This window comes from Geotrypetes seraphini, chromosome 14 (assembly GCF_902459505.1).
Source record: "Geotrypetes seraphini chromosome 14, aGeoSer1.1, whole genome shotgun sequence".
Lineage (NCBI taxonomy): Eukaryota > Metazoa > Chordata > Amphibia > Gymnophiona > Dermophiidae > Geotrypetes > Geotrypetes seraphini.
The window spans coordinates 54556078-54618206 of record NC_047097.1 but is presented as its reverse complement, the minus strand read 5'-3'; the positions used below and the strand labels follow the sequence as shown (position 1 = coordinate 54618206).

The window sequence follows — 62129 nt, the reverse complement described above, 5'->3', positions numbered from 1 at the left end:
ATTAGGGGGGGGCCTCAGCTCAAAATAGGTGGGCACAAGAGCCCACTCAGCATTTCTCCCTCAGGCAATCAGGCGTTTCTTTAACTCCATTCCCCCACCCCCCCTGATGCCTTTTAAGTTCTTTAGTTCTTTGCTGGCAGCGAGTAATGATTCATAAATCCCGCTTGTGCTAGCTCCAAGCCTTCCCTCTGACACAACTTCCTGGTCCCAAGAACAGGAAGTTGCATCAGAGGGAAGGCTCGGGGCCAATGTAAGCAGTGGACATGAGTCACTGCTCACTGCCAGTGAAGACCTGAAGGATTTTAATGATACTGGGGGGATTAAGGGAGTAAAGTTAAGCTGCAGCTGGGTGGATCTGAGTTCAAAGTGGGTAGGCCTGAATCTATCCGTGGCTATGCTGCTGTACGTAAATACTGGTGTTTATCTTAATCTGTATATCCAGCATTGCTATCCATATATTGAAGATAGTGATACTGCATATATGAACCAGCAATATCCATTTAATTCAAAACTGTACGATGGCCTTCTAGCCACACAAGCAGCAAAACTAGACTACCAACTCTCCAACGTACTGATAACGGCCCCAGACTACAAATCGTTCAGAAAAGAAATAAAAACCATGCTATTCAAGAAATCCTTGAAGACAAACTAACATCGCAAGACTCATCCCAATTCTCTGAAGCAACTCGCTCTTCTCTTCAATTCCTCTGGAAATGGCCAGATACCTCTTTTGTAATCCGCCTTGAACCGCAAGGTATTGGCGGAATAGAAATCACTAATGTAATGTACTCAGTAGGACTGACCTAATCCTTTGATATTTAAACACTGCAGTCAGCGTTGACTTCAAATGCTGACCATGGTGTTTAAAATTACATCCAGATATTCAGCACTGGGTCATACCTGGTATCGAGTGGCCCTTGAAAATTGGGTACCTCTAATATTCCTTTAAGTTTACCTGGAGAAGAGTCCTATTTGGGAAGAGTGTGGTGCAGTGGTTAAAGTTATAGCCTCAGCACCCTGGGGGTGTGGGTTCAAACCCATGCTGCTCCAAGTGACCCTGGGCAAGTCACTTAATCCCCCCATTGCCCCAGGCACATTAGATAGATTGTGAGCCCACCAGGACAAATAAGGAAAAATGCTTGAGTACCCAAATAAACTCATGTAAACCATTCTGAGCTATCCTGGGAGAACGGTATAGAAAACTGAATAAATAAATAAATAAATATTTGCTGTCCTAACTTGTGCAGATAGCTATCCAAATATAGTCACTGAATATTGGTGCTACCCAGATAATCACTCTGCCCCTGACTGCCCTGGCCCTATCCCAATAATGCCACTGAAAATCAATGGTTGGCCCCAGTGAATGGGACTTACGCTGGTATGAGCTGCTCCTACCCAGATAAGTCCCACTGAATATCAGGCCCAAACCAGATGTTAACATTTATGCATCCATTGCATGGGTATATGCTTAGAATACTAGAATACAAGGCCTGACCATTCAGTTCATGAACTCATCCTAGAAAAAGTGCTACATACCTCATTACTGAATATCACTATGGTCAACTTCAAAGTACTCCCCTTGGGAAGCTATAAACCGATGCCAGGGCCTAGTCCACCCCTCAAAACAATTTTAGAACTCTGTTTCTGGAGTGGCCATCAGAGCCGTCATCGTAATACGCTTGATGTCCTGAATGTCATCAAAATTTCTTCTTTTCGCTATTTCCTTTTTCTTCGGGGTAGAGAAAAAAAGTCATTGAGGGCCAGATCATGTGAGTAGGGAGGGTGTTCCAACACAGTTGTCTGTTTACGGGTTAAAAACTCCCTCACAGACAGTGCCGTGTGAGCTCGTACATTGTCGTGATGCAAGAGCCACGAGGGACCATTCTTGCACACACTTTTTTCATGCCAAGATTTTGAGTTATGATTTTCCTATTTCTCTAAGGATAGTTACTTGGTCCGCTATGCTTCTCACAGTCAGCCAACGATTTTGATGCACAATTCAATGAATTTTTGCAATGCTTTTGTCAGTGCTGCTCGTTACTGGACACCCTGACCTCTCTTCATCAGTGATGCTTTCTCTCCCCTCAGAAAAACATTTAATCCATTTGTACACTGCTGTTTTCTTCATGGCTTTATCCCCATAAACTTAGACTAACATGTCCCTGATATCACTTCCACCCTTGCCAAGTTTTACAAGAAATGTAATGTTTGTTTGTTGATCTAATTCAAGCTCCGACATTCTCACGCCGGCACATAAAAACACGCAACAATAATGAACGCCACTCAGCAAGACATCGCCACATGTCGACACGAACACAGCTGTGAGATACTGATATACCGAGGTTAGGAAACATTACTGAGCTGTTTGTGCTGCCAACGTAAGCACACAGTGACAAATTCATGAATTTAATTGTCAGACGTCGTATATGTGCACAGGTGTGCATTTATACACATACATACCAACATATGACATCTAAATCATTGTATCGCAAACTGTGTGCCCTGGAGGATTCCAGGTGTGCCCCAAGATGCCGATGAAGAGGAGAAGCGTGGGCATTGGCTGACTGCTTACAAGACGTGCCTCTCACATCAAGAGGCACATCCTGTAGTCAGTCAGCTGGCGCCTGCGCCTCTATTCCTTACCAGCGCCTCTGTTATTGAGAAAGACAAGGGGGAAGCCACTGCTTGCCCTGGATCGGTAGCATGGAATGTTGCATGAGATCTATATGCACGCACTGCTTTCAATGCATATTCATTGGGAGAAATCCTGAAAACCCGACTGGATTACAGCCCTCAAGGAGGGACTTTGAGATCCCTGAACTAAGTGCTGCTGAATATTGGTGGATGGGTGGTGACGGTTGATTTAAGCAGGCCTCTCCTGCCCCTTAAATCACTCTGAATATTGGCCCCATAGTAACCTTATGTAGGGACACAAACTTAGGAGCTCGGTTTTTAAAAAAAATATCAGACTCCGAGTATTTTATAAGGACACTTCGGCACCTATGGACCCTCTTAACTTAGGTGACCTATTTTAAAATAACCCTCCACATATATATAACTGCCAGCAATTTACACATATATTCAGTGGTACTGATAACGTGTGCAGTGGCACTGAATATATATGGGTTTTTAATTGCCAGAGTCAGTATTTACAAAAATCTGATACTATTCTGGCTGAATATTGACCCATAAGTGGATTTCATACAAAGATGACTGGAAAAAAAGAAATGAATAAAAACGGAGCTGAGGATTAAATCATTCCATGCTCTACTTTACTTGCTGTGATTCCAGATACACTGAGGTCCACTGGGAATGGTGACAGTACAGCATCATGTTCATGGAAATAAATCACTTAATCTTCAGTTCATTTCTACCTGAGCAGGACTTGTCTAGTTGCATAAGGCAATGGTGACATCCAGTGGACAAGGGAATTTAGTCCAGATGCAGCCACAATAATGAGGTACAATGCAGTTCTTTATTCCTTCTCCACACTGCCATTACCTGTGTAAGTCTCTTAGAAACATAGAAACATGATGGCAGATAAAGGCCAAATGGCCCATCTAGTCTGCCCATCTGCAGTAACCATTATCACTTTCTATCTCCGAGAGATCCCACGTGCCTATCCCAGGCCCTTTTGAATTCAGACACAGTCTCTGTCTCCACCACTTCTTCCAGGAGACTGTTCCACGCATCTACCACCATTTCTGTAAAAAAGTATTTCCTTAGATTACTCCGGAGCCTATCACCTCTTAACTTCATCCTTTGCCCTCTCATTGCAGAGTTTCCTTTCAAATAAAAGACTCGACTCATGCACATTTACATTACGTAGGTATTTAAATGTCTCTATTATATCTCCCCTCTCCCGCCTTTCCTCCAAAGTATACAGATTGAGATCTTTAAGTCTGTCCCCATACACCTTATGATGAAGACCACACACCATTTTAGTAGCCTTCCTCTGGACTGACTCCATCTTTTTTATATCTTTTTGAAGGTGCGGCCTCCAGAATTGTATACAATATTCTAAATGAGGTCCTTTTTCCTACTAGCCATACCTCTCCCTATGCAACCTAGCATCCTTCTAGCTTTCGCCGTCACCTTTTCAACTTGTTTGGCCACCTTAAGATCATCACATACAATCACACCCAAGTCCCGCTCCTCTGTCGTGCACATAAGTTCTTCACTCCCTCGGGTTTTTGCATGACCTTGCATTTCTTAGCATTAAATTTTAGCTGCCAAATTTCAGACCATTCTTCAAGCTTTACCAGGTCTTTCTTCATGTAATTCCACCCTCTTCCTCCAATGTGCCTTAGTCTAGGCCAGTGTAAACTGTGTGCCGTGTGAGATTCCAGCTTTGCTGCCAGACGCCGGGGAGGAGAAGAGGCAAGAGGCACATCCTGTAGGCAGTCAGCTGGCACCGGCGTCTCTGCTCCTCCCTGGCGTCTCTCCTCTATTCCGCGCCTTTTCTTTTTCAGCAGCACCCCCCCCCCCAAACACAGACACACTGCCATCCCGGTGCCCCATCTGAAGGGCCTCCACGCATGCGCTGATGTCGATGCGAGGACGTCATGCACTGTGAGGGGCTGGGTTTGAGCCGTAGGCAGAGGCGGCATAGGGCGGGGCCACGTGTCCGGATTTTTGCGGCCCGAAAAATAGTAATCCTAGGTAAGGAGGTTGAGGTGGAAGCATGTGGTGATGTGGAGCGGGCCACCAATAGCACAGCCGACTCTGCATCCAAAGCAATCAGTAATTTAAAATGAAGGACATGGAAAACTGTACTCAGAGCTGAAAAAAATATATCAATGTGGAGAAAGTGATCTGCAGGTGTTTCATTTAATGCTGCAGGCTACAGATATCTCTGTGTGAAGGAAGAAGTGCTAATTGAAAAGTGCTCAGAGCACCAGAGTTAGAGAACCTGCGTCAGCCTCAGGAGAAGGAGGGCCAGAGACCTTGGGCTTTGATATATCTTTGTCTCCTCCGGCCTGTTTGCCTCCTCCTTAAATGAGGTTTCACCAGAGTCTTATACAGGGGCACCAATGCCTCCATTTTCCTACTAGCCATACTTCTTCCTATGCACCCTAGCATCCTTCTAGCTTTCGCTGTCACCTTTTCAACCTGTTTGGCCACCTTAAGATCATCACATAAAATCACACCCAAGTTCCGCTCTCCTGTTGTGCACATAAGTTCTTCACCCCCTAAACTGTACTTTTCCTTTGGGTTTTTCCTTGGGTTTCGCATGACCTTGCATTTCTTAATATGAAATTTTAGCTGCCAAATTTCAGACCATTCTTCAAGTTTTGCTAGATCTTTCTTCATGTTATTCACACCATCCAGGGTGTCTACTCAATTGTAGATTTTTGTATCATCCGCAAAGAGGCAAATCTTACTTGACAGCCCTTCAGCAATATCATTTATAAAAATGGTATAAAGAACAGACCCAAGAACAGAAACTTGAGGTACACCACTGGTAACATCCCTTTCCTCAGAGCGATCTCCATTGATCACTACCCTCTGTCGCATTCCACTCAACCAGTTCTTGACCCAGCCCGTCACTTTGGGACCCATCCCGAGGGCACTCAGTTTATTTATTAGACGTCTATGTGGAACACTATCAAAGGCTTTTCTAAAATCTATATACACCACATCTAGCGCACTCCCTCACCCATTCAAAGAAATTGATCAGATTTGTTTGACAAGACCTACCTCTAGTGAATCCATGTTGCCTCTGGTCCTGTAATCCATCGGATTCCAGAAACTTCACCATTCTCTGTTTTAAAAGTGTTTCTATTAATTTGTTTATCACAGAAGTCAGACTTACTGGCCTTTAATTCCTACTTCTTCCTTACTTCCACCTTGGTGAAGTGGGACCACATCTGCCCTTCTCCAGTCTTCCAGTACCACTCCCGACTCTAGAGAAACATTGAAAAGGTCAGTCAGTGGAGCCACTAGAACTTCCCTATGTTCCTTCATCTCCCTCAGATGTACACCATCCGTCCCCATCGCTTTGTCTACATTTAATTTAGCTAGCTCCTCAGTAACATAACCCTCTGAAAATTGATCAGGGTCTACCATTCCTCCATCCCTATTCACGTTTGTTTTCTGCGGTCCCGCTCCTGATGCTTCAGCCATGACCACAGAACATAAAAATTTGTTTAGCAATTCAGCCTTTTCTTTATCAGCTTCTACATATTCCTCTCCTTCACTTTTGAGTCTCACAATGCCACTTTTGCACTTATTCCTTTCACTGATACATCTTAAAAATTGTCTTAGCTCCCCATTTTACCGTGTCTGCTATTTTTTCTTCCATTTCTATCTTTGCTTTCCTGATTTCTCGGCCAGCTTCTCTTAACTTTTCCAGATATTTTGCCTCTTCCTCTTTCTGCGATCTTTTATAGTTTATGAAAGCTGACCTCTTATTTCTTAACTTCTCAACTACTACTTTTGAGAACCAAAGCGGCCTTCTTTTTCTCTTACTTTTACTTACTTGCCTCACAGAAAGGTTTGTTGCCCTTACAATAATTCCTTTCAGTTTTGCCCACTGCATTCTACTCCTTCCAGATGTTTCCAATCAGACAACAATTCCTTGACATAATCCCCTATCCGTTCAAAGTCCCTTATGTCTGGTGGTACCCACTTCCCTCTCCATACCTTAAGTGAGGAAGGAGCGATGCCCATTTGCTTCCGTCTCAGGTGCTGTAATCTTTGGTGGCACTAGACACCAGAGTTAACTTTTTTGAATTGAGTAGGTGGGTGGGGGAAGCAGATAATAGGTATTTGGGACAGGGTAGATGGGTTAGGAGGAGAGAACACAACCATTCTACGCTGCCCTGTATCTGGCGTAGATTTTCCCTTGGTAGCCATGCTTCCAAATCTTTATTTTTAATTGTGTATGCTGTGAGATAGCAAATTTACGGCATTACTTTCCCACAATAAAACACTTTTAAACTCATGTTAAGGGCACAGAAATCTTTTTTCATTGGCCCCTCTGTGTTAGGTCTTGACGGATAAAGAGATTGAAGCTTAAAGAGGTTCTGGCGGGTCCTCTTAAAGATTTGTTTAATAGATCTGCTCCTGTCCAAGCTTCACTGGCTTCCGATAATCTCCAGGGTCCACTTTCAATGCACCTGCCTAACTTTCAAGATCCTACACGGCATCCTTTCTCCCTTTATTCCACTTTCTTGGAATTCCTCAAATCCTAATACCACCAGATCCACCCAAAAATTAAAACTATCCTTCCCCTCATTAAAAGGCATTTCCCATGCAGGAAAACTAGGGACCTCCCTCCCCTTCAGAATCACTGAGCTCTGGAACAACCTTACCTCCCCTCTTCGGAATCTGAGCTCCCTCCAACTTTTCTGTAAACATTTGAAAACCTGGCTATTCTCAAAAATGTAATACTTCCTCCCACTCTGGTATACTAAGCCCCTCTAAACATTCTTTATACTATGGCCTATAACCCTTCATTGGAGTTTCTCTTCTATCCCAACTCCTGTAAACCGTGCCGAGCTCTACGATTGTGGAGAGGATGCGGTATTCAAACCTAAGGTTTAGTTTAATTTAGTTTAGATCCTTAGAGATGGAATTGGAGGAGAGAGGATGTGGGCCCTCTTCACAAAAATGGAGACAGAAAATATGTGGGAAACTATAGGCTGGTAAGTCTTACTTTGCTGGTTGGAAAGATAATGCAGGCACTGCTCAAAGAAAGGAAAGTGAATTTCCTGGAAACCAATAGGTTACAAAATCTGAGGCAACATGGTTTTACTAAAGGAAAATCATGCAATGTGAATCAATGATTTATTTGACTGGGTAGCCAGAGAAGTGTACTTGGATTTCACAAAGGTCTTTGACACAGTTCCACGTATGAGGGTCATGAATAAACTCAGCGGGCTTAAGCTAAGACCCAAAATTGTGAACTGGATCAGAAACTGGTCGACTGACAGATGGTAGAGGGTAGTTTACTCAGAGGATAGAATGGTAAATAGTAGAATGCCTCAAGGATCAGTAATGTTTAATGTTCAATTAAAACTTGCTATACTGCCTTTTCTGAAGAACCCCCTTCCCCCAAAAAGAACAGATCAAGGCGGTGTACTAAACTAAACTACACCTTAAGTTTGTATACCGTATCATTTCCATAAAGACAGAGCTCGACACGGTTTACAGGTAATTCAATAAACGAGGGAAGGATATAATAAGAAATTAGAGGTTATGAAGAGGATAGCTAGCTTTACATTTAAAATAGAATACAATACAATAAAAACATAATTAAAAGAATGAAATCAGAACTTCATCATTACTATAAGAAAGAGTGCATTCATACAAGAGGACAGCCATACTAGAAACTTACAAACCCACAAGACAACTGGCACACAAATAAGCCCCCTTCCCAGTGGCATACACATACCAAGGGTGGTGCAGGAAGCTTGGATGTGCTAGTGCAGTTCTGCAGTCTGCCTGCAGCTTCAACGGCCCACCTCCCCATCTGACATCAACTTCCTGTTCCAGGGCAGGGGACCAGCAGAACCAATGGCCTCATGCAGGCAGCCTGCAACCCCGTGACCGATCCACACACCTTACCATTACCTGGAGGACGGGGGTGCTCTGCCCTGGTTCCCATCCCACCAGGTATGGTACTGACCCTTCCTAGCTATAGGTGTAAAAGCATATACAGTGAGTCTAAAAGCTCATGCATGTGCAAATCCTAGGTCTACAGGCTATCTTATAAGACCTGGTGTAGATTCTCTATTTCAGAACCCAAGGCGTACCTGTTTCTCTTGGTTTTTTCCTTTCTCTCTCTCTCTATCTCTTCCTCTGTATCTTTTTTTGTTTGTTTAAATCTTTATTGATTTTCAAACTTTGACAGTGCAATACAATTAATTGAGCATAAAATACTGCATAAAACGCACTATTAACTACACAAATGCATAAAACAATCATTTTCTCCTACCCTCCTCCTAATTATTAGTACAATATGACATATGATGTGATTACACTATTCTCTCTATCCCTTCCTCTGTATCTTAATTTCCCTTTTTATCCTTCAGTTCAGTCTCTTCTTTTTTTTTTTTTTTCTTTCTCTCTTATCCTCTGTATCGTCTCCCGCCTCCTCCTCCTCCTCAACCTTTCATTCTGACTCCTCCATCAGCTAGAGGGAGCAGTTTCCCCAGCTGTTGAGTTACTTGCCGGTTCAGGCGCTTCTCTTTCCTCAGCCCATCCTTTCCCAGCACAGCCCGGAAACAGAGAGTCAAGGGCGCGGTCGCTGGAAACCCTGTGGCTCGTTGCCGCTTTCTTTCGCGTCCTTCCCCTCCCCTTCCCCCCCTGATTCCTTCGCTCGGATGGAAGGGACCCTGATGAGACACAGTAACCGCTTGACACGCCTCTAGCAAGTGCAAGCTGCGCTATAGAGAGGGACTATATACAGTGTCCCAGGGGCTGGGCTTTTGTATTCCCTGCGCGGTGCGATGCAGCGAGATAAAGGAGGGCTAGAAACGACGCTGCGTCATCCATCACGTTAGGCAGACGGGGAGGAGGAGGTTCAGGAGCTCTCTGGTTGCCATGGAGATCGGAGGATTGTTGACCGAGGCGGAAGTGACCAGCTTGGATGCCGTTTAATAATAATAATAATTTTATTTCTTAAAAAATAAAAAAAAACTTGGTGCAAGCGGGAGTTTGACTCTGCGAATTGCGAGTGAAACGGGTGGCGGGGTTTTTTTTTTTTTCCTTGCTTCCGCACGTTTTGATTCTAGTTTTTGTATACTTGCAGGGCGGTCTGCAGCGTTGGTGTCACGGCCCTGAAGCAAGCGGTTTAAAAAAACCACCAAACGAGAAAGCCACCGGCTTTTCTCATAACTAGTGTTTTTGCCCTGTTTTTAAGCTCCTACCTGCCAGCCATTAGTTTCACGTGAAAGGTTTGTTTGTTTGTTTTTTTTTGGGGGGGGGGGTGCTAGGGTGGAAGAGAGAGGGTACACCTCTCCACAAGTCTGAGGCTTTTCTTTCGCTTTAAATCACTTTTTCTGGCGCTGGTGTGTGCTATTTTTTTGTGGTATTCCTCCTTTTTTTTCTTTTTTTTTTTTTGGGGGGGGGCTCAATGCAGTGTGCCTTATAGAGGAACTCTTATTTTAAGTGTGTGGCTGCCCAGCTGTCGAAGATGTTTAACCGATCAGGATATCAGGCCCTTCCTGTGGGGGATTTTGATCGATTCCCCTCTGGCGCCGGCCTTTATGGGTCCCAGAAGAGCCTCTGGCATTTTGGTTCTGTAAAAAATGACCTTGATCATTTCACAGTAATAACTGGCCAGTATTTTCCAGGTAAGTTTTAAATAGTCCAACGTCGTTTGGTTTGTTCTTCTCTGGGTAACAACTGTACCCAGGCCAGGAATAGTTACTGAGAAATTTGTGTGTCAGGCAGCCAGAAACACAGTTCAGGCTGTCTAAAATAATACAGTAACTGCAAATCCCAGATCTGTGTGGTGTAAGATCTCAAAGGTTATCTGTGGCATTTGCATTAGTTGGGATTTATATATCTCCAAGTTATCACTGTATTTCTCAGAATTATGTAATCTGATATTTTCTGTCTGTAACTTGAGTCCCTTAATTTTTATCTTGGAAAGTTGATTCATGGAGCAATTAAAATATCCTTCACAAAATTGTCTTTATTATGACAAAGCAGTAACTCATTCATTGGAACATATCCAAACCAGTCTGGGTTTTGGGGATATCTGTGATCAAGAGATACGTTAACATACAATGCAGGCAGTAGATTGCTAATTTATTTTATATAAATTTATTGTAGATGTTCCTAAAACCAAACTGGTTATATATGTTTCGTTAAATATATTGAGAATGACTGGGATACAGAAATTGCTCACTGAATCTTATCTATGTCAGTGGGTGGGTTAATATAAATCTCATATACTAGACCTTGGCAAATTTCTTTTGGCTTTAGGAGCCAGTGACCCACACCTACCCCTAACCCCACTGTTTCCATTAAGACGAAGAGAAGGAGAGGAGGGGGCAATCTCTTCTGAAGTATTCTATAGCTCTTTAGGGCTTAATTTACTTTCTATGCTAATGTCTAAGGAAGAAGAAAACTTAGGGATCCATTTACTAAGGTGTGCTAGCGTTTTTAGCGCTCGTTGCACTAACCCCGCGCTAAGTACCAAGAACTAACGCCAGCTCAGCACACCATAGTAAAAGGAGCCCTTAGTATATCAGGCCTATAATGAAGCCCTGCAGGCTACTGGCAAAAACAAACTGCCAGAGTTTTTCTCTCTACAATTCCATCATCCAGTTTCGCCTTATTACACTGGCTTGCTCTCTCTCCCTCTCCACTCTACTCTGTTGTCTTTAGCCCAAGGGTGGGCAACTCCGGTCCTTGAGGGCTGGAATCCAGTCAGGTTTTCAGGATTTCCCCAATGAATATGCATTGAAAGCAGTACATGCAAATAGATCTCATGCATAGTCATTGGGGAAATCTTGAAAACCTGACTTAATTCCCACCCTCCAGGACCACAGTTGCCCATCCCCGCTCTAGCCTGTTCCTCCCCACCCCAGTCTCCTTCCCTATCTTACTATCTCCCTTCTCTCTTAAATCAGCCAGCTCCTGCCCTCCACTACCTGACCAGCTCACCCTCACCACCCAAGTCATCCAGTCAACCATCCCCTAGCCCTTGTTCCCATTCCATCAAGCCAGTCACCCACCCCCTAACCCTGTTCCAACCCCAGCAAGCCAGTCAGGTTTTGTGTGCTTGTGTCTGCCATCCTACTAAACAAACTCTGCTTCCCTGCTCTCTATTTCTGCTGCTTTCTGCTCTCAACTGCATGCATCTGCCAACTTGCTCTGCATTTAACCCATATTTTTCTGTTCCTTCAGGAGATAAGTCTCAAAGCTGTTTATCATGGATCTGCCATGGGATTGTCACAGTGTTGGCCACCGTACTGCTGGTCCTCACTTTTCCTATCTCTGGATGGTTTTCCATAAAGGTAAGATATGACCCTTAAGCTTAGAAGCACAGAGTGATAAGTCTCTTTAATAGGCTCTTTAACAGGCTTTCTTCTAGACCAGTGTCCCGCAAACTTTCTCGAGCCGATGTCACATATGCGCGTGATGTCTTCATGGCGATATCCACGCACTTCCAGGTGCCTCGAGCCACGGCGGCTCAAGGCACCTGGAAGCGCACAGATATCGCCGTGATGACATCGCTTGCATGTGTGACATCCTCATGTCGATGCCCGCGTGTATGTGAAGGCCCTTCAAACGTGCCATGAGTTGCCAGTGGGGGGTGCCAGACAGGAAGAGGGCCAGAGAAAAGGATAGATGCTGGCGCCCACTGATTGCCTACAGGAAGTGCCTCTCACCATGAGAAGCATGTCCTGTAGACAGTCAGCTGGTGTTGGCACCTCACCTTCTTCCCAATGTACCGCGGCACACCTGAAATCTCAGGAGGCGCACTAGTGTGCCTTGGCACATAGTTTGAGATACACTTTTCTAGACCAATGTCTCTCAAACTTTTTTAGCTCTAGCACACTAAATGGAGCAAATGTTTTTCGAAGCGCATGATAATCTAAATTATAAATTGCAAAACCAACAAAAAATGAAATTTGAGAGTTATTTATTAAAGTTCTTTAAGCTATGTATGGGTAATTGTAACAATGGTGAAACTAAAGTAGACAGAATAAAATTGCTAATCAATGCAATGGATGTGCTTGTTTTTGAGTGCAAATGAACTCAAAACGCGGCTCGATAGTCGACAAGCAAACACACATTTCTGCAGTCTTGTTCTCTTTTTTTTCAATATAATTTCTGTCAGAGCTGAAAATCCAAGTTCGCAAATATAAGAAGATTCAACAGTAACAAAGCCTTGATTGCTTTGTTACTCGAGTTAGGATAAACTACTACATAAAAAATAAAATTAAAATTACTTGCTATTAGTTTTCAAGGACCAATCATGTCAAAGAATGATACTTGTCTTGTCAGCTGTATCCTTATACACAAAGATGCTCATGACATTGACAGACTCTTGCATACGTAATGAAGGGAGTTTTTAAAAATAAAGTAAAATTCTGGAATCTCTCTTGGCACTCCCAGGATCTCTTCGGGGCACATAGTTTGGGAGACACTGTTCTAGACTCTAGAAAGACCACTCTAGAAAGTCTCTAGAAAGACTCCAGCCTGTGATGTGCCACCCAAAACTTTCTTGTATTTCTATGCATGGTTACCAGTTATACGGCTGGTTTACAGTATTAAAAATTTTAAAGATCTTAAAAAGATCTGAATAAAAATTAAAAAAATTTATGGTAAAAAAAAGGGTAGTGAAGACAAAACAAGGGGCTCCTTTTACTGAGGTGCGCTAGTGTTTTTAGTGCACGCTAGCTGAAAAATTACCACCTGCTTAAAAGGAGGCGGTAGAGGCTAGCGTGCGGGGCATTTTAGCGCACGCTATTCCGCGCTTTAAGGCCTTAATGCACCTTTGTAAAAGGAGCCCAAGGTGTGATTTGAGGAAAGCTAGGGGGAAGGAAAATTTTAATTACATTTTAAAAATAAGAAATAAAAGGAAGGAAGGATGGGGAGGGTAAAACAGAAGGGATGTTGCTTCTTAAAAATGGTTCTTTGTTGGTTGGTTGTTTATTAATTTATTTAGTGTTGTTTTTTTCCATGATTATGATGCATAGCTGCAAATTTGATATGCATCGTTAAATAAAAATGTTTTAAGAATGGTTTTAAATTTGTTTAAAGAATTTTTGCAGCAGATGTGTGGTGGCATTGTGTTCCAAAGGGAAGGGCCCGTTAACGGAAAAAAATAGTATTTCTGATGTACTTTAGATCTTTGATTGAGGGAAATTTCATTTATGTTAATAGATTTTGGTTGGAGGATCTAAGGGCCCTAGATGGAGCATGTGGGATAAGATATTTGCCCAAGAAAGTGGGAGAGTAGGAAAGTTTAATTTTGAAGACTAGTAAAAGTATTTTATATGTTGTTCTATGTGAGACTGGTAGCAGGTATTGTCTGTTTATAAACCAGGTAGACGTTTAAGATCTGAGAAAACCATGCAATTGATTGTGGATACCGTACATTATTCTGTGAGACATCATTCTGCATTTTTCAGTGGCTGCTACTCATATATGGAATAAGTTGCCAAGAGGCATACAATTGTATAAGAACATTGAACAGTTTTGTAGATTTTTTTAAACTCATTTTTTGTACAGGCTTTTTTATGCTAAATTAATTTATCAAAGCAGAAATATAAGATTATAGAATAAGTAGCCAGGCAGTGTATGTTTATATAATAAGACCGAGCAGTGCAATTATTAGGGAAGGTTTTATCGTTAATATTTTTGTGATTTAAGATGGATGAATGTGGATTTGAATGTTGTCATTTTTAGATTATGTCTATGTATTGATAATTTATGTATGTTTTATTCTGTAATCCACCTAGGTATAGGAGGGATATAAATTTTTAAAATGAATAAAATGTCCTTTTTACCCTTCTTGACAATAAGATCTCACATAGCTGTTCTCAAAAGCAGCCTATCATTAGACAGACTAGTTGTCCACCTAGAGCAGCAATGCATCACTGCTCTGGCATATTTGGCAGAAGCAGCACCAAGGCATAGGCTCACAGTTGCCAACTCGGCATCAGTGGTGGCTGCAGCAGGGAGGAGGCTAAGGGGAAATGCTGGACATCATGGGGGTGTGGAAAGAGAAGGAGAGAGATGCTGGACACTATGGGGGTGTGGAAAGAGAAGGAGAGAGATGCTAGACACCATGGGTGGGGGTGGAAAGGGAAGGAGAAAGATGCTTGATACCTTGGAGAGGTGGTAGGAAGAAAAACATATACTGCACACCTGGGCATGGAGAGGGAAGGAAAGATAGAGGCTGGAATATGGGTAGGTTAGGTGGGCAGGAACACATGACTGATGGCTTGCCTAGGGCAGTGGTCTCTAATGCGTAGCCCCTGAAGTCCTCCATTGTGGCTCTCAAACAGTTGGATGAAATGCTCTAACCTTTTATTATATAGGATTGCTGCAGACGGCAGTGTATAATTGTGGCCATGTGGGGGCAGCACCTGCACAGATGATCTTAACAAATATGTGGATCGTCAATAAGAATCTAGGGTGAAGTTTAACCCAGCTTCCCTAGGAACATAGCCTGCATTTAGTGCAGTGGTCTCAAACTCAAATCCTTTGCAGGGCCACATTTTGGATTTGTAGGTACTTGGAAGGCCTCAGAAAAAAATAGTTAATGTCTTATTAAAGAAATGACAATTTTGCATGAGGTAAAACTCTTTATAGTTTATAAATCTTTCCTTTTGGCTGAGTCTTAATAATAATATTGTAATATTATTGTAATAATATTTATAGCTAAAGAGACAAATGATCAAGAAACTGTTTTATTATACTTTTGTGATTATAAACACACCGAGGGCCTCAAATTAGTACCTGGCGGGCCACATGCGGCCCCCGGGCCTCAGGTTTGAGACCACTGATTTAGTGATATATAAAGGATAGCAGAAGAAAGACATCCAGCCTGCTCAGTTATTTTGTCCCAACTACCAGCGGCAGAGTTCAGCCATGGGGCTGGGGTCATGGTTATCTTCCAAAGCTTTAACTTCTTTCTTTTTCAAAAATTCAGACAGACAAGAATAATAAATCTTAACCTTTTTCTTTATTGTATTCTGGCTTGCCCTAATTTTAAGGGCCTTAAAATTGGGGCCAGCCAGAATACAATAAAGAAAAATATTAAGATTTATTATTCTTGTCTGTGAATTTTTGAAAAAGAAAGAAGTTAAAGCTTTGGAAGATTTCCCTTTATGAGTGAGGATCTGTTTGGATGCGAGAAGTTTCTTCACCTCACCTCCGTTTTCATCATCCTTGTTGCTGGGATCATGGTCCCATTCGCCTTGCTCCCCAACCCTTCAGGAAGGTCCTATTAATTATGTCCCATGTGATAGCATTGTTTTTTTTTTTTTTTTTTTTCCTGTTTTAAATTCTTTATTCATTTTTTTTTTTTTGTGTTACAACAAGTGTTACAAATAAACTCAATAGGAACTTAAATACACACTTGACTAACTCATATATTAATATCAAGTTTAACATTAATATAATATTCCCCTGTCCCACCCTCCTTCCCAACCAATAATACATAAATCAATTTTATTGTATATTCTTTAAATATTAATTTAGTATGTAATAATCAAAATTGAAAAACCCACCCCATTTCCCTCTTTACAATTATCTTATCATGGGAAAAGTTCATTAGAGAAATCATGTTAACGGTCTTTAGATGTTTCCAGTGTTATTTATGGGAAAAATTATCCTTCATTACAAAAATCGGTTAATGGTCCCCATATTTTTTTAAATTTATTCATGTATCCTTTATGTGTTGCAATAGCAAGTTCCATTTTATATATGTGGCATACCGAATTCCACCAGAACATATAGTTCAATCTATCATGTTGTTTCCAATTGAATGTAATTTGTTGTATTGCAATTCCAGTTAAAATAAATAAGAGTTTGTTATTACTGGATGAAATTTGGCTTTTTGCTCTCATAGTTGTTCCAAATAATATAGTATCATATGTCAAGGCTACTGGATTTTCTAACATTCTGTTAATTTGGGGCCAAATTGATTTCCAGAATGATAGGATAAATGGACAAAAGAATAAAAGATGATCTAATGTCCCAATTTCAATGTGACAGTGCCAGCATCTATTAGATCTTGAACTATCTATTTTTTGTAAACGAGTAGGGGTCCAAAAAGCTCTATGAAGAAGAAAAAACCAAGTTTGTCTCATAGATGCTGACACCGTACATTTTAGCCTCCAAGACCAAAGTCGTGGCCATTGAGATGCACTAATTTGGTGTTTTATCTCAATGCTCCAAATGTCTCTAAGACCATTTTTTGGTTTTTTATTTATATATCCGGATATTAATTTATACCACTGTGCGGCTTTGTGACCTATTGAGTCCATCTGGAAACATAAGAATTGTTAAGTGCTTTTAGGAACATGCGCATTCACAGAAACACAGAGGATTTGTACAAGACCAGCTTAACAAATGTCATGAACAGTATAGTGTTCCGAGATGAAGGTGCTGCCACGATCTATATGTGCTTTGAAATTGTTGCCCTCTAGGCAAGAAAACATTAAGTCTGCAAGACATATTTACTATGTAGATACAATGATAAAGACTAGATTAGTGCTTCCTGCCAAGAGGTTTCTTAGAAAATAAAATTAACTGAAATTGGCTCTTTCTTTGTACCGAAAGTATTTAGAGGTTTGAGTGGAGCTGTGCAGACTGTCTGTACTGATTTCTAGTGCAGTAGGTGAATCATTCTGGACAGTAGGATGTTCTCCCCATGCTCGCAAGCAATGCAGAAGGAATCCACTCCAGGTTTTCAACTCCTTCTCCAAATGGCTCTGCTGCCTTCAGCTTTTCCTTCTGCATACAAGCTGGAAGGTTTCTTTCTGATCGGTATATTTCTTTTATTATTTTCAATTTTTTTTTTGCTGATTTCGGTGCGCCAGAACTCCCCAGTGCAGGGGAAAAGCTCAGAATGGTTTACATGAATTTATTCATGTACTCAAGCATTTTTCCCTGTCTGTCCCAGTGGGCTCACAATCTATCTAATGTACCTGGGGCAATGGGGGGGGATTAAGTGACTTGCCCAGAATCACAAGGTGCAGCGTGGGTTTGAACCCACAACCTCAGGGTGCTGAGGCTTTAGCTTTAACCACTGCGCCACACTCTCCCCACAGAGCTCAAGAGACGTAAGATGGAATTTCCTAAAGAGGACTCAGAGCTGCCTAGTAAAGTCTTTTCTCCTAAATTTGTGAATTTGATGTGAAGAGCTTATTTGGATAGCCGAGATCCTCATAGGAGGTCTGACAGTGAGCCAGGGACCACGCAGAGCGGCATGGGCTCCCAGGTTACATGCCATTTCGTCAGCATATATTCCCTGGTGGCAAGTAGTCACTGGTCTCCTTTAAGGTGCATTCAACAAGAAGCATGGCTTCTTTGTGGGCAGAAGGTTGGGTGATTTTGCCCGAGGAGATTTGTAAGGCAGTGACCTAGTTCAAACTGCATACGTTCTCCAGGTTCTACAGAGTGGACATGACAGCATGGAGAGGACTCTGTCTTTGGGTCCTCAGTGTTACAAGCAGGTACAGAGGTCCTGCCCTAGATTTCTGGGAGTGCTTTTGTATGTTCTTACTGTCCAGAATGACATACTTATTGCACTAGAAAAAGAGATTAGGTTCTTACATTGCTAATATCTTTTCTAGTAGATAAGTATGTCATTCTGGAACCCCGCCCTGTCAGTTATTTTTCTGCCTGCATACTGTCTCAATTGGAAAGTTTGAGTCAAAACTGAAATTTTGATGTCAGTCAGATCTTAAGGATATAGATATTGCAGTAGATTAAACACATTGGGGAATGTTTGAGCTCCATAAATGTTTGTTTGGTATGCTTATTTTGATGTTTCGATTGTTCAATTCTGATGTTTAACATGTTTATTATACTTCTTTCAGAGCAGAACAGAAATGTATTCGGGGAGTCTCCCCATACCTCTCCTTTTTATATGTTTCTTTATAAGGCTATCGCCTGCTTTTGTAGAAACTGAAGGGGGCAACAGAGCCCTCTGGAGGAGGAGGAGTTGAAAACCTGGGGTGGCTTCCTTCCAAATGGCTTGTGAGCATGGGGAAAATACCCTACTGTCTAGAATGACACACCTGTCTACTAGAAAAGGTATTAACAAGGTAAGATCCTAATCTCTTTTGGGCTGCATGGGAGCAGGAGGGAGAGACAGAGAAATTGTAATGGTTCCTACTTTGTGCTTCCAGAAAGTTGGTATGCAGTTGACAGCAATATTGTGGTGAGCTTATGGCAGGATCAACCCATAAAGGAAGAAGAAATAGTGCACAGAGCAGAGGATTAGGAGAACACAGATGAATGTGTTTAAGTTGTGTTTCTACCACTTTACCTCTTTGTATTTTCAGGCCCCAGTTGAAAACAACCTGTTTACCTTAATCTGGCTTCAGGGCTAGTGTTAAACATTCTAGGGCCTCAGAGTCCAACAACAGGCTGCATCTTCTTCTGCCATGAGCAGGCATAGGACTCCCATGTAGCATGGGGACCTAGGGCAAGTGCCCTGCTGGCTTTCCCATCACCAGCAGTTATTAAAATGTATTTCAAAGCAATGTTCCTCAGTGATATGTATCCAATAGCTGCTAAAATGACTCTTATAATCTGTGCTTGTATACCTGTTAATGCTTTTATACATGGCCTTGTAAATACAGGGGATGTTTACATGGAAACAAATAGGGAGAGAGATGCATGGGAAAACTTTTGAAAGAATTCTACCTTTGCTTTTGCCCCCTAGATAATCCCGAACTACGAGCAGGTTGTGGTGTTTCGCCTGGGCAGGGTTAAGCACCCCAAGGGACCCGGCGTGGTCGTACTGCTGCCATTCATTGATCAGTGGCAAAGAGTTGACCTCAGAATTCGAGCCTTCAACGTGCCTCCCTGTAAGGTGAGATGGTCCATGGGGTCAGCTCTTTTCTTCTTTCTTGACTCTTCACTTATACCGCCATGTGACAATTTGGGCAATGTTCAAGGTCACAATACTATATTTGAGAGGTCATGTGGCAGATACGGGCCACATCCCAGTTGGATTTTCAAGATTCTTACTGATACCATTTCAAGATATATCTCGGTTACCAGGACAGCGTATATCATCTTGTATGAGACAACTGGAATTACTAAGTACAGCACATGGTTTTAAATTGAATAAAGATAAAACCAAATTGCTCTGGTTTGACAGAACGGGATTTGACATCCCTGATGAAGTGTGTCTGTCTGATGGTCTCATATTGAAAGTGATCTTGGTGGAGGGTGTTAACAGGTTTTAACAGTGAAATCACCGGGGCTGTGTGACAGGAATGTGGAAGGCCAAGGATGGGTATGTGGGCTGGTGGGCTAGCTTGGTGTCTCAGTTTGGCCATTGCATATATATGGTAAATAGTTTTTGTCCAGGGTTGATTCTTGAGCTGCAGTTATTCCAGAAGCTTTACAGATGATGTTGGCAGTGCACTTCCCGACATATAATGTACCTTGCTGCATTCATGGAGAAATAAGTTAGAATCTGCTGCAGTACCCAGGAAGGATTCAGGTCAGAACCCTTAGTGTGCATTTCAGAGATGGTCTCTCTGCTTGTGACACTCTGCAGGTGACAACCAAGGATGGAGCAATAATTTCAGTTGGTGCTGATATCCAGTTCCACATCTCAAACCCGGTCCTGTCTGTCATGGCTGTGCAGAATTTAAACGCAACCACCCGAATGACAGCCCAGAACCTGATGGTTGCAACCTTGAGCAAGAAACATCTGAAGGAGATTCAGATGGAGAAACTGCGTATTTTAGACCACCTGCTGGTGAGACTTCCTCTTATGAATTATTTTGACAAAATTCTTTCCCAAACTGGAATTATGCCTCTTTCCTTCTACTGATATTTTTTGTTCTGATCTGAAGTACATGTATATAGTATGCCCCCGTGAATTCGTGGTTTACAATATTTTCTGACTGCCTCTTCTGGGAACTAAAGTCAGGCTACAGCAATCAGGAGCTGCTTTGACAGCGCTTCAAAGCAGCTCCTGATTGGTATAGCCTGACTTTAGTTCCTGGAAGAGGTGGTCAGAAAATACTAAGAACGATCCCGCACCCGATTTTCAACACCCGCCGCCACCCCTGCAGCCCTCTCCTGCCTCCAATCTGTTCCTAAACTGCATTCGCGGTTTTTCAAAATTTGCAGGTGCTCCTGGAATGGAGCCCCCATGAATTTCGGTGAAGTACTCTATATATTCTGTGTTGTGCAATAGTGCAGAATTCCCCCAGGATTAAAAATAAATATATATGTAAATCAATCCTGGAGGAATTCTGTATTGTTGTGCAACACAGAATTCTGCCCAGTTTGCTTTCCAGCTGCCTGCCTCCCTCCCTGCACATTCACCAGCTTCAGTACGGCACAAAATGCCCAGCATGAGGCATGGGGAGGCCTGGAAAAAAAGGTGACTGGTGTGTTTGTGTGCAGGGATGGGGCTGGAATAAGATGGATGAAGTGAGTGGAGGGGGTCTGGAAAAATGGTTGAAATGTGTGTGTGTGAGTGTCATGGGAATGGGGCGATGGTTTATAGGATGGTGGATAGAAACTGCAGTGGTGGTGGTGGGTATTTCATGCATTGGGGGGGAATTCTGCACCAAAAAAATTGCAAATAAAGTGTGCAAAATTTTCAAATTTTTGGTGCAGAATTCCCCTGAAGTAATGTGTGTGTTTGTGTATCTATCTATCTATCTATAGATAGATATAGATATATAGATACAAATCTTTGTTCTGGATCTAAAGTACTGGTAAATATAACTTTAGATCCAGGACAAATATATATATATAAATATATATATATATATATATAAATATATATATATATATAAATAGACTATAAAATATAAAATTTACCACATATTATAATGATTTTGTATTTTGAAGCTGGAATCAGTTGGTATATTTTTGCTGACTCTGACTCCACAGCCCTGATAGAAGATAGAGATAATTCTAAGATTGATTAGGAATCAGTGTGTGAAATAGTAATTGATCCCTTAGCAGAAGTAATTGCTGAGTGAAATCAGGAGCTTAAATAATTAGGCACTAAGTAATTCATTCTACAGAGTAAATCTGCCCAACTGAGTCTGGCTGTCCTGTATAAAAATCCAAACAGTTCAGAGTTGGGTTCTATTAACTTTTACAGTGAAGATCAATCATGCTGTGATCCAAATACATTTCAGAGAACCTATGACAAAGACCAGTTTGATGCTCAGGAGAGGCTTAAAATAACATGTGAGGCTCCATTGTTTCACTGTCAGACAAACAGCATACAGTTTAAAAAGATGAAGGCTATAGTAACCAAGATTGCTCCGATAGTAAATCAGCAGTTTGTGCTAGGAAGCCTTCAAATGTTGTAGAGTTGAAACAATTCTGCATGGAAAAATAGGCCATAGTAAGAGGTTGACTGACCATTATGGGAAACTGTGACCTGAAGTGCTAGCAGTTACTGAATGAAGGGTTCACATACTTTTTCATATAGGGATATATATTGAAACATTTTGCTTGAATAAATAGTCCACATCTTTCTTTTGTTCTGAGTTATTTATTTGGTGGGATTATTGTTCTCTCTTATCTGAGTCTAGATCAGAAGAACCTGATCATCTTTTGAGTATAAATTGTGCTAAAGTAAACCATCCTAGTGGGTTCACAAACTTTAATCTCATAATTTTCTAACATAATTTCCTAAAAGAGAAGCCATAGGTCATTATTGAGAAGGTTTGGGGAAATCTACTGCTTATTCCTAGGATAAGCAGCATAAAATCTGTTTTACTACTTGGGATCTAGCTAGGTACTTGGGATCTAGATTGGCCACTGTTGGAAACAGGATACTGGGCTTGATGGACCTTTGGTCTGTCCCAGTGTGGCAACTCTTATGTTCTTAAGTATAGGACAATCAAGCATTTTTGGCATCACTGATGAAGTTAGCTCTTAGTCATTGGTGGAATGAGGCATTATGACATCACAATCTCAGCTCTGGAATGTTGCTACTATTTGGGTTTCTGCCAGGTACTTGGGACCTGAGTTGACCACTGTTGGAAACAGGATACTGGGCTTGATGACAATTCTTATGCTCTTATGTTAACATTGTAGTTCCTTATCCAAGTCATTGTTGTCTTCCTCTCTATTTCTCTACCATCCTGAGCAGATAAACAGCATAAGTTCCCATATGTAATCCAACACCAAGTGCCCTCTGCTGTCTAACACTAAGCTTGGTAATAATGTAAATAGCTACCGGAACTCAAGAGATTGCTGTCCAAATATCTGGCTGCTTAGTGACTTCAGTGGATAGTACCTGGCTATCACCATCCCACTGGTGTCAGCTTGGTTGGTTTATGTTTCAACTACCATATGATCTCTAGGTGGGTATATCAACTGCTAAATAAAAGGTGCATGTTCATTAGCAGAATGTATGCATTCCTTTTGCCTCTCTGGTTTTATCCAAGACTTGTCCACTACAAATCTTAGCACTGCTACTGTCTACTTCCATTTTACAGGTTGACCTCAATGAAAACACTAGGTTCTGGGGCCTAGAAGTAGATCGAGTTGAGTTGATTTTTGAGGCAGTTCTGAAGCCACCTGAAGACTTTGTCCCAGGACCTCTAGTTGTACCACCTACTGTTCCAGGATTGGAAGGGCTGGTTGGCCCCATTCAACAGCTTGCAATGCACTTTCTTAACAACAGGCTGGCAGTAGCCAATCAAAGCTCAGATCAAAATGAAAAGCCTGAAGCTGGTGAGTGTTGTACAAACTTATGTCTTTTTTTTTTTATAAGCATTATTCTATATATGGTAACATTCTCCAAACAGAAACACAAGGTTATCATGTAGTTTTCTTCTATTCCCCATAGAATCATCTCTCTTCTAATGGCTGATTTGCTTTCACTCCAACTGTCTCGATTGTTTCATAGTTGATGTTTTTACTTTTTATAATTCAAACTTTGTAGATGTGTTTTTCAAGAAATGAACATCTGTTTTGGAAGGAGAGTCTCTCCGTTTGACATGCAAATCAAGATATGCAGGTGGAGCTAAAAGAGAAGCCCTAGAGAAGGAAAAATTAAAAGTGTAGAAGCCAGACCCTACGACCTTTAGAACAGAGGTGCTGGCACTGGAAGAAGCAGCAGAGTGGCTGAGAGGCTGGACATGCCATCAGAAATGAAGGAGCTGATAGCATTGGAAGTCTGATGAAAGAAGTGACCTACATTAGTGTACACTGAGGTGCCAGTGGGAGTCGCAAGCCCCAGGAGTAAAGATCTGCTCAGAGCTGAAAGAGTCAGTGGGAGTCCCCATTTTTCCTGGTTGGAAAAAGAGTGGAGACAGCCAAAGGAAGTGGAAAGATTACCACGGGAGCCCATAGTGAAGGAGTTTTATTAAATCAGGGACCTGACACATCTGCATGTCATCATGTGCCTGCATCCGGGGTTCTTTAACTACATCCTATGTGGCCAAAATCATGTTGCAAGTCCTCACAATGAGGTGGTCTCTGTATCAAAGCTCTAATATAAAGTATAGCCACTTAAAGGAAAAAAAACTGTAGCTAAATCCTCTTAATATTGCATTGGTTTTACACAAAACCTACTCTGATTGGGTTCTTTTAAGAGCTTCTACTATCTACCAAAGAAGAAAGAGGGGAGCTCTCCAGAAAAAAGCAGAGTGGGAGAGTCAGTTGTCAGAAGACAATTTAATTACTGAGCTACTGGAGCAGCTCAACTCAGGAAAAAATACTAATGGGTGAACACTTCTGGTATATGTGTTCGAACAAGATCTCATCAATGTTATGCATCATTTTTGTAATAGGCCCATCTATTTTTTCGGCCATAGGGATTTTCCTGATCTCATGAGATGAGTTAATCTTTTCCTTCCAGTGCACTAAGAAGCGAGATTAAATAAATCATGGTGAAACATGTTTTCTTTGAGCCGTCTACTTACAAGATTTCTTAGATTCTAGGGAAAGGAAACTCAAATCTGAAGAATGTTGGAATGGTTAAAGTTGTGTTAGAGCAGCTCTTGACAAATCCCAGGCACCAGGTCGCCAGTGGGACTAGAAATATGTCCTTGGCATCTGGGATTGGTTTGTTTGTTTTTTTGTTTAAAAATGTTTTCAGCTCACCCTACCCATGGCTGTTGTCGGTATAAAGAACTTCATCTCTTTGTGTTATATGGCTCTGCATAAGTCTGAGCCACGCGATACAGGAACTTTCATGTTGGTATCAAATCTTGCAAGGCCAGCACGAGAGTTCCTGTAGTAAGTGGCTTAACTTGCACAGAGCTACACAGCAACCATGGACAACAGTGAAGCAGGTAGCTTTGAAGGTTAGTAGGAATGGAGGAGAGAAACTGGCTGCCTTGTTGGGGAGAGAAATGGGGGAGAGTTGCAACTGCCTTGCTTGGTGTGGTACACACTGGGGTGGGGGTGAGTGGCTGCCTAGCTTGAGGGGGAAATACAAAACTGGGGAGAGGGGTGGGTGCCTGCCTGCTTTCTTCTTGGCTGAGGTACAAGACTGGGGAGGGAGGTGGGTAGCTGGAAGTCTTGGATACAGGACTGGAGAGGAGGTAAGGAAGGATAGAGATTATAGAGAGGGAAGGGGAGAGAAGCTAAATGTCATAAAGATGGGGCAGGGAAGTAGGTTAGGAGAGAAATGCTGAGGACCATGGAAGAGGGAAGGAATGGAAGAGAGAGATATTGGAGACCATGGGTGGGGGGTTGAGAGGGAAGTACAGGGATGCTATAGACCATGGGTGGTTGAGATAGAGGGAAGGACAGAGAAGCTGGAGATGAGTGAGGATGTTGGGAGGGAGGGAATGAGATAGATACCATGGAAGGGACTATGGGATGGTAGGGAAGGGTTGTCGCAGAGATGGGGACTGAGTTTGGCATCTCCAGACAAAAGGACATTATGCTGCCCCTTGATTGCGGGATAGCGCTAGGGGCAGATGATGATAAGGAAGGAGGGAAATAGGTGAGGTGGAATGGGTGACCACAGGGCATGAACAGTGATGATAGGACCAGGAAAGAGAGAGAGAATGTGTGTGTATAAGACTGGATAATGAGTTGAGGGTTGGGATGAAGAGAGTGAGCTGAGCCTGATTTACTAAGCTTACTTTTTCCCATTTGAAAAAGAAAAACAGCTTTAGTATATCAGGCCCTAAAGGAGCTCACATAGATTTTAGAATAATTCCCTTCCCCCTTCTCCTTACATCGCTAGAGACAATGGTGACAGGAGAAGAGGGACTCACAAGAGTTTCAGTCACTGGCTCCTATATATAGTTTTTGGCCATTTTGAGCCAATCATGGCCTTAGGTCCCTCCCACTGCATCCCAAGATGCATTGAGAAGGGGATGGGCCATCATTCTCTGCACGCGGCCCTGTAGGCAGGATGGAGTGGGCTTCCCTCTTGCCAATTTTGCATCAGAAGAATCGAGGGTGTTGGGTGATGTGAGGGGGAGGTGTTCCCTGATGTTAGGGAGGGGTCTGGGGATGTCATGGGGAGAGGTGTAGGGCTTCAGCTGATCCTAGCAGGGGGAATCCCCATCAGCTGAGCTGGCAGGAATCCCCGAAACCGGCTCAGCTGATGGGAATCTCTCTGCTGCAATCAGCTGGTGATAAGCCCTCAATGTGCTGGTTTTTCCCCCATCTCTGGGATTGGGAGGGGTTTGTGACCACTGGGTAAGTAGGGGGGGTGTCATGCCTTAAACCCTCCAGTGGTAATCTTGTCAGTTTGGCCACCTGTGGGGCACTTAGACCTGTTTTACTTTGGTCTAAGTCCCGGCATGTAAGTTCTACCTAGGATAGAAACATAGAAGATGACGGCAGAAAAGGGCCATAGCCCATCAAGTCTACCCACTCCAACAACCCTACCCCCTTGAATTTACCCCCCTAGAGATCCCACATGTGTATCCCATTTCCTTTTAAAATCCTTCACGCTGCTGGCCTGAATCACCTGAAGTGGAAGTTCATTCCAACGATCGACCACCCTTTCGGTGAAGAAGAACTTCCTGGTGTCGCCATGAAATTTCCCACCCCTGATTTTCAGCGGATGTCCTCTTGTGGCAGAGGGACCTTTAAAAAAGAAGATATCATCCTCCACCTCAATACGGCCGGTGATATATTTAAACGTCTCTATCATGTCTCCTCTCTCTCTACGTTCTTCGAGTGAATATAGCTGCAATTTATTCAGCCTTTCTTCATACGGGAGGTCTTTGAGTCCCAAGACCATTCTGGTGGCCATTCTTTGAACCGACTCAACTCTCAGCACATCTTTTTGGTAATGTGGACTTCAGAATTGTACACAATATTCCAGATGAGGCCTCACCATGGATCTGTACAATGGCATTATAACTTCGGGCTTCCGGCTGATAAAACTTCTTCGGATACAACCCATCATTTGTCTTGCCTTTGATGAAGCCTTCTCCACTTGATTGGCAGTCTTCATGTCTTCGCTAATGATCACCCCCAAATCACGTTCCGCCTTGGTCCTAACTAAGGTTTCACCATTTAGTGTGTAAGTTTTGCATGGATTCCTGCTGCCGAGGTGCATGACCTTACATTTTCTAGCATTGAAGTTTAGCTGCCAAGTCGAGGACCAGTGTTCCAATAGAAGTAGGTCCTGCGTCATACTGTCTGGTAAAGTGTTCTCACTTACTATGTTCATAGTTTGGCGTCATCGGCGAATAATGTGATTTTACCCTGAAGCCCCTGAGTCAGATCTCCCACAAATATGTTGAAGAGGATCGGGCCCAAGACCGAGCCCTGAGGCACTCCACTGATCACCTCCGACGTTTTTGAAGGGGCACCATTTACCACCACTCTCTGAAGTCTACTGTTTAGCCAATCACCGACCCATGTAGTTAACGTCTCTCCCAGTCCCATTGATTTCATCTTGTTCAATAGTCTGCGGTGCGGAACGCTATCAAAAGCTTTACTAAAGTCCAAGTAAACGACGTCTAGGGACTCACCCACATCCAGTTTCCTTGTTATCCAGTCAAAGAAACTAATTAGATTGGATTGGCAGGACCTGCCCTTGGTAAATCCATGTTGGCGGGGATCCCGTAGATTCTTCTCATCTAGGATCGTATCTAATTTATGCTTAATTAGTGTTTCCATGAGTTTAATCACTATGGATGTGAGACTCACCGGTCTGTAATTCTCAGCCTCTGTCCTGCAGCTCTTTTTGTGGAGTGGGATTACATTGGCTGTTTTCCAGTCCAAGGGGACTCTTCCCGCCTTCAAGGAAAGATTGAAGAGCACAGACAATGGCTCTGCCAGGACATCACACAGCTCTCTAAGCACCCTGGGGTGTAGATTGTCCGGTCCCATGGCTTTGTTCACTATGAGTCTTGATAGTTCGCAGTAGACGCTGCTGGGTGTAAACTCGAAATTCCAGAACGGGTCATCTGAGCTATGCCTTGCTTGCAACTGTGGACCGGACCCTGGCGCCTCGCAGGTAAAGACTGAGCAGAAGTATTCGTTTAGTAGTTCGGCTTCATTGGAATCTGATTCTGCATAAGTCCCGTCTGCTTTCCTAAGGCGTACTATCCCATTTGTGTTTCTTTTCCTATCACTGATGTACCTGAAGAAGGATTTAATCCCTTTTCTTAATGTCCTTTGCTAGATTCTCTTCTATCCGAAGCTTGGCCTCTCTGACTGCCGTTTTGACAGCTTTGGACTTGGCCAGATAGTCTTCTTTTACTGCTTCTCTTCCTGAGTGTTTGTAGGAAAAGCTTTGATTATTGCATCAGGATGTCCAGGTCGAAGCCCGCCCAGTTCCCGCCCATAACACACCTCCCAGCACGCCTCTTTGCGTTCTGGATGCACGGCAGCTTAAAAGTGCTGTTGAACATCCAGAAAGTTGTTTTTGATTATAGGCACTTGGATGTCCCGGCTATTAGGACATCCAAGTGCCAACTTAGGCAGGTTTTTGGATTTTTTGAAGGTTTTGATTACGCCCCTCTAAATGTCTCACCTGATTAATTTTAGTTTCTTTTTCCTTTATGGATACTGCTTGAGTTTTCTATATCCCCTCTATGCCCATGTTTCTGGGTCATTGTAGAGGTGTCTCCGTTGATTGTTTTTTCCTTTCTTACCCATGTTTCACGTCGGGCAGTATTGCCTATTATTGAGGGTTGGCCTGTTGATATGCTTCTCTATGAGGGAAAATACCAATTATGTTCCAGGTTTGCTGGCAGAAGAGACAAAAGACCTGGAGTGGAATGGTGGAGTGGAGCTTGCTGTTGAGGTGAAAAGGAATGGAAGAAAAATGAGAGAGGAGACAAATCACCCCACCTTACATTTACTTACGTATACTTCCGTGCAGAGTTCCTTTACTTTACCTTTCACTCACTGAGCCCAGCTATAACTTTTACGTCCGAGTGAGCCTGACTCTGCATTCACTCACCGAGTTCATTTACATATGACCCCCATTCACTCACTCATCCACAAACTAACTGAGCCCCCTGAAAATTTGTACAAGTGTATCGGTTGCAGCTGATGGCCACATTCATAATTTTGATGCCTGACTCAAAAATATGTAAATATGCATCTAATTTTCAAACATAAAAATTCCTGCTCTAATTTATTCTGCTTAACATGGTTGAATATGTGCTAAAATAAAGCTTGATATGTGTACACCCTCAGCATTAAACGCTCAAACCCAGAAAATTAAATTTCAGTGGTAGGGCTACAGCAACTGTGATCATCGGGAGACCCATATTCTTAATGTATGTATAAATAAATTTTGGTGGAGAAAAAAGCCTTAAGGCATAAAAAATCTTGGGCCATTAAGCCATATTTTTAAGATGGAAAGAGCAATAGCAGTACAAAAAGGGACATATAATAACTTTGTAAAGATATGGGGGCCATTGGCAAAATATTGTGATGAATAGTCATCAATTCTTTTACTTTTCTTTTCTTTCTTAGTTGTATTTAGCACACTCAAGGGGGGTGGGTGGAGTTGGGAATAATTTTATAGGATATGTTATAATATGTTATATAACACGTGTATATTTCTATTTCGGTTGAAAATGAGATGAAGGGTGGGTGGGGGTGGGTGGTTGGGTGGGGGTTATTACATTACTAGATTTTTATGTGTTAAATATTATAGTGCTATATTGGAATTACTTGTATAATGTATTTTTGTGCACTTGTTCAATTTGAAAATGAATAAAGATTAAAAAAAAAAAATCCTGGGCTTTCCTGGGCTCTAGGAGGGAAAAACTACTGATGCCATCATGTGATATTAACTATGTGTGGCTGATTTATCTTTCTATCCATGGCGAACCCATAATACAGGTAAGCAGCCCTGCTGTCCGGGATTTGCTCTGTATCAAAAACCTGACAAGTTGTAAGATGCTGGCCTACCAGTGTTGCCATGCCTCTAGTCTTTATCATTGGTTTTCAAATGACTTCTCTGATGCTGTGTTGTAGGCGAAACTGTTGAGCTGATGAATGAGCTGGACCCTCCTTCAGTAGTACCTGTTCCCTGCAAGGCTGACTTTGGTGCTGATGAGATGATCTCAGCCGTGGAGCTCTTCCTGTCTGAGTCCTTGGTTGGTCAAGTGGGTGCTTGCTACCAGTTCAACATTATTCGCCCTGAGGGAGAGCGGAAAACTTACTTCCTGGATCTCACAACAGGTATGGCAGTGTTTTCTTATTCTGAATAGCACCCGCATCTCCTGGCCTGCTGCAAAATTGACATGTTCCAGGAGATGGACCTTGAAAGGGGGAGGGCCCACTTCTTCCTCCTCCTCGTTCATATCATACCTTATAGCTAGATGCTTTGTAAATGACTTTCGGTTTTGCAACATGTAGGACGCTGCTGCTGTTGTTTATCTATCCCACATGTGTGCTTGTCTTTCTTTTGCATCTCACTTTTCCTTGTTCTTTATTTTAATGTCCTTCCCTTTTTTTTTTTTTCTTTTTTTCAATCATTCTGCTCCCTTAGTTTCTCTCTTTCGCAGACTCAAGAATGTTTCTTGGCATGACAATATGTACTTGTTTTGTCAAATAATAAAGTGGTAAAAGAAGAGACTGATAATTAACAAAGACAATTCCCACAGCCATTTCTATCAATAGTGTGCACTCTCAGAACTTGCAGGTTTCTACCCAAGGGGATTACAAGCTGTACTGAGGGACTGAAAAGTCTCACTCTGACTCAGTGCAACAACAAACTGCATTTTGCAGCTGTTAAACAGAAGTTTGAATCTATCACTTAGGTGACATTGCATTCAAACACTAGGATGTTCTTATAGTCCCTGATGCAGCCCCTGGAAGGGGCAAAATATGATTATGTTAGGCTGCTACTACTACTATTTCTAGTGCTCCACCAGATATAAGCAACACTTTACGCTTGAGACAGACCCTGCTTGAAAGAGCTTACAATCTAAACAGATGACAAACAGGATGCCAGGGTGGGGGATACAATTAGGGGGAATGATTAATCTGCTGGCTGCTCATGTGTTTACTGAGGAGATTTTCTGGGTCATGTTTCAAGAAGAGCTGTAGCATATTCCGGCATTGAGGGTGTTGGTGTCAGTCATAGTGCCATCCAAGTCCATCTTGGAGAAGTACACCCTGTCTTAAGTAGTTATCAAAACTGGCACTGACTGATCTGGTGCTCCACTGCAGACCATCAGAGGAGTAAATGACCCTGGATAGCAGGAGAGGACCCTTACCTTGGTACTGTTGCCCAGATCCTGGCCATTTGGCCAATGGCTTGAGGACACCATGATCCTCATCACACCTTGGCCAGGACAGATCTGGTTCTATCTTCATCTTGACCTATCTTCTGAAGAACCTTGGAGATTGGAGTGTTTTTCAACACTTATCACACAGAACGAGGAGTCTCTTCTGTATCCCAACCTCCAATTCCTGATCCCTTACAGCTTGGATGTTGAGAGTGTAAAATTTGAATCCCTTCAACTGCCTGGGGGTGTTTCCAAGGTCCAGCTGGCTTACTGGAAAGATTCCACTAAGAGGTGTTATACTTTCAAATGGAAGAGGTTTGCCATCTTGTCTAGATCATTTCCCTTGCCCTATACAGAAACTTGAATACCAACTCTGTAAGGGATCACTTTGGTGCAACCAGTGCAAGTAGAGAGTAAACCTATTTCTGTATATCTTCTAGTTTTTTTGTTTTATGCGAGGTTTGCCTCTGATAAAGTCCCCCATCAAACCTCTGACTATGTCATGGGATCTCTATTTCATTCTTATCCAACAGTTGAAAGCTCCCTTTGAGCCACTTGATCCTTGCTATCTGAAGTACCTGACATGGAAAGTCTTATTTTTGGTGGCAGTTCCTTCAGCTATCAGAGTAGGTGAGCTTCAGGTCCTAGCAGCTGATCTACTTTACGTAAAATTTCATTCTAATAGAATAATTCTTCATACACATCCTAAGTTCCTTCCTAAGGTACTGCCACAGTTCTGTCATAATCAATCAATTGTCCTTTCAACATTTTTCTTGAAACCTTATGCCCATCCTGATAAAAGCGCACTGCACACCTTGGACTGCAAACAAACTTTAACCTATCTGGAGCGGATTATAGTCCACCTAACTTTTCATTTATTTTGACCCAAACAGGATGGGCAGCCATCAGTAAACATACCTTATCCAGTTGGTTAGCAGACTACATTTCCTTAACTTATGCCCAGACTGGGCTGACTCTGGAGCATCATGACATGGCTCACAATGTCAAAGCCATCGTGAAGATTTGCAGAGCTATAACTTGGTCTTTAGTCTATTCATTCAAATGCCTTGAACAAAAGTGATAGCTGGTTTGATCAGCCAGTTCTGTAGAATTTGTTTGGATTCTTGAATTCAACTACAACCTCCTAGGCCCATTTATTTCTATTCCAGGCTGGATTTTTTATATTAAGAGTTATTGGTTCTGGTTGGGCTTGCCTTTGCAAGTCCCTGTTGACTGTTTTCAGTTGAGCCAGGTAGCTAGGAATTCCTAGCTGTCCTGCTTGTCCTTGGAGAAAGCAAAGTTACCGTATTTTCATATAGATAACGCGCACCTGTGTAAAACGCGCACATGGGTATAGCGCGCAAAAAACACATATTTATGTACATAAATTTTTATATACCGCGCACACTCGTATACTGCGCATGCTGCCCGACTCTCCTTTCGCCCGCCCCGACTCTCCTCTGGAGACCCTGACTCTGTTTTCGGCCGCCCTGACTCTCCTTTCCTCCTTGAAGTCCTGTCCCTACCCTGAAAGCCTGATGCCCCCCCGACGTCCGATTCACCCCCCCCCCCCCCCCGCAGGACCGCTTGCACCCCCACCCCGAAGAACCGCTCGCACCCCCACAGCTTCACCCCCCTCCCCCATGGAGAAGCTGTCTACCTTGTTTCCGGATGCCAGCGAGCCCAGCTGTTTCCTCTGCCGGCGGTCCCACCCCTTCTCTGAGCCCTGCTGTGCTGCTTTTTCTTCCGGCAGTCCCGCCCTTTCTCTGACATCAGAGAAAGGGCGGGACCGCCTGAAGAGGAAGCAGCGCAGCACAGGGCTCTGAGAAGGGGCAGGACCGCCGGCAGAGGAAGCAGCTGGGCTGGCATCCGGAAACAAGGTAGACAGCTTCTCCATGGGGGAGGGGGGAGGCTGTGGGGGTGCGAGCGGTCCTTCGGGTGGGGGTGCGAGCGGTCCTTCAGGGTGGGAGTGCGAGCGCTCCTTCCGGGTGATGAATCGGGCGTCGGGGGGGGGGGGGAAACTATGTAAAAAAAATTTTGTACAACGCGCTCACGTGTATAACGCGCAAGGGTATGCGCGGTTTGTAAAAACCACGTATAACGCGCGCGTTATATGCGAGAAAATACGGTACTCATCTATAGCAGGTTCTTTCAGAGGACCCAGGACATATATTCTCACATCCCCTCCCACGTCCCCTAGGAGTTGAATTCTATTTATCCAACTGTGGGTCCTATGGGAATTGGACAGCCGGTAAGGCCTGCTAAAAGCTTCTAGAATAAATAGAATGCTGTGAAGAGTCCTTATCAGGGCTTTGTGGGTAACATCACCCACATATGAGAACGTATGTTCTACTGTTCTCGGAGAACACCTGCTACAGGTGAGTAGCTTCATATTCAGTCATAAATACTACTAATGCAAACTGTATTAGTTGATTTATATAATATTGAGGTGTTTTGCATGTATTTCCATGTATCCCACTATAACTTAAACTAACATGCAATATGGTGAAATAATGCATTTTATTGCCATTTAACACATTAAAGAACTGTTTTCTATGGTTTTCAGCCTTTCATCAAACTATGTATCTAAAAGCTGAATTTGTCACTTTATGTATTACTTATAAGTTCACCTACTGCTGTTATTTGTATGCGTTTGTGTGTCCATTGCAGGCAAAGGAAAGGCTGGCCATGGAGTACCTGAACTCAAGCCTGATGTGATCTTGGAAATGGCAGAAGCTGACCTTCAGTCTATGGTCTGTGGAGATCTCCGACCTTTGGGAGCATACATGAGTGGAAAACTGCTTGTGCATGGCGACTTAAGGACCACCTTGAAAATAGAAGAGGTCTTCAAGGCAATGACACGACGATGATACATCTGTTACAACAAATTGCAAGCCATGGCAAGAGGCAAGCATGGGGCCCATGCAGAGGGGAACCAGTAACAAGTTCCCTGCTTCAAAGGGATGCCCTCAAGCCAATTTGAACTAGTGTTGCCAGCAGACTTTCTCATGTCATAGAAGATTGGAGGCCTTGTCCAATTTTCTAACTTAAGCCTAAGTGCCGCACTATGCTGTGGAAAGATTTATTTGCAGTGAAGGTTATAAACTCAGCAAGCTAACAAGACCATGAGTAGACAAGGAGAAGGAAGACACTATAAATGATGCTCCTAATGTTTGAGCAAAAAAATGACTTTATATAGATAACAGTTTTCAACTAAAGATGTTTTTAAGTTTGAGGCAGAAGCAGTCTTCCAAGGTATGTACATCTTTGTCTAGCATTTGTTACTGGTTTCTCTCAAAAATAGCAAAATAGGAGGCCTTGTCCAATTTTCTAACTTAAGTCTAAGTGCCGCACTGTGCTGTGGAAAGATTTATTTGCAGTGAAGGTTATAAACTCAGCAAGCTAACAAGACCATGAGTAGACAAGGAGAAGGAAGACACTATAAATGATGCTCCTAATGTTTGAGCAAAAAAATGACTTTATATAGATAACAGTTTTCAACTAAAGATGTTTTTAAGTTTGAGGCAGAAGCAGTCTTCCAAGGTATGTACATCTTTGTCTAGCATTTGTTACTGGTTTCTCTCAAAAATAGCAAAATAGGCTCTAAAAAAAGCTAGGACCAGTTGTCATTCTCATGCAGACTTAGAAGCTCACTGCTCAACCAGAAAAATATATTTATTTATTTAAAACAATTTATATACCTTACTATCTACAAATCTAGTCAGTACACAATAGAACATACATAATATTAAATTTAAAAAATATCTACTTCAACATAAATATAATCACAATTCAAAACCAACTTAGACAATATCGTATGCACAGAAAGCTAAAAACAAATTCCTTCAAAAAGTAAATCCTGTCATACGTATAAGAAGAACATAAGAAGTTGCCCCCGCTGAGTCAGACCAGAGGTCCATCTTGCTCAGCGGTCCGCTCCCGCGACGGCCCATCAGGCCTAGTGCCTGAACAGTGGTCCCTGATTAATTTTGTAACTTACCTCTAATCCCATCCCTATAATCTACCTCTACTCTTATCTGTACCCCTCAATCCCTTTGTCTTCCAAGTACCTATCCAAAGCTTCTTTGAACCCCTGTAGCGTGCTCCTGTTTATCACATCCTCTGGTAGCGCGTTCCATGTATCCACCACCCTCTGTGTGAAGAAGAACTTCCTGGCGTTTGTTCTAAACCTCTCCCCTTTCAATTTCTCTGAGTGCCCCCTTGTACTTATTGATCCCCTTAATTTGAAAAATCTGTCCCTGTCTATTTTTTCTATGTATAGAAAGATAAAATAAATATGCTCAAACCCAGGTCCATTGAGATCAACACTGTGGGCTCCTTTTACTAAGCTGCGTTAAGGCATTAATGCGCGGAATAGCGCGCGATTCAATGTTGCATTAAGCTGGCGTTAGTTCTAGCTGCGTAGCGCGGGGTTAGCTCACGCTAATCTGCGTGCGTGAAAAACGCTAGCGCACCTTAGTAAAAGGAGCCCTATGTCTCTTAACAGTGGGAGTCTAGATAGCTGGTGAAGCCCAAACGTAGATCTATTTCCTAAAGTTAATTTCCAAGGATGAGCAAAGGCTCTCTCTTGAGTCCATCTGGAGAATAATTTTGATGGACTTTTTGCTTTGAGTTTTGTTCAAACCTCTTCTGAATCCCTACATAGAGGTTTATGTTTTTGTCATGACACTCTATATGTTTGCCCCCCTTCACCCTCAGTCAATTAACTCAGCCAAGTGAGCCCATTCATTTTGTGATGGTTTGAAATGCCCATGTCGCTTGTCCTTTAGTTGCTCCAAATCAGTCTTAACGTCTAATCCAGTAATGTTGAGTTATTCCCTTCCATGGAACATATTTAATAACTTTTCTAAGATTTTTTTGTGTGATTTAGTTCAGTTATTCTCTTTAATGTGTGTATGGTCTTGTTTGGCTTCTTGACTCCAACTCCACCCTCTTAGGCCCATTTATTTCTGTTTCTTGGAGGGGGACCTTGCGGTGATAGTGTCTGAAGATCTAAAGGTGAAGAAACAGTGTGGCAAAGCAGTGGCTGTTGCCAGAAGGATGCTAGACTGTATAGAGAGAGGCGTGACCAATAGAAGAAAGAAGGTGTTGATGCCCCTGTACAAGTCAATGGTGAGGCCCCACTTGGAGTATTGTGTTCAATTTTGGAGACCATATCTGGCAAAGGACATAAAAAGGCTTGAAATGGTCCAGAGGAAGGCGACGAAAATGGTAGGAGGTTTGTGCCAGAAGACGTATGAGGAGAGACTGGAAACCTTGAATATGTAAACCCTAGAGGAAAGAAGGGACAGGGGAGATATGATTCAGATGTTCAAATACTTCAAAGGTATTAACATAGAACAAAATTTATTCCAGAGAAAGGAAAATGGTAAAACTAGAGGGCATAATTTGAGGGGTGTTGGATTCAAGAGTAATGTTAGGAAATTCTTCTTTACGCAGAGGGTGGTTCATGCATGGAATGCGCTCCAGAGGGAGGTGATGGAGAAGAAAACGGTGACAGAGTTCAAACAAGCGTGGGATGAACACAGAGGATCTCAAATCAGAAAATAATGGGTATACATTGAAGGAACTAAGGCCAAAATTGGGCAGGCTTTTGTACGGCCTGTGTCCCGTATATGGACATTCAGTTGAGGATGGGCTGGGGAGGGTTTCAATGGCTGGGATGGAGTGAGCTTTGATGCAGACTCCAGTAGATGGAACCTAAGCACACTACCGGGCAGGGCTCTGGGTTTCTGACCCAGAAATATCTAAGAAAAAGGCTGATTTAAACTAAATTAATTTTATGGAGGATGTATGGTTGGGCCGACTGGATGGACCACTTGGGTCTTTATCTGCCATCATTTACTATGTTACTATGTTCTAGGCTGCACCTTCACATTACCATTTAAGAGCAATAACACATTTAGCTCCTGCCAGGTAAATGCTTTTCATCTTCCCTTGCCATTTGAGACCTTTTGCATTGTGATGTCTCAGTAAACAAGACCACCAAATGTGTAGAAAAGTCCCCATCTTTTCCATACATCTCCAACAAACATCTGTAGTTCCCTGAGGATACATAACTGTTAGCCTGACTGAGGTACAATACCAATGGGTCACTATTTTATAACCATTTTCTCTAAACAGGATACAAATTGATGCTTTCTTAACTTCACCAAAGATCTGTTTCTATTCCCTGAAGAAAGTGCCTCCCAAAATCTTCTTCCCAGTGTTGCATAATTTTATACCTTACAAACTCTTGCCCCAAAATAATTTATTTATATATTGGGATTTATTAACTGCCTTTATGAAGAGATTCACCCAAAGTGGAGTACAACAGGTATAATTCCACATAAAACAGGATCAGAAATCTAAAGATTTCACTGACAAGATTTTGAAACCATATGTTTTATGATTCGTCATCATTACTCAGACTCCTGAGGCAGGCCCTTCTGGGCCGAAACATGATCGTGTCGAGTCATATTAAACAATACAGGAAATTTAACATCGATTAGTCGCTTTTGTTGTTTGCTCTCTAAAGACCTTCTCTACCAGAATCCCCCCAGGCCTTCTGAACACTGGTGAAGTCAATGACGTGCCTTGGCCCCCCCACCCCCTAACCATGTGCTAGGAGTTCTGATGTTGGCATTTGGGAGCATATTGCTGACTTCATCAGGGTTCACATGGCCTAGTTGTGTTGGATAATTACTACAGGATAATGTCCTAAGAAGAATCTTTACCATTTACTACCCAAGCATTATTTTTTTCTAAGATACTTCTCCAGCAGATACTGTTCTGACACTTGAATACTATAACCGTGTTTCTCACTTTCTTTCCACTGACGGGGAGTCTTGTCTTCCTTTTTACCATACTCATAGCAAACCTTTTCTGAATGTGACTGCATGCTGGCAAGGCCAAGGAGAGAGTGAATAGCTTGTATGAACTGTTCTAAGATGAAGGTAATCCACAGCGAGAGGCAGAATGTAGAAGCCATTTGCAGACGCACAGAGCCTGACTGCAGCAATCTGTATATATCAGAACCTAACACAAAGAAAAGAGGAACTTTGGAAACCCACAGCTGTGACCTGTCAACAGCCTTCTTATACAACCAATTCAGCCTCCAGCCCCTCTCTCCCCCCACCCAATAGAATCTCTATTATTTATTAATGTTCAAGGCCGAGCACTTTGCTGTTGAGAATTTCCATTCCTTTCTGGGCTCCAACAGTAAACAAACTCCGATATTTTCCTTCTAATTGGTAGGGCAAGATTTCAGGGCCTTCTCTGGAAATTCCATTACCCTTTCATCTCCTTCAATCAATATACAGCAAGCACTAAGAATCAGTAACCGAGGCTACAGGAGGGACTGTAGCGGTGCCACCAGATAAGCCGTGTGTCTGCATTTAAAAAGTGTCTTGCTCTAGGGGATGCTGTCAGGCGTGTGTGTGTGTGTGGAGGAATCATTGATGTTTGTGAAACTACTCCTTGCAACATAACGGATAATTCATAATCTCTGGTAAAAAAATTGGGATAGACTAAATTATATCTTTTGGTGGGAAACCTTATGCCAAGTTTATAAATATGAGCAAATGCACTCGAACAACTGGGCCATTATAACAAAATTAAAGAGATTTGGGGTCCATTAGCAAAGTTTGTAAAGAACTGATCTCTAGTATAAGCCTCTGATTTCTGAATGAATTTTACACACATTCAGGGAGGGTGGGAGGGAGGGAAGGGGGAGTGATATGTAATTACCATATATTATTATTTGGGTAGATATAAGTGCTGATTTTTGTATCATTTGTTTATATGTTCTATTGCACTTTGTTTGTTATGTTACCATACAACTTATTTTGAAGAACTGGGACCGATTCAATTATAATTGGAATCTTTATGCCACACTTTTAAACTGGAATGTATGATTACCATACAACTGGGACATTATAGGAAATTTAAGGAGGTTTGGGAACCATTGACAAAATTCTGTAAGGAGTGATTATTGGATTTAGCCCTTTAATTATACACGTCCAGGGTAGGTGGGAGGGTGTGGAGAAATGCCTTTAATTTCATTTATTGTTGATTGTAATTTTTGTGTATATAAAAAGGGGGGGAAGAGACATGTATTTGTTATGAAATATAATTTGATTGAATTTAAGTGCTGTTTAAAATGTAAAATGTTTTGTATAATATGTTGCACTTATTGTTTGCTTTAAAATGAATAAAGATATTAAAAAAAAAAAAAAAATTTCTTTTGTACTGTTGAAGCCTATCCTGTGATCTCCATGCTCATCACATCATCAAACACAAAGTCACACTATTATCATTTACCTAAACAGTAGCAGATGTTTTAAAGCAAAATTCAAAGAATAACCCTCTGGGCTTCGTTTCTCAGAATATATTTCCGGCTACTTATTCAAACTCCTGATTTTAAAATTCAGTTTTAAATTAGAGAATATTTAAACTCAGAATGTCAAAAGCCTGTTGCCTTAAAGGGAACAAATTCTGAGCGATGAAGAAACTATTTGAGTTTATGACAATGAAGAAAAGCAAATTCAGCTGTCATTGAATTCTGATTCAACTAAATTTACTGTCCTGGTAACATCAGATCGTCATCTAACTTTAGAGGATCATACTGAGTTGTTGATTAAAAAATGTTTCGCTATTCTTTGGAAACTACGAACAATCGCAAAATAACATGGTTTAGATTAGTAGTTCAGACATCCATTCTATCAGTCCCTGATTACTGTAACATAATATATTTAGGAACTCATAAAAAGATTTGTTACAGGTTGCGTTTAATACAAAATACAGCAGTCCACTTGGTCTTTGGTCTAAGAAAGTTTGATCATGTGAGTCCTTTTTATCAAAAGTTACATTGGTTGCCTTCTGTTTAAATTTGGATGTGTCTGTTTTAAGGCATTATTTAGCTTAGCTCCTGAATATCCTCTCAATTTAAAATATACAACTCTAATAAGAATACTCGAAATAGCAACGTTTATGTATCCATCTTTAAAATCCGTTCAATATAAGATATTTCATGAAAGAACGTTTGCTTTCCAGGCAGGGAAAATGAACGCTTGGTTGAGCCCTCTTATTCCCCTAACCCAGGGGTAGGCAATTCCGGTCCTCGAGAGCCGGAGCCAGGTCAGGTTTTCAGGATATCCAAAATAAATATGCATGAGATAGATTTACATCTCAAGGAGGCAGTGCATGCAAATCCATCTCATACATATTCATTGTGGATATCCTGAATACCTGACCTGGCTCTGGCTCTGGAGGACCGGAATTGCCTATCCCTGCCCTAGCCGAATCCTGCTATTCTTTAAGGAAGGTATTAAATACTAAATTATTTGAAAAATTGTGAAACTTGATGGAATTTTCAACTGTTTGTATGCATCCCTGAATGTACAGTGTTCATCTTATGTAAACCGCTCAGAACTTATGGCAGAGCGGTATATATAAGAATAAAGTTTTTTATTATTTATTATTATATGTGTTGCCGAGATAAAAGTCAACATGTTATGAGATCTTTTTCTTAGGGCTCCTTTTACTAAGGTGCGTTAGCGTTTTTAGCAGACGCAGGAAATTACCGCGCGCTACGCTTCTAGAACTAACGCCAGCTCAATGCTGGTGTTAAGGTCTAGTGCGCGCGGCAATGTAGTACGCGCTATTACGCGCGTTAAAGCCCTAATGCGGCTTAGAGGATCCCTTAATCTAATCTAATATTTCTGTGACAAGCTTTTACGAGTTATCCTTTCTTCATTAGGTCAGTGAGGAAGCAGTACAATATTCTTTCCCCCTTTTCTATGAAACTGATGACATCAGTGATGTGGCAGAGGGAATCACGGGCAGTAGAAGGCCGCAAAGCAACTAGACTGATGGGTGACGGCACCGACGGAGCCCCGGTACGGACAATTTTAGAGTGATCTCACTCTAAGAACTTTTAGAAAGTTCTAGCTCGGCCGCACCGCGCACGCGCGAGTGCCTTCCCGCCCGACAGAGGCGCGCGGTCCCTCAGTTTCTTAGTTTCCGCGGAGCTAAGAAGACGCGTTTTCAACGGCTGTTGAAATTTTTTTATAACTTGCCTTCCCGCTCGCGTAAACTTTTGACTTTATTACTTTCTTTTATTACTTTACTTTTATTTTGGTAAAAAAAAAAAAAAAAAAAAACTTCTTTTTTCTTCAATTTCGGTTTTTCCCCGGCGGGGCCTTCTGCCACCATCGAAGCCTCGGCCTTCGATTTGGCGGAAGCCGTTTTCCCTTTCATGCCCCCTCAACCGGGTTTTAAAAAGTGCCAGCGGTGTGCTAGGCCTATATCTCTCACGGACCCACACAACTGGTGCTTGCAGTGTTTGGGTCCTGAGCATCAGGCCTCTTCTTGCACCCGCTGTGCTACTTTAAAGAAAAGAACATTAAAAAATCGCTTAATTCAACAGCGTTTGTTATTCGGTGCCGAGATGTCCGACCCCGTTCCTTCGACTCCGGCTTCGGCACCGCTTCAGTCGGCACCCTCGTCTTCGACGCCGCGTGATTCCACACCGGCATCCCAACAGTCAGGTAAGCCGGCTAAGAAGCCTTCCCCGCTGGAACGTCTTCCGGCCTCGAGTGCAGTGAGCCCAGTCCTGCCGCCGGTTAGACGCCAGCGGAAGCGCTCCGCCCCTATTGAGGTGAGTCCCTCGACATCGGGCTCCTCATCTCCGGGGCGTAGAGCGGCACCGCAGGTACCGCAGAAGAAAAAAGCGGTACCGGTGCCATCCCTCGATGACCGCATTACGGCCATCCTTCATGTGCAGCTTAAGGAGCAATTAGAACGACTCCTTCCTGCTATAATGACACCGAACCTTCCGGTGCCAGTCCGCACCGAGCCATCGGTACCGGTTGTACATCAACCCGTGTCGGTACCGGTTGTCGAACCTGTCTTACCTGCTTCTACTGTCTCGGTACCGCTTCACCTAACTTCATCGGTATCGATGCCAGTCCTTGCACCGGAGCCGACAGCTCACCATCAATCGGTACAGACTTCGGCACCGGTGCGACCGATAACTTCGCCTGACTCGGTATCGATGAGGTCGGGTAAGTCGGTACGCAAAACCCGACACATGCAAACATCGACACCTGAGTCTCGGGACCATTCTTCCCATGTCAGAGATCCTGATCTGTGGGGGGACTCAGAGGAACCCTTTCTTTCTGAAGGAGAATGTTCCTCAGAGGAGGAGGATTCGGCTCTCCCTGACCCATCCTCCAAACAGACCACTTCCTCTTTCTCCAATTTCTTGAAAGAGATGTGTGAGTCTTTGTCCATTCCTTTGGAGGCTGAATCCAAAAAGTCTAAAGCTTTTTTGGATGCCCTTGATTTTGATCAGCCTCCAAAGGAATTTTTGAAGCTTCCCCTTCATGACATCTTGAGGGAAACTTTCTATAAAAATTTAGAGACTCCTTTAACTGTTCCAGGGGCCCCACGTAAACTGGATTCTCTATACAAGGTAATTCCCATTCCTGGGTTCGACAAGCCTCAACTTCCACACGAATCCTTATTTGTCGAATCCACCCTTAAAAAGACTTCAGGAGCCAGTGTATATGCATCTGTCCCTCCTGGCAGAGAAGGAAGGGCCATGGATAAATTCGGTAAGAGGCTCTACCAAAACGCTATGTTAGCAAATAGAGCTAGTAATTATGCTTTTCATTTTTCTTTTTATTTAAAGCATCTCCTTACCACCATGGCTTCCTTCGAGAAGTATCTTCCTTCAAGAAAACATCCATCTTTTCACTCCTGCTTGTCGTCTCTATTCCAACTTCGTAAGTTTATGGTTAGGTCCATATATGACACCTTTGAACTTACATCCAGAGCGACAGCTATGTCGGTGGCTATGCGCCGTTTGGCCTGGCTTCGGGTATCCGAGCTTGATGTTAACCATCAAGATCGGTTAGCCAACGCCCCATGCCTAGGGGATGAGCTCTTTGGGGATTCCATGGACTCTACCACCCAAAAGCTCTCGGCTCATGAGACGCGCTGGGATACCCTGCTCAAGAATAAAAAGAAGCCTCCTCCACCGAGACCATACAGGCAGCAATCGGCTTATCAACGCCGTTTCACAGCCCGTCCATTGCCTACCACTGCTCAACAACCTCGACGTCAGAGGCAACAGCAACGTCAGCCTCCCCGACAGCAGCAACAGCAGCAACCTGCGAAACAACCTCCTCAGCAGAAGTCACAGCCCTTTTGACTTCATTCTCCGCAGTATAGCCAGTATCCCTGTTCCTGTTCTCCTGCCTCAACCAATAGGAGGTCGACTTTCTCTGTTCTTCAGCCGGTGGGAAGTAATCACTTCGGACCAATGGGTCCTCAACATCATCCGCCACGGCTACTCTCTCAACTTTCAGACTCTCCCACCTCAAAGCCTGCCAAAAGAGTCTGCTTTGAACAGTCCTCAATCAGCCCTCCTTATTCAGGAGGTCCAATCCCTCCTCCTTCTGAACGCTATAGAGGAAGTTCCTCTAGATCAAAAGGGGCAGGGATTCTACTCCCGTTACTTTCTAGTTCCCAAAAAGACAGGAGATCTCAGACCCATCCTGGACCTTCGCGATCTCAACATTCATCTAGTAAAAGAAAAATTCAAGATGCTTTCTTTAGCCATACTTTATCCCCTTCTAAATCAAAACGACTGGCTATGCTCCCTCGATCTCAAAGAGGCTTACACTCACATACCGATCAATGTAACCTCAAGACCATATCTCCGATTCATGATCAATCATTGTCATTACCAGTACAAGGTGCTGCCCTTCGGTCTTGCCTCATCTCCAAGGGTATTCACCAAATGTCTCATTGTGGTGGCGGCTTTTCTGCGCTCTCACCACCTGCAGGTATTTCCTTACCTGGACGATTGGTTGATCAAAGACACTTCTGCCCAAGCGGTCCTTCTGGCCACCAACCAAACCATCCAGTTTCTGCAACTTCTGGGATTCGAGATCAATCTACCCAAATCTCATATCATTCCCACTCAGAGACTTCAATTCATTGGAGCGATCCTGGACACACTCCTCATGAGAGCTTTCCTGCCATCCAATCGGCTTCAGACCCTTCAGTCTCTATGTCACCAGGTACTTCCTCTGCCGTCCATCTCAGCAAGACAAATGATGGTGCTCTTGGGACACATGGCATCCACAGTTCATGTCACACCTCATGCCCGTCTTCACCTGCGCACTCCTCAATGGACCCTTGCGACCCAGTGGTCCCAAGCGTCGGACTCTTGCTCACGACACATATCTGTGACATCATCTCTTCGTCAGTCTCTGCAATGGTGGTTGGTATCCTCAAATCTATCCAGAGGTCTTCTGTTCCATCAGCCTCCTCATCAACTAGTCATCACCACCGACGCCTCTCTGTACGCATGGGGAGCTCACTTGAACGAGTTCCAGACTCAGGGTCTTTGGTCAGCCCAGGAAAAGAAGCATCAAATCAATTTCCTGGAACTCAGAGCGATGTTTTACGCCCTCAAGGCCTTTCAACACCTTCTCTTTCCTCAGGTCCTTCTGTTGTGCACAGACAATCAGGTTGCGATGTACTACATCAACAAACAGGGTGGGACAGGCTCTCGCCTGTTATGCCAGGAAGCCCAGAAGATCTGGAATTGGGCCATAGATCATCATCTCTTCCTGAAAGCTATTTACATTCAGGGGAAACAGAATTCATTAGCGGACAAACTCAGCAGAATTCTCCAGCCTCACGAGTGGACACTCGACCCTGTAACTCTACAGTCTATCTTCACTCAATGGGGCACTCCTCAGATAGACCTCTTTGCAGCTCCTCACAATCACCAGCTGCCCCGTTTCTGCTCAAGACTTTACTCTCCACACCGTCTCACAGCAGATGCTTTTCTCCTCGACTGGTCGAATCTGTTCCTGTACGCCTTCCCTCCTCTACCTCTCATGTTGAGAACCTTGTTCAAGCTCAAGAGGGAACGAGCCACCATGATTCTGATTGCTCCGAGGTGGCCCAGGCAACATTGGTTCTCCCTTCTACTTCAACTCAGTTCCAGGGAACCTTTTCTTCTTCCTCTGTTTCCTTCTCTGCTTACGCAACAGCAGGGAACCCTTCTGCATCCCAACCTCCAGTCTCTACACCTGATGGCTTGGTATCTCTCGGGCTGAACTCGACTGATACTCTTTTGTCTCAGCCCGTTCGTTCCATTCTGGATGCCTCCAGGAAACCAGCCACTCTACAATGTTACCATCAAAAGTGGACGAGGTTTTCTTCCTGGTGTCTTCTTCATCATCTTGATCCCACTTCCCTAGCGGTGGAGACGTTGTTGGATTATCTTCTTTCTTTGTCTGATTCTGGCCTGAAGTCCTCTTCCATCAGGGTCCACCTCAGTGCCATTGCAGCTTTTCATGAGCCAGTCCATGGAAAACTTCTTTCAGCTCATCCCCTGGTATCCAGGTTCATGCGTGGGCTTTTCAATGTGAAACCACCTCTTAAAGCCCCTCCGGTTATCTGGGATCTCAATGTGGTTCTTTCCGCTTTAATGAAACCTCCTTTTGAACCTTTAGCTACCTCTCCTTTCAAATTTCTCACTTGGAAGGTACTTTTTCTTATTGCCATTACCTCTGCCAGGAGGGTCAGTGAGCTTCATGCACTGGTTGCAGATCCACCTTTTACGGTTTTTCACCATGACAAGGTGGTTCTGCGTACACATCCAAAGTTTCTCCCCAAGGTTGTTTCTGAATTTCATCTCAACCAATCCATTGTTTTACCTGTTTTCTTTCCAAAACCTCATTCTCATTCTGGGGAACAAGCTCTGCATACTTTGGATTGTAAAAGGGCTCTTGCTTACTATCTGGAGCGTACGAAACCCCACAGATCAGTTCCCCAACTCTTTCTGTCCTTTGATCCGAATAAATTGGGACGTCCTGTTTCTAAACGTACGTTGTCTAATTGGCTTGCAGCGTGCATTTCATTCTGTTATGCTCAGACCGGACTGACACTGGAAGGTTCTGTCACAGCCCATAAAGTCAGAGCAATGGCAGCATCTGTAGCTTTCCTCCGTTCCACTCCTATTGAGGAAATCTGCAAGGCTGCTACTTGGTCCTCAGTTCACACTTTTACATCTCATTATTGTCTGGATACATTCTCCAGAAGGGATGGTCACTTCGGCCAATCTGTTTTGCAAAATTTGTTTTCCTAATGGCCAACCTTCCCTCCATCCCTCTTTTTGTTAGCTTGGAGGTCACCCATCAGTCAAGAATAGCTGCCTGCTTGTCCTGGGATAAAGCACAGTTACTTACCGTAACAGGTGTTATCCAGGGACAGCAGGCAGATATTCTTGCGTCCCACCCACCTCCCCGGGTTGGCTTCTTAGCTGGCTTATACTAACTGAGGGACCGCGCGCCTCTGTCGGGCGGGAAGGCACTCGCGCGTGCGCGGTGCGGCCGAGCTAGAACTTTCTAAAAGTTCTTAGAGTGAGATCACTCTAAAATTGTCCGTACCGGGGCTCCGTCGGTGCCGTCACCCATCAGTCAAGAATATCTGCCTGCTGTCCCTGGATAACACCTGTTACGGTAAGTAACTGTGCTTTACGCGCGTTAAAGCCCTAATGCGGCTTAGAGGATCCCTTAATCTAATCTAATATTTCTGTGACAAGCTTTTACGAGTTATCCTTTCTTCATTAGGTCAGTGAGGAAGCAGTACAATATTCTTTCCCCCTTTTCTATGAAACTGATGACATCAGTGATGTGGCAGAGGGAATCACGGGCAGTAGAAGGCCGCAAAGCAACTAGAGTGCTGCGGCTGCCAACGCTGCTGGAGCCGGGAGGTTTGTGATCATCTTGCGGTGGGAGAGTTGAATGGGAGGGTAAGTGGTGTTCGGCTGCACAACAGCAGTAGTGGCGGCAGCGGGGTGGGGGGTGGGGTGGAAAGATGCTGCTCAAGGGTTCTACTGCACGGGGGATGGGAGGGAGGGATAAAAAAATGCCGGGTTAGCGCACCTTAGTAAAAGAGGGAGTGAGTTCCTATGAGCATCGGGAGCAGCGCAGGCCATTAGCACGGCTCTCTGCGCTAAAAACCGCTCACGTGGTTTCGTAGAAGAGGAGGTATGCATTGTTGTTGCTTCTTAATCTTCAGATTTCTCTAGTTGCGTGTCGCAACTAGAGAAATCTGATGTGTTGTGGACCCTGCTTCTCTAGCCTCTCGGGTGCTCCTCCACTCTTGTGGAAAAGTGGTTGAATGGTTAGCTTTGGAACTCATGCTATAAAAATACTGTTATTAAGGGTCAGTCAAAAAAAAAAAAATCACATATAAGGTTTTATTTACTTTTCATGATATCAGCACGGCCTTTCAGCTGATTTTCTTAAACACATGATGGGATCATTTTTATTCACCAATTAACATCATCCTACCTAATATGTTTCTATGTGAACATCTCGGTGCCTTGAGACCACCGGCAGTGTCTTTGCGGAAAAAAAAAAAAAAAAGATTCTCACCTTAAACACCTCACTTCCTCAAGACTGAATAAGCTTCAGATGGCACCTTCCAATTTTAAAGCAATCGTAAAAGAATAATATGGCAAGGAAAGAGAATGAAAGGACGTCGTTAAAAAGAAAAACTTTCCATACGATGGCAATTACATTATAAATGGCATCAGGGATTCTACTTAATCTGTCTAGATATGAATACAAATGTGCTATTATGCTAATCACACCAAAGTGATTCTGGGTATATTTTGCCTTGAAGATTGTGTATTAATAATGCATCAGTTAATATAAGCCATTCCTGAAATATCCTGCTATAGCCAACAGTGAGTGGCACGGCTTCCAATAAAAAGAACATTTTAAGTAGTTAGCAAAGTCATTCTCTCCAGGAAATAATTATAAAGTCCCAGAGCCAACAGGAACTGCTTTATTGAATCTAGTGCCTAATTAAGTTTCTGCAGCAGCAGCCTCGAATTGCTCTGTAAAGGGCTTGGTAACAGCGGTGGCAAAGTCTCCCAATGTACGCAGAACAGTCTAGGATCCCTAAGTACTATTCATGTTTTTGTGCATGTTTTCAATAAGCACATTTTGTTGCAAAAGAGTTTTGCTTAAAAGCAAAATTCAAGTTCACTTTTGGGACTTAACACGTTGGACTCGCGGGTAGATTTCAAGGATGAATGGCAATAATTAGGTATTAAAAAAAATTTACCGGTAGGTCTGGAGGCACCAGTAGCTCTTTGTGTATGTGGTGTGTGAGCGTATGTCCTGCGCCTATGCGCTGGACACACATTCACGCAACACATGCACAACAGCTGCACCCATATCCAGCTTTAAACAAAATAAAAAACAAGCCCGCAATCAGCTGAGCCGGCAGGGAAGAGTGGAGCAGCAATCAGCTGAGCCGGAGGCACTGCTGGCCAGACTCACCAGAGCTGCGATCAAGAAGGGGGGAGGGTCTTGCCAGCAGGGGGAGGGCGTCGGCTCTGCTGGCAAGACTTAGCAAAACAGAGAGGACTTTGAACTGACAGCCCAGGGACTGGGAACTACTGGGTCTGCGCAGAAGAGCTGTGCCTACTGCTTAGCTGTTCTGCGTAGGTGCCAGGCAAAGTTCCTCCCCTCTTTTACCAGGCTACTCGACACAAATAGTGTGCAATATATTTGCATGCTATTTGAGCTGAGCTTAGGCCGACAAAACATTGCAGACAAAAACATAGCAGGCAGACCTGAAGAAATTGGAAGACTGGGTGTCCAAGTGGCAGATGAAATTTAATGTGGACAAATGCAAAGTGATACATATTGGGAAGAATAACCCAAATCACAGTTACCGGATGCTAGGGTCCACCTTGGGGGTTAGCATCCAAGAAAGGGATCTGAAATCTTCTGTCCCATGTGCAGCAACGGCCAAAATGCAAACAAGATGCTAGGAATTATTAAAAAAGGGATGGTTAACAATTACAAAGACTAGGGGACACTCGATGAAACTGCAGGGAAATACTTTTAAAATATTTTTTTTCACTCGGAGAATAGTTAAACTCTGGAACGCGTTGCCAGAGGTTGTAGTAAATACGGATAGCGTAGCTGGTTTTAAGAAAGGTTTGGACAAATTCCTGGAGGAAAAGTCCATAGTCTGCTATTAAGATATGGGGGAAGCCTCTGCTTGCCCTGGATCGGAAGCATGGAATGTTGTTACTCTTTGGGTTTTGGCTAGGTACTAGTCACCTGGATTGGCCACCTTGAGAATAGGCTACTGGGCTTGATGAACCATTGGTCTGACCCAGTAAGGCTATTCTTGTGTTCTTATGTTCTTTCAAGCAGAATCGCTCCCATCCCAGTGTTTTGTATTGGGTTGATGGAGCTTTGTGCATCCTGCTCGCTGTTCTTTCTCTGTAATTTTACTGCTGCTGTAAATTTAGCAGCCAGTCCATATGCCATGTGTTTTTCAGTGCCAGGTTTACCAGTAACCGCCATAAATACAGATTCTTGGCTATAATTCTTTATGATACAATCTGTCCTTTAAGACTTTCTAGTGCAGGGTTCTAATTGCTATAGTAGTCATGAGGAAAACAGGAGGCTTTAGACTCTGATACCATATGTCAGACCAACTTTTGAGAGCACATAGGTCCTTTCTCCAAACATTCTGGGACCGATGATCAGCTTTTATGCACAATTCTATGTTACGGCAACTGCCCAGTATGCAAAGAGGTTTTGTGCTTGATCAAACATGCAAACACTTAAGCTGGCTTCAGTACACAGCCCACATAAATCCCATGACAATAAAAGTATTAGCTATAAAACCCTCTTTTTTTTTTTTTTTTTTTCTTTTTCAAACTGGGGCTTTAATGCCAGGTCTGAGGAGTAACAGAGTGACCTCTTTCTTCTTCATCAAGCACTAGAAGGGGTGGGGGGGGTACCTTGGCACCCCTAAAATTTTCCCGGCAACTATTCAGCACGAGTTAACTGGCCAGGAATGGCTGCCGGCTGATTAACCCATATCTTGGTGGTTAACCGGTCACTTTTCAGCAGAGATTAACCTCTGAAAATGCCCAGTTATTGCTGAAAATCAGCCGACAATGTTGGGGGGGGGACGTACCAGGGACGAGACTGCTTTAAGTCCCGATATTCAGACCTTAAGCAGCCAGGCTTAGTGGGCAAATAAGGCTGTATGAAAAAAAGACTATCTTTCCCTACTAAGCCATGGCTGGTTAAGTCTGAATATCACTTCTAGCACTGAGACAAGTATATTGAAACCAGATAAACCAGTGGTCTCAAACTCAAACCCTTTGCAAGGCCACATTTGGATTTGTAGGTATATGGAGGGCCGCAGAAAAAAAAGTTAATGTCTTATTATAGAAATGACAATTTTGCATGAGGTAAAACTCTTTATAGTTTATAAATCTTCCCTCCCCAAAGGCTTGCATGTTCCCCCCTTCTTTGCAGCGTCCTCCAGCTTCTCACCTGGCTTCCCGGTCTTAGTTTCAGCTAATTACCATGCCTGCAGAGAGGATCGCCGGTGCTGTCACATTCCTTGCAGACTGCCATCGGCCTCCGCAGCACATTTCCTCTGCCGCGGTCCCGCCCCTCCTCTGACGTCAGGGTAGGATCGCGGCAGAGGGAATGTGATGCTGAGGATGACGGCAGCCTGCAAGGATTGCTACAGCACTGGCAATCCTCTCTGCATGCTGCAGTAATTATCTGAAGGTAACAGCTGGAGGCCAGAGGGGAAGCCAGAGGACACCGCAAAGAGCGGTCAGTACTAGTACAGACTGCGGGCCGCAAAATAGTACCTGGCGGGCCGCATGTGGTCCCCGGGCCACGAGTTTGAGACCACTGAGATAAACCGATATTACAAATGAGTCAGACAGTGAACTTCAAACACCCATCAACCCAACGGTGCTTACTGGGGTATGAACATCCTCACTAGTTCACTTCAAAACTCATGCTCGTTTATATTCAGACTGTAATTTATGACGCAATACGTAGCTTTTCACTTCAGCCGACGGGAGCTCAGCCGTTTCGCTAATTCGTGCTTCGTCAGGGGTTGAAGATTTTTAAAAGTCCTTCAAATCGCATTCATTCAAACCTTTTTATCTTTCAAGGTTTGGTTTGAATGAATGCGATTTGAATGACTTTTAAAAATATCGAGCACGCTTTTAAGAACCTTATATGTATATAAGGTTCTTAAAAGCCTGCTCGATATTAATTGCTGAGCATTTCATTAATTTATCATCCCAAGAATCATTTATTCAACTAACCCCATTAAAATTAAGCATAACTCACCTAACAATAGACTGCTGTTTTTAAAAAAAACCTTCCGTCATTAACATGTTGCTTATTTTGCTACATTGAAAACATGGCAGTGGCTTTTCAATCAGACGCCATCATTGTAGCCTATCAGCTGATTACACGTCATCTCTTTGCTAAAAACTGATTTGCATGTTTGTTCTATCTTATAATCTGGTGTGAATCCATTTATTTATATCAACTCTCTCACTATAAATGGAAGTATAAAAATATATATCTAATTCTCTCCAACAAGTTAATGCTTCTACACAAAATAGAAAATTTGCTAATTTACAATATAACAAAAATCTCTAACATAAATCTTATAAATAATCGTGCTCAGTAAAAGCCAAAAGTGAACTGTACAATACGTGGCTGCTAAAGAAACACATCCAATCAGTTTAAAATACGCCAGAAGTGAACAAGTGTTATAAAGGAAGTAGTAATGGCGTTTGATTTAATTTATTGTTTTGAAAGTCTGCTAGCAGTAATGCCGCTGTGAAGCCCTGTGTGGGGTTCTATTCCAATGATAGGCTGTATGCTGTTTGAGAAGTTGTAAGTAACCAAGGATTTTTTGAAATGATTTTTGTTTTTATGGGTTAAATTTATACTGATATATGGCTGCTTTTTCTAGAGGGCTGCAAACATCTTCCTCTTGATAAAGCGAATAGGGAAACACGTATTGTGTCAGCTCACCGGAGACCATATACTGTGTCGAGGAAGCTCTGGATTTAACAGATGAACTGACTGAACTGATAAATTATAACTGGTTGAATGAACTTTGAAATGAATGAACTTGAACATTTATTGTGATTTTTGTATTTTGATTTTGATTTTTGTTTTCATTCAATGGGGAGCACTGTGCACTTTTGGATCTGCGGCTGAGCCCAGGAGGATACAACATTTCTTATGGAGATAAGTACTCCTCTACTCTTATTTATTTATTTACTGCTGGTTTTACCCGCTTTATTTATTGGTAGGGAGGGAGGAGTGCAATGACGATTTAAGCTTGATGAACTAATAGAACCCTGCGCTCACGTATTGTACACTACAGATCCCACACAGGAAAGCTAGGGACCTCCCTCCACTTCAAAATCACTGAGCTCTGGAACAACCTCACCTCCCCTCTTCGAAACTTGAGCTCTCTCCAAGTTTTCCGCAAACATCTGAAAACCTGGCTTTTCTCAAAAAATGTAAGTCTCCCTCCAACTTAGGAATCAAGGAAACTCTTATATCTTGGCATCCCAAGTCCTCTAAATTTTCTTCACACTTCTTCCTCTAACCCTCTGTTGTAGTTCCTTCCTATTTCTCCTACTGTAAACCGCGTCGAGCTCTACGAACGTGAAGATGATGCGGTATACAAACCTAAGGATTAGATTAGATTAGATTAGTTCACTTTGGCTTTTACTGAGCACGATTATTTATAAGATTTATATTATATTGTAAATTAGCAAATTCTCTTTTAATCTATTTATTTATCTACCACTTATATCCTCACGTGGTTTACATTCAGGTACTTTATCATATTTCCCTATCTGTCCCAGCGGGCTCAAACTCTTTCTAGTGTACCTGGGGCAAGGAGGGGATTAAGTGACTTGCCCAGGGTCACAAAAAGTAGTGAGGGATTTGAACCCACAACCTCAGGGTGCTGAAGCTGTAGCTCTAACTACTGTGCCACGTGCTCCCTACTTAATTGGTCAACAACTAGTATTATCTTTATTTTTGTTTTGATTCTTATTTTTATTTTGAATTATCCTGAAGCAACGTTGTAATGCGAGGCACAGATAGCGCCAGTTGCTTGAAAAGGCCTGGTATTTGAATATGCAGCTTGAACGCTGGCAGTGGGCAGTCAAAGCACTGCCTACTGCCGACCGAATATCAAGCCCTTCCTTTTTTTTGGAGGGAAGGGCAGTTTGAAGCTGATAAAGATTTTGTAGGTAGGTTGGTTTTTAGGAGTGGGAGGAGTGGTGGAGCAATTGCAGAGGTAGTTTCTGACATGGGACAGTTTGGCTAGTTTTGGAGATGTGATAGTTTAGGGTAGTGAGGTAGATGTAGAGGGTAGTTGGGGGGGGAAGAAGTTTGAAGATGGAGCTGTTTGTACGGTAGTTTCTGAGGGTGAGACAGTTGGGAGGTGCTGGAGCAGTGGCAGAGGGATTTGGGGACAGGGCAGTTTGGAAGTGGCCAACCAATTGCAAGGGTAATTAGTGGTGAGCCAATTGCAGGGGTAGTTTTGAGAAGTGGGGGAGGTGCCTGGACTTTTATTGGAGGGGGAGGAGGGTTGGAGCAATGTGGAGGGGTGTTGGGACAGTCTTAGGGGTAGGTTTGGGGGATGGGTAGAGTGTGGGGTAGTTGAGCAGTTGGAGATAAATTTTGGGGGGTGGGGGGCACTTTGGTGGTAGAGAGAGCAAAGAACAAGGGAGAGGCATTTTGAAAGGAGGAGTTTCTTAACTAAGTTTCTATGCTGCAGAAGCTAGAAGTACTTAGAATTAGAATTAGACCTTTTCTTTTTTTGGGGGGAGGGCTTATTTCTTTCCTCCCCCATTCCAATCTGGTCTATTTTTTAATTTGATAGATCTTTTCAATGGGTTTAACCAATCTATTATGGTAACATTTATTCTTTCCTAGACGGATCCCTTTTCGGTAATTCTTTCCAACTTCGGTTGGCTTAAAAAGAATAAATAGGCACAAATCACCCGCCTTCCTGACAGAATCTTCCCCCACCCAAGTGACTTCTTCAGAATTCCCATTGCTGAATGTCTCTAAAAGGGAAAGAAACCGCCTTTAGCTTAACTAGATTCAGGGCAGCTCATTTCCAGTCAGAGAAGAGATAAGTGGACCGTTCTTCCTCCAGTGGCTGCTTACATTTGGTGAAACCCCTCTGGGTTCAGTAATTGCAGGAGCAGAAAAGCAGAAGGTGGAATTGCCTGACCTGGGTCTTTAATGCAGTGCAGTGAAAAAAAAAAAAAAAGGTGCTACATGCAGCGACATACACATCAGACAAAGAGAGAGATGGGGAAAGGGGGTAGGGAAAGTGTGATGGGCAGACAGCAAATGACAGGCTTATAAGTACCGTATACTTTTGCAAGTCAGATGATAAGAGTAGACAGAAATGCATCTTCGGTATCAGAGATCAGTATTTCTGAAGCCAGTTGGAGTGTTCTCTACCAGTCTATCCACAATGAATATGCCTGATCTAGATTTGCACGAGAGTGTGGTGCAGTGGTTAAAGCTACAGCTTCAGCGCCCTGAAATTGTGGGTTCAAACCCATGCTGCTCCTTGTGACCCTGGGCAAGTCACTTAATCCACCCCCCCCCCCAAATTTCCCCAGGTACATTAAATAATGCTGGGATAAGACAGGGAAAAATGATTGAGAACCTGAGTAAATTCATGCAAACTGTTTTGAGCTCCCTTGAGAGAATGGTATAGAAAATTGAACAAATAAATAAAGGCTGTGCATGAAAATCTTATGTGCATTCTTGGGGCAGAATTAAAAATTATGGAGGGGCATAATCGAAAGAAATGTCTAAGTCCGTTTTGGGCCTAAGTCGGACATGGTAAAAGGTCCATTTTTGAAAAATACTTCCATTTTTTTTTTTTTTTTTACAAAAATTGTCCAACTGTACATCCAGCCATCTGATCGCCCAGACCAGGGGTGTCCAATGTCGGTCCTCGAGGGCCGCAGTCCAGTCGGATTTTCAGGATTTCCCCAATGAATATACATGAGGTCTATTTGCATGCACTGCTTTCATTGTATGCTAATAGATCTCATGCATATTCACTGGGGAAATCCTGAAAACCCGACTGGATTGCGGCCCTTGAGGACCGACATTGGACACCCCTGGCCCAGACAGTTAAGTAGTCCATCTTTATACCCCATTTTTATCCAAAAATTTGTCCAAGTCACAAATGCCTAGAAAAAGAGCTTTTGGTTTTGCAATTTTATCATATTAGTTATAATGTGTCACAAAAAACATTTGCTCTGTTTAGTGTGCCAGAGCTAAAAAAAAGTTTGAGACACAGAGAGTGTAAGTGCAAATAAACAAATAGGGCTCCCAGCCGGCTAAATAGCACATAGCCAGCTATCTGCAGATATTCGTCGGGGGATAGCCACCTATCTCACTTTTTTGAAGCTACTTTCAACTCTTAACTCCCACTCACCATTATATATCTATAGCCATCGTATCATTTCTTCTGCTAGAAACCACCCCAACCCTGTCTGTCTATCTAAATTAGATTGTAATCTGGAACCTGGGACATTAGATCATTTACTTTATTATTGTCCCCATATTAAAATATTTTGGAATGCTATTTGGCCTCAAATTAATGCATTGTTGGAAAATCATGTAGCACTCTCATATGATACCGTATTCTTTAGCACTCTCCAGACCAGTAGAGGTTAACTTTACGATTGGGTATATATCTAATCATGACCAGCAGGTGGAGACTGAAAACAAAACTTTGGGACAGTATATCCTAGCCCCTCCTCTCTATTTCCCTCAGTCTTCTTTCAGTCTCCAGCAGGTGTTGAGTGATCTGTACCCATCTCCCTTGGTAGGGCTGTTGGAATTTGTTTAGGGGTTTATTGTCCCTGTTTTTAGCCGGACGGAGCTTGGACGGACTCTGTTTGGGGGTTCGTCCGACCTCGGGGGTGTCAAACCCGGCGGGTCACGAGCGGGGTCCCTCCCCCCACTTCCTCCACCTCCCCATATTTTTTTAGAGGAGCCTCAGCAGTAAGCCTTGCCCCCTAAATCAAGCAAGGCATATTGCTTCGAGAGCCTGTGGAGTCTGTTCTGTAAAAAAAAAAAAAAAAAAAAAAATCCTGAGGTAGTGCTGGTCTGGAGGGTTGTATCCCTTTAAGAAAACTGTATTTTACTGTATTTTTTCAACTAACCGGCACTTTTTTACAGCTAGGTCGCGTATGGAGCAATGAGCACTTCTAAAGGGAAAAAGTGCTCATTGTGCTCCAGACGCGAGGCACTCGCGGCCGGCCTGTGCAAGCGGTGTTCAGGCCGGTGCGGTGGAGGAGCTCCGTCGGCAGCGGCTGCAGGCGCCCAGAGCTCCCCGCCGATGGTGCCTCGCGAGTCGGCAGGGAACGGTGGAGAAGCCCGGTCTTCTCCGTCCGCCCACGGAGGGATTCCCCGAGCCGCCGACGGTCGGGTTTTAGAGGATTCCCTCTCAGCTGATATTTTGACAGCTGATGCCGGCTTGCCTGTTTTAGCGGCTGAGACTATTCAGGTCTCTCAGCCGCTGCAGGCTGTGGAGGGAGCTGTTTTGGCGGGAAAGACGCCATCTTCTCTGTCTGGCCCCTCCATTTTGTCTTCCACCTCAGGTGACCTTCCCCCTGTTTTGGCTAAGCAGGGGCAGGTTTCTGCTGGGTCCCCTGCTGTGGCAGGGAGTCCCTTGGGACCCTCGGGGGTTTTTTCCCCTGATTTTTTCTTTTCATTATGCAAAGCCTATTTTCAGGCGGCTGGGGGTCCCGGTTGCGCCCAGGGGGTCTCGGGGGGTGGGGTTTCCTCCGCGCTCCCTGCGGCTTTGCCTCTCTCGTCTGACGTGACGTCCCCTCCGCCGCCTCTCTTGTCCAAGCGTCCGCGGGTGTCGTGGGACGAGGATTTGTGGTCGGAGGAACGTGTCGGTCTGGAGGAGGACCTGGACCCTTCTGAGGATTTCCAGGACCCTCTGGAGGGGACGGAAGCTGGCGGCGGGTTGTCGGGTTTCCCGTTCTCCAGTGACGAGGCGTCCGTGGTGCGCCTTTTTCAGAGAGATGAGCTGCCTGACCTTATTCAACAGGTTTCTTCGGCTTTGCGTTTTGAGGACGCGCCGCCGGAGACTCCGCGTGTGGGGGACCCTCTGTTACGAGGGATCCGTTCCGTTTCCCGCTCTTTTCCTATGCATCAGGATATTCGGGATATTATTCTTGAGCAGTGGAAAACGCCGGAGACGCCGTTTCGGCTGGCGCGCAGCATGGCTCGCCTGTATCCCATTCCTGAAGGGGATCGGGCTACGTTAGCTTCGCCAGTCGTGGATGCGGTGGTCTCGGCTATTTCCAAGCGGCATACCGTGCCTGTTGAGGGCGGTTCTGCCTTGCGGGACTCTGAGGAGCGCAAATTGGAGTCCATCCTTAAGCAAAATTTTCAAGTCTCTGCCTTTGGGGTCCAGGCGGCTATTTGTGGGGGACTGGTCGCTCGCGCCGTGTTTCGGTGGGCGGAGCGGGTCTTGGATCGAGAGTCTGACGACTGGTCTCTGGTGGATCAGGAGGTAGTGAAGATTGAGATGGCTGCCTCATTCCTCTCGGATGCTCTGTATGACTTGGTGCGGATCTCGGCTAAGTCCATGGCTTTTGGCGTGGCCGCAAGGCGTGTGTTGTGGCTGCGCGCTTGGGCGGCGGATGCTGCGTCCAAAGCTAAGCTTACTAAATTTCCCTTTCGGGGGTCGTTTTTATTTGGAGAGGACTTGGATAAGTTGATTCAGACTCTGTCGGACTCGAAAGTTCCCCGTTTGCCGGAGGACCGTGCCCGCCCGGCGTCTCGGGGTGGTGCGGCCCGGGGGCGTTTGCGGGAATTTCGCAAGTATCGCCCTGGGCGTGGGGCTGCTTCTTTCCAGTCTCCGGGGTTTTCCCGGGGTCGGTTCTTCCAGCGCATGCAGCCCTTTCGGGGGGCCCGTCGGGGGGCAGGGAATCCCTCCGCCGGTTCCCCCGCTTCCCGTCCTGCACAATGACGCCTTGCCGGCGCCCCCCTTGGTTCCGGTGGGGGCCCGGCTGCGCGACTTTTTTCCCAAATGGGCCGAGATCACGTCCGATCAGTGGGTCCTGGAGGTGGTGCGGGATGGTTATGCCCTGGAGTTCGCCCGCTCTCTGCCGGATTTTTTCCTCGCTTCTCCATGTCAGACTCCTGGGAAGACGCTGGCGTTTCGCCAGACCCTTCAGCGCTTGCTAGATCTCAGGGCAGTAGTTCCGGTGCCCCTCCCGGAGTGGGGCACGGGCAGGTACTCCATTTACTTTGTGGTGCCCAAGAAGGAGGGGACTTTTCGGCCCATCCTCGATTTGAAAGGGGTCAACAGGGCTCTCAAGGTTCCCTCTTTCCGTATGGAAACGCTGCGGTCGGTCATTCTGGCGGTTCAGCCGGGGGAGTTTCTCACTTCTCTCGATCTGACGGAGGCCTACTTGCATGTTCCTATTCGGGCCTCTCATCAGCGTTTCCTGCGCTTTGCGATCTTGGGTCGGCACTATCAGTTCTGTGCGCTTCCCTTTGGGCTGGCCACGGCTCCCCGGACGTTCACCAAGGTGATGGTGGTCGTCGCGGCAGCCTTGCGGTCGGAGGGCATCCGGGTACACCCCTACCTGGACGACTGGTTAATTCGGGCCAAGTCGTTGCAGGAAAGCTCCCGGGTTACGGCTCGGGTGGTGGAGTTTCTCCGGTCGCTGGGCTGGGTGGTCAACCTTTCCAAGAGTCGGTTGGTTCCGGCTCAGCGTCTGGAGTACCTCGGGGTGCTGTTCGACACCTCCTTGGGGAAGGTCTTCCTCCCAGAGGCCCGGGTGAGCAAATTGCAGTCTCAGATTCGCCTGCTTTTGGCGTCCCGGTGTCCTCGGGCGCGAGATTTCCTCCAGGTCCTGGGGTCGATGGCGGCGTCCCTGGACGTGGTGAGGTGGGCGCGGGCCCACATGCGTCCTCTCCAGTATGCTCTGCTCCGGAGGTGGTCTCCCCAGAGGCACGGGATGGATGTTCCGGTTCCCCTGCGAGGCTTGGCGCGCTGCAGTCTGCGTTGGTGGCTCCGGACCCCTCACCTAGTTCAGGGGGTGGGTCTGGATCTTCCGCAGTGGACGGTGCTCCTTACGGATGCGAGTCTCCTGGGTTGGGGGGCCCAGTGCCTGGGTCACTCAGCTCAGGGAACCTGGTCCACGGAGGAGGCCTCCTGGTCGATCAACGTGTTGGAGACCAGGGCGGTCCGGCTGGCGCTGTTGGCTTTCCACTCCCTTTTGTTGGGCAAGTCGGTCAGAGTCCTGTCGGACAATGCCACGGCGGTGGCTTATGTCAATCGTCAGGGGGGCACCAAGAGCACTCTGGTGGCGCAGGAGGCGGCTCGGCTCATGGTTTGGGCGGAGTCGCATCTTCTGGACCTCTCGGCCTCTCACATTGCCGGGGTAGAAAACGTTCAGGCGGACTTCCTCAGTCATCACTTCTTGGATCCGGGAGAGTGGTGTCTCGGCGCCGCGGCGTTTCAGTTGCTAGTGCGTGCTTGGGGGCAGCCCCTGATGGATCTGATGGCTACAAGTGGCAACGCCAAAGTACCCCGCTTTTTCAGTCGTCGCAGGGACGGTCTGGCCGAGGGTCTGGATGCTCTGGTCCAACCGTGGCCAACGGAGGGGCTGTTGTATGTGTTCCCTCCTTGGCCATTAGTGGGCAGAGTACTGCTTCGCGTTGTTCGCCATCCGGGGCTGGTGGTTTTGGTGGCTCCGGATTGGCCTCGTCGTCCGTGGTATGCGGATCTGGTGAGGCATCTGGTGGCGGATCCTCTTCCTCTGCCTCTCGGGTGCGATCTTCTGACGCAGGGTCCCATTCCCATGTTCGACCCGTCTCCCTTTTGTCTTACGGCTTGGCTCTTGAAAGGGGCCGCCTGAGTAAGAAGGGATATTCCGACAAGGTGATCTCTACACTTTTGGGGTCCCGGAGGCTTTCTACCTCTCGGGCTTATGTACGGGTTTGGCGTCTTTTTGAGGAATGGTGCCGAGCGCGGGGAGTGGTCTCCTTTCGCGCTTCTCTGCCTAACATTCTAGAGTTTTTGCAGGATGGCCTGGATAGGGGCCTGGCCTGGTCTTCTCTTCGGGTTCATCTGGCGGCCCTGTCGGCTTTTCGGGGGCTGGTGACAGGTCAGCGTTTGTCAGCCATTCCTGATGTGATTCGCTTTCTTAGGGCGGCCAAGTTGCTCAGGCCTCCCATAAGGCCCTCGATTCCCTCTTGGGATCTCAATCTGGTTCTCTCTGTTCTAGTGCGCCCTCCTTTCGAGCCGTTGGATGGCTGTTCGTTGAAGGACCTTACGCTGAAGTCGGTCTTTTTGGTGGCCATTACTTCCGCTAGACGGGTGTCGGAGCTACAGGCTTTCTCTTGTAGGGCTCCCTTCCTGGAGTTTTCGAAGGAGCGGGTTGTTTTGCGGCCTGTTCCTTCCTTTCTGCCGAAGGTAGTTTCTCCTTTTCATGTCAATCAATCGGTGGTCCTCCCGGTCTTGGGTAGTCGGGAGGGTTCTTCTGAGCAACGACAGCTGCGCAAGTTGGATGTCGGTCGGGTCCTCCATGCTTATGTGCAGCGGACCCGGGAGTTTCGGAGCTCCGATCATCTCTTTGTGCTTCTGGCGGGTCCTCGTCGGGGGGCTGGCGCTTCTAAGGCTACTATTGCGCGCTGGATCAAGGAGATGATTGCTTCCGCTTATCTTCTGAGTCAGAAGCCGGTTCCGGAGTTTCTCAAGGCTCATTCCACTAGGGGTCAGGCGGCTTCTTGGGCTGAGTCGTCGCTTGTGCCTCCGGTGGATATTTGTAAGGCTGCGGTTTGGTCCTCCTTGCATTCTTTTGTTCGGCATTATCGGGTAGATGTTCAGGCGCGTCGGGACGCGGTGTTCGGTGAACGTGTACTGGTATCGGCCCTTCGGGGGTCCCGCCCGTGAGAGGGACTGCTTTGGTACGTCCCAATCGTAAAGTTAACCTCTACTGGTCTGGAGAGTGCTAAAGAAGGAGAAATTAGGTTCTTACCTGCTAATTTACTTTCTTTTAGCTTCTCCAGACCAGTAGAGGTCCCCACCCTGTCTGTTGTTGTTGTTGTTGGGGCTGTTGCGCGGGCAGTTTTTGGTTTTTGCTGCGGGTTCTAGTATTTTTCTAGGGCCGGGGAGTATTGAAGAACAGCGGCTGTGGCTCGGCTGGCTTAGCTGGCGAGCTGTGGGGACCTTCTTCCTTCGGGAATTTCTCCTCTGCATTTTCCAACAGCATTTTTGGGTATGTTATTTGTTACTCCTTTCGGAGTATTGTTTTTTCTCTCTGTTGTTTTCCAGTTCTTGGTTCTGCTTGGCTATTCGGCAGACTGAGGGAAATAGAGAGGAGGGGCTAGGATATACTGTCCCAAAGTTTTGTTTTCAGTCTCCACCTGCTGGTCATGATTAGATATATACCCAATCGTAAAGTTAACCTCTACTGGTCTGGAGAAGCTAAAAGAAAGTAAATTAGCAGGTAAGAACCTAATTTCTCCTTATTTGGAATGATGATGAGGAAAAAAAGTCAAATTTCACCAGAGAATAACAAGCTTTTATTAGTCATAACAGGGGTTGCCATTCAGCATATAACCAACAATTGGAAGAATCATAGTAACCTTAGTTATACATTTTGGTGGAATACAATTTGTCATATATTCAAAATGGAAAGAGCAATAGCAATACAAAGAGGGACATATACCAAATTTATAAAAATATGGGGGCCATTGACAAAATATTGTAGTGAATAATCATCAATTTTTTTTCTCTTCTTCTTTTCTTTTTCTTCTTTATGGCACATCAGGAGGGGTGGGTAATAGAAATAATATTACATAATAT

At 44.3% G+C, this 62129-nt stretch overlaps 1 protein-coding gene across 2 annotated transcripts; it reads left to right on the top strand.

Annotated features, from left to right (window-relative positions):
* The first annotated feature begins 10064 nt into the window (after positions 1–10064).
* STOML1 (stomatin like 1) lies at positions 10065–36367 on the top strand. Of its 2 annotated transcripts, XR_004536993.1 has the most exons (8): positions 10065–10301; positions 11866–11975; positions 19373–19522; positions 20219–20422; positions 23142–23379; positions 30067–30273; positions 33996–34868; positions 36309–36367. XR_004536993.1 is itself a non-coding variant. In XM_033920646.1 (7 exons), the coding sequence occupies exons 1-7, from the start codon at positions 10142–10144 to the stop codon at positions 34193–34195; spliced, it is 1269 nt and encodes a 422-aa protein (XP_033776537.1). In that variant the 5' UTR covers positions 10065–10141; the 3' UTR covers positions 34196–35321. The 2 variants fall into 2 exon arrangements, 1 of the variants encoding a protein (XP_033776537.1); XM_033920646.1 differs by lacking the exon at positions 36309–36367 and having other exon boundaries at positions 33996–35321.
* The last annotated feature ends 25762 nt before the right edge of the window (positions 36368–62129 follow it).

What these genes read in the sequence shown, in the direction of transcription:
- STOML1 (XM_033920646.1), top strand. Translation starts at nt 10,142, where the DNA reads ATGTTTAACCGATCAGGATATCAGGCCCTTCCTGTGGGGGATTTTGAT. An exon ending in AACTGGCCAGTATTTTCCAG is followed by an intron (nt 10,302 to 11,865) that starts GTAAGTTTTAAA and finishes CTGTTCCTTCAG; the next exon opens with GAGATAAGTCTCAAAGCTGT. An exon ending in CTGGATGGTTTTCCATAAAG is followed by an intron (nt 11,976 to 19,372) that starts GTAAGATATGAC and finishes TTTGCCCCCTAG; the next exon opens with ATAATCCCGAACTACGAGCA.